The sequence below is a fragment of the Haliotis asinina genome, chromosome 12 (assembly GCF_037392515.1).
Source record: "Haliotis asinina isolate JCU_RB_2024 chromosome 12, JCU_Hal_asi_v2, whole genome shotgun sequence".
NCBI classification, from domain to species: domain Eukaryota; kingdom Metazoa; phylum Mollusca; class Gastropoda; order Lepetellida; family Haliotidae; genus Haliotis; species Haliotis asinina.
The window spans coordinates 13930133-13997267 of NC_090291.1; the positions used below are offsets into that span (position 1 = coordinate 13930133).

At 40.5% G+C, this 67135-nt stretch overlaps 2 protein-coding genes across 2 annotated transcripts; both read right to left on the reverse strand.

Annotated features, from left to right (window-relative positions):
• Nucleotides 1-11944: 11944 nt before the first annotated feature.
• Nucleotides 11945-31322, reverse strand: LOC137258214 (carbohydrate sulfotransferase 15-like). The gene is made up of 8 exons (XM_067795805.1): nt 31231-31322; nt 24985-25311; nt 23041-23308; nt 20404-20520; nt 18870-19026; nt 15879-16050; nt 12905-13052; nt 11945-12147 (listed from the first exon to the last, which is right to left on the reverse strand). Exons 1-8 carry the CDS (start codon nt 31288-31290, stop codon nt 11963-11965), a joined length of 1434 nt encoding a protein of 477 aa, XP_067651906.1. The 5' UTR covers nt 31291-31322; the 3' UTR covers nt 11945-11962.
• A 17612-nt stretch (nt 31323-48934) lies between these two features.
• LOC137258619 (sodium- and chloride-dependent glycine transporter 1-like) lies at nt 48935-61743 on the reverse strand. The gene is made up of 13 exons (XM_067796317.1): nt 61563-61743; nt 60907-61038; nt 60373-60667; nt 60152-60284; nt 54862-54996; nt 54675-54778; nt 54238-54362; nt 52748-52860; nt 52005-52142; nt 51371-51470; nt 50136-50236; nt 49283-49450; nt 48935-49060 (listed from the first exon to the last, which is right to left on the reverse strand). The coding sequence occupies exons 1-13, from the start codon at nt 61741-61743 to the stop codon at nt 48935-48937; spliced, it is 1851 nt and encodes a 616-aa protein (XP_067652418.1).
• Between the last annotated feature and the right edge of the window lie 5392 nt (nt 61744-67135).

Here is a 67135-nt window from a genome sequence, read left to right on the forward strand (position 1 = left end):
CCGGGTTCGATTCCCCTAATAGGTACAGTGTGTGAAGTCCACTTCTGATGTCCCCCGCCGTGATAGTGTTGGAACATTTTTCTTTAAATCCTATTAAGCATAACTGTCTGTATAATAGTTCCACTGACAAACAAGGTTCTGTCAAACAAGGTGAATATTGTCAAAATAAGTGTTAGAACACTAACACTCACTAAGACTCACTAAATCTTAACAACCTACATAAGAAAAATATATTTCTATTTGCTGACGCATAATCAAGCCAGCTGTCATGTCGTCGACAGTGTTATCAGTTGATAGCGTGTGCACCATCAATTTGTATACTCATACTGAGTAAAGGAAACAATTTTACCATAATAATTCTATATTAGCATTGCACGTTATATTGGATTGGTTGGTTAGCTTGTTGATTAACGCCGCACCCAGCAATAGTCCAGCTGTATGGCGGCAGTCTGTAAATAACCGAGACTGGACAAGACAATCCAGTGATCAACAGCAAGGCATCTGTTTGAGTGATATTAAGGAAGCTAGTGAGAAATAAGAACGTCAGAAAGTTTTAAGATAACTTATTTTATTGTTATATATGATGCGACGATATCTTATACCGTTTGCTATGCAAGGCATAGATCTACGCAATTGGGATACGATGACGTGAGTCAACCAAGTCAACAAACCTGATCATCTGATCCGTAGTGGCTTCTTACGACAAGCGTGGGTTGTTGGAGGCAATTCTAAGCCAGATGTTCATGGGTCTTAAACTGAGTCTCTGTCAAGCTGTTAGTAACTAGGTACATGGGTATGGAACTAGGAAGATTTCTCTACTTTAAACATCTAGAAAGGATGAACTTCGGAAACACTATATGCATGCATGTGTTTAAATGCCATCTTGTTTGGGGAGAACTGCACATACAGCATCTGATGTACTTTCTATTGCGTCTCTATTACTGTTCTATCTCGTTTCTTAACAACATCAGAATTGTGTTCATAAATATATTGCTTATTGCATTCTGATATTAGCACATTTGATAACTTTACCGTTAACACACACTGACCAATGAAGCATCCTACTTGTAGGTTATTTCTGGATCCATCGTATTTCTTTACCTCAGAGTCAGACAGTGGTAATGTGAGGCACCTGTTAACAGCGCAGAAACTAATAACGTTTTTCAGGATTCTCCGAAATAGACCAAATAGAATATCCTTTGTCCCTACTCTGGTACCAGTTACATACAAACATGTTTTTTGGGGTAACATAAAAATAATTGCACTTTAAAGCAAACTTTGATGATGTTAGATATGTCTACGTGTGTTTTCATAAAGATGCTCTCCATCCTCATTCTAAACGTTCTAAAACTCAATACTGACGTGAAAACCAGGCGAATACATTCAGCATTCTAAACTACCTCCCTTTCGAAAGGGATGCCTGCGAGGTGTAGTGGTTAGAATGTACGTCATGAGATCGGACGGTCGCGGGTTCGATCCCCGGTCGCTTCGTACCGAAAGACGTTAAAATATGATAATTGTTGGTCCCTGTCTGGCGCACGATATAAATGACTGAAACAAGGACTGGCTGCCTGGAAGTCAGGGTAGTGAGTCTGGGGTATTCATGCTTAACTCAGTGAGCTAGCAGTAGAAAACCAGGTTAAGTCTGGCCCAGTACAAGCAGCCACACATACTCACTTATGCAAGTCTTGTGAACGGAATATTCTTATGCAAGACGTTAAACCCCGTTTCACCTCACTTGAATTCAACCAGTTTTACATAATTGTGCTGACAGTTGTATTCTTTTTATTTTTGAAATCACACTAGTGATGTATGTATTTATTATTGATACCGACTTGCCATATTTCTGTCTATACTCGTAGCTACATTTACAATGGCAAACTACAAAGTACGCACAGAATTTGTTCGTGGTAAAACTCTTGGGAATGTTAAAAAAACTTAACAATCATAATTTGTGTGTTCTGAGCATATTTTGACTCACGACCTGTGGAACAATGCACATGTTTATCATATAAATGTGTTTAAATCCTGAATAAGTGCATTACAAAATATATTCTTTTACCTTACAAAGGCAACTCAGTCGGTACTTCGCGGTACTTACGCCGCGCTATGGCGGCGGTCGGTAAATAATCGAGTCTGGACCACACAATCCAGTGATCAACAGCATGAGCATCGATATGCGCAATTGCGAAACGATGACATGTGTCAACTATGTCAGGGAGCCTGACCACTCGATCCCGTTAGTCGACTCTTACGACAAGCGTAGTCACCTTTTACGGCAAGCATGTGTTGCTGAAGGCCTATACCACGTCCATCCTAGGGCACATAGCCTGTCGCCCTCCAAAAGAGTGCTGGGTAGATCCCCAAATAAATCCCCCCAAAAGATAGTTTATTCCAATAATTGAGGACTAATTTACATGAATTACAGCTATTAGTCCAAGATTTTACACCTTCAGCGATATGTCTCCAAGAGACGTATTTAAAACAAACAGATACATTTGACCTTCGTCATTTTAATGCATATCATACTTTTTCACCTCCGGGTGATAGGGCCACTGGTGGATCATCCATTCTAGTCAGACAAAACGTTATTCAAAGTCCTGTTTCACTTATTACTTATATGCAGGCTGTTGCAGTGACAATTACTTTACATGTAGCGTTTACGCTATGCTCTCTTTATATTTCGCCGTCTTCGACGTTTGCCAAAACTGATCTTCAAGCTAACTAGGCTACCTCCATCTGCAATGCGGAATTTTAACTGGGCTTTATATGAAATACTGTGTGCCGCAAAACTTAAACCTGAACGTTTTATTGACGTTCCTGATGCTATTAAATGTTTTTTCTGACGAACTGAACTCCATAGCTGATGAGTGTATACCAAAGTCCTCTGCAGTTCCACATATTCGAAAACTATGGTTCTGCGATGAATGTAAGCAAGCTAGGAAGGCAAGGAAAAAAAGCAGAACATTTTTCCGTTGCCATGTTATGGTGCATAATTTAAATAAATTTAAACAGAACAAACGCCAATCTTGCCAAAATTACGTATCCAAAATATTCTCAGACACCCATGTCCAAGGTATGGAACATGATCCAGAAAATTAGAGATAAAGGTACTAAATCTAGTGCCAATCATCTTAAACATGGAGATCAATTACTTACGGATAAATCAGATATTGCGAATAAACTGGGCGAAAGTCTCGCTAAACACTCTTCCTCTTCTAATTATATACCTAAATGTCAGCGATATCAAAAACAACAAGAAAAGAAAACTATTAATTTCAATTCTGATAATGGGGAAGATTATGATGAAACGTTTTCTATTCATGAACTCCATACTGCCCTTGATCAAGCTCATGACACTGCTACTGGAGCTGAAAACATACATTATCAACTCCTCAAGCACTTACCAGAATCCTGTTTAGAGACACTCTTATTAATTATTGATGATATTTGGACTTCCGGGAAATTTCCTTCTTCGTGGCGTCATGCTATAGTAGTACCAATACCTGAACCTGGGCGTGATCATACGGATCCATCCAATTATCGTCCGATTTCACTAGCTAGCTCTGTTTGCAAGACCATGGAACGCATGATAAATAATCGACTTGTTTGGTACTTGGAAACAAATAACCCTATAACAGATATACAATGTGGTTTCCGTGAAAACAGAAGTACTGTCGTTCACTTATAGCGTTTAGAACCATTAGTGAAAAACGCGTTGATTACAAAACAACACGCTGTGTCTGTCTTTTTTGATCTTGAGAAAGCATATGACACAACCTGAAATATGGCATTATGAGAGATTTACATGATTTAGGTTTGCGAGGTCGTTTGCCTGAATTCAAAGCCAAATTTTTAAATAACAGACAATTTCAAGTCCGCGTGGGTTCTACCCTGTCTGATCATTACAATCAGGATCAGGGTGTTCCACAAGGCAGTATTTTGTCAGTCACACTTTTTAGTATAAAGATAAATAGTTTATCAAAAGTTTTAAACGATTCAATTGATGGATCGTTATTTATGGGTGATTTTAATATTTCTTGTCGTGGTAAAAATATGCCTACTATTGAACGGCAACTGCAGTTGTGTTTAAACAAATAGATAAATGGTGTCTTGAAAATGGCTTCAAATTTTCTAAATCAAAAACCAATTGTATACAAATCTGCCGTAAATATAAATGTCATAAAGACCCAGAACTATTTCTAAGTGGCACCCCTATCAAAGTTGTCAAGGAGGCTAAGTTCTTGGGACTTATTTTTGATTCGCATTTGACCTTTTTACCCCATATTTAATCCCTAAAAGCCAAATGCTTGAAGGCACTCGATTTATTTACGGTCGTTTCAAATTCAAAATGGGGAGGAGATCAGACTACCCTCCTTCAGTTATATAGATCACTCGTCCGCTCAAAACTTGATTATGGCTCCATCGTATATGGTGGAGCCTGCAAAAGCAACTTGAAACTATTAGATTCTGTTCATCAGCAAGGTCTAAGACTTTGTCTTGGGTCCTTCAGAACTTCACCTATTGACAGTCTCTCCGTTGAGGCCGATGAACCATCTCCTACACAACGTCGTATTAAATTATCCTTACAATACATTACTAAATTACACTCTAATGGATCTAACTCTGCATATAACTGTGTGTTCAATCCACTTTATGAGGATTTGTACGACAAGAAGTCTGCTCTTGTTCCACCTCTAGGACACAGAATTAAACCATTTCTTTCTTCGGCCGGCATTGAGCTGGAAAACATAGCTCCTTCCCGTCTTCTTTCTTCTCCTCCTTGGCAGTCTGTTAGGCCACAAGTTGACCTAACATTAACTACATTAAAAAAATCAGAAACGAATGAATTACAGTATAAACAAGAATATCATCAACTGAAACATAAATATAGCAACTATAAATCCTTATTTACAGATGGGTCCAAGGGCGGTGGCGCATTGGCTTGTGCCACCGTCATTGGATCCATAACAGTATCTTCTAGATTACCAGATAATAGTTCTACTTTTACAGCAGAAGCTAACGCAATATTAACAGCTCTTAGATATATTCAAAGACACCCTAAACGTAAACAATATATACATATGGAAATTAATTAAGCAACACCAAATTCAAAGACACATAAAAACTTAACAAAGTTTAACGAAGTAATTTTGATGATTGATTATTCAATTTTGATGTATTGACATACAGCATGAGCTTTTCATGGGTTGATATGACGCGCGTGAAGCTTGCACAGCGCACGTGCATTGCTTTAACCTCAACTTTCGAAAAATGCACTTTTTCCCTGGGGTGTTTACAAGCGCAGGTTGTCGATTGCATTCGGTTTTTCATTCATTTCAATGTCATGGCACGTAGGAAATTATCAGAGGCCACTCGTTGGCAAATAATCGGCATGAGGAATGCTGGTATGTCTCTAAGACAAATCGGGACTCAAATCGGACGACATCATTCCATAATTTCAAAACTTTTGAAAAAATACCGGGCCACTAATGAAGTTAAAGACCTGCCTAGACCAGGAAGACCCAGGAAGACCACAGTCCGGGAGGACAGAGCTTTACTGAGACTTGTACGGCGCAGGTCCTTCGACTCGAGCTCTCGGTTGAGACAGGAGTGGCTTCCAGGGAGACCCATCTCGAACAGGACTGTTCGGAATCGTCTGAAAGCTGCAGGATACCGGGCAAGGAGGCCAATCAAGCGACCCAGACTGTCTCCAGCCCATAAGGCAGCCCGACTGGCCTGGTGTAATGACCGTTTGCACTGGAACATTGCCTCTTGGAGGAAGGTCCATTTCTCAGATGAGAGCCGGTTCTTGCTGCACATGGTGGACGGTCGTACTCGGGTCTGGAGGCAGAGGAACACAGCAATGGCTCCACGGAACATCCAGGAGACTGTGGCCTTTGGGGGAGGTTCCGTTATGGTATGGGGGTGCATTTCCATGAACTGCAAGTTGGATATCATTACCATCCGTGGCAACCTTAACGGTGTTCGTTACCAACAGGAGGTTCTTGACAGGGCTGTGGTACCTCATTTTGAGAACCATCCTCTGGCAACGAGACCCATATTTATGGACGACAATGCTAGACCTCACAGGGCGCATGCTGTAAATGATTTTTTGCGGCAAAATGCAATTGACAGAATTCCATGGCCTGCCATGAGCCCTGACCTCAACCCCATTGAACATTTGTGGGACTTTATTGGCCGTCGTGTGAGGCAGAGAGACCCACCAGTCCATAATCTCAACGAATTGACGGCTGCCCTGCATGAGGAGTGGAACAGGATCCCCCAGAATCAGATCCGGAGACTCATCCAAGGAATGAGGAGGCGTCTGGAATCGGTGGTGCGTGCGCAGGGAGGACACACTAGATATTGATGAAAGTCGGTGTGCAGACTCTCAGATGACTGTTCTTTCTTTCCATGTGACATTTGTGTTAATACACCTGACAACAACGTCTGTGGATGAATAGTAAATTGTGTCCATTTTTTCATGAATTTAAGACAGTTTTAAGAATTTGGATTTCGTTGCAATAAAGCAAAGTCTTGATACTTTTTCCCTTTAAGTTGTTTGTCAGAGATCGTCTGTTGAATAAAAAAGTGTCAAACTATATCAACCCGGCATATTTTGATTGTCAGAACACTTCAAAGTTGCTCCAATAGAAAAAATTGGGGTGTTGCTTGATTAATTTCCAGGTGTATATAATCTATTCAGACTCTCTTTCTTGTCTTCAGGCTATTAAAACTTTATCATGTAAACATCCACTCTTAATTGACGTTATTGAATTGTATAATAATCTTACTACTGGCCAATACGACATCGTCTTCTGTTGGTTACCCAGCCATGTGGACATTTCAGGTAACACAATGGCCTATCTTGCTGCCAAAGCAGCACTCAACAAATCTGTGACACCACTTCTTATTCTAACTTACTGCTAGACACATATTAGATGATCCTGTGCACTAAACGCAGCTAGCTTGACGATTATGCACGTGCAATACATGCTAACAGTGACATGAAATCAACACCGCATATTCCTTCGAATGATAACAATGCAATTTCAGGCATAAGATACTGATATTCCAAACTAACCTCTAGTTAAGAGGAAGACAAATAGATGACTGGGGCATTGACAAGCATTTTAGATATTCAACAATTTTGTTAAGAAAACCCAGGAAAATGTCATTTGCTTCGTGAAATGGATCGGTGGTCCTAAACATATTTGCTCAGTAAATTGTGTTGATTCAATTCGTTGGGATTGTACCTGTTCCCAAATCGAGTATGCTATAACAATTCATGCGTGAACCGCACGGGGAAAATGAACTTCTCGATATTTATGAGACAACCTGTCTCCCTCTTGTTTCAAGTGGATCATTCTGTGGGGCGTTCCCAAGTATGCAAATAGGGGTCATTTGTCAGGTCGTGGATCATCTTATATGTGTTTACCAGTATATACGTGGATCTGATGCAAGAGAAGTGGGACACTCAAGTAGGTACAAACAAATTACATGAAATATAGCCGTATCTTGGTTACACCTACTTGGGCTGTCAGTCCAGATTTGAAGAGGTTATTTTACGACGATGTCGTATTGGCCATACACGATATACTCATGCATACCTTTTGAAAGGTGAGGATCCTCCATTTTGTATCCCTTGTGATGAGAGAATCACGGTCAAGCATATTCGGCTTGACTGTGTTGAATTCTCCATCACAAGGGATAAACATGTCAATGTCAAAACTGTTAAGGATCTTATTACAAAAGTTAATTCTCATTTAATTATTGTTTTTTTAAAAGAAGTTGAATTTTGAATAATATGTTCTGTAAACAGATGTATTTTAATTATTGGTAGTTTAGATTAGTAACTAGAATTGTTAGTGGCTGTACCCTAAGAACTGGGTTGAAGTATTGTAATAATAATAAGTGTCTTTTTATTGTATGGCTTTATTTCCCAAATTGTCCTCTATAGATAAACTGTTTTTGGTATAATTACTAGTTTTACGTTCTTTTCTGTGATATTCTAGTTGTTTTACTGTCCTTTGTCGACAGGTTTTTAGAATACTCATATATTCCATTTCAATGATATGTTCCCGTCACGATATGGCTGAAATATTGCCGATGTGACGTTAAATATTTCCTCACTCACTCACTCATATCTGATGGGACGAAATACTTAAGTATTACTAAACTAAGTGCGAAATGCAAAGTATAAGGTCAAAAGAGAATCGGTGATGGAACCAGTCGGTTGGTGAATGCGTTCCTTAAGTGTGTACAATTGATGACAATTGATTTGAGTCTGAGACATGGTCGTGCTCATGTATGGGGATACGTCTGTGTCTGCTTGCATTCATGTTCGAATAATGCTTCCGAGTATAGCACACTAAACCTATAAATAGTATAGTCAGGTCGAGATGACCAGACAGTGGCCAATACGAAATAGCCAAAAATGCCAGCATTTCCACTGGGGATATACAATATTATTAACACTAATTCAAGCAGTACATTTGATCAAGCAACTACCAAACACAATCAGCTTCAACGATTCGTGTTTTGTTAAATGAGACTAGTGTTCAAGCAAGGTATACAGTGTGTTTGACCAAACTTGAAAATAAAGCAAAAACAATAAAAGCTCATTGCGTTGCTGGATAAAAGGCAAATTTCATCCCTTTTTCTTTGCGCATTTGAGTTTCAAAGTCATTTAGAAGTTGATGGAATCAAACTGTAAATGCTTTATGGTTCAACGTCTTTATTATACAAGGTCACAACGTTTCGAGACAGTTCCTAGTCTCTTCTTCAGGTGATCACTTCACTTCACTGTAATAAAGAAGAGTGATTACCTGAAGAAGAGACTAGGAACTGTCTCCAAAACGTTGTGACCTTGTGTAATAAAGAAGTTGAACCATAAAGCATTCACAGTTAGCATTTAGGTTGCCTTGGATAATCAGAAGTCTCGGTTTTCTGTGCACACCATCACGCCCAAAGCCCAAAATCTTCTTAAACTCAACTCTCCGATTAAAGTTCACCTACGCGTTTGTAAAACTAGTAGTCATTACTGTACGTCATTACGTCAGGCTAAACCTACTCTCGTCTGGGAACGCCCTACGTCGCAAATCATACATTAATCACGTCAATTAACCACGTCGGTTTTGAAGAGTCAGATTAACTACGCGTTCTCTTAGTCGCCGGTGCACTGTGTGACGACTGGTACTGTGTGCAAGTGACGTCGCTTCTGTTGTACCAGATGAACTGGTGGCGATTATCATCGGGCGTTGTCACACGTGGTCGTCCACTCAAGATCTGTATCTATGATATACTCTTCTTTTAGTTTTAGTTTCTAATTTTCTTGATATACATTGTAATTATTAATTGTTCATGTCATGATATGACTATTGGCGATATATAGATTTTTTTTATATTGTATTGCTCGATTAGTTCTATTAGATTATCGGTTGTTCTCATCACGATATGGCTATTGGCGATCTACAGCCTGTTTTTCATATTGTATTGTCCAAGTCGTTCTGACAGTTTTAATTTTCCATACTGGTATTAAATCTAATTGTCTTTTCATATTGTATTGTTCAAGTCGTTCTGACAGTTTTAATTTTCCATACTGGTATTAAATCTAATTGTCATATTCTAGATGTTTCACTCTCCTTCTTCGAAAGTTTACACACACACACACACACACACACACACACACACACACACACACACACACACACACACACACACACACACACACACACACACACACACACATATATATATATATATATATATATTCAGTTTTAATGCCACTTATGTTCCCGTCACGATATGGCTCAAATATTGCCCATGTGACGTTAAATATTCACTCACTCACTCACTCACTCACTCCAAGACCTGTCTAACGTATAGCTAGTTAGTCTTAGTCATGGCTTCAGTAAGATAGCTGTTCGGGCAATGATTTCGACCTGCTTCAAACGTGGCATATTTCCGGGTTTTTTTAACTTCTGTGTTGCTCACGAGTCGCGTAGGCTGGATTACACCGCCACCATGTACAGTATTCCGTGTTACATGAAAAAGTCGTTTAACGCTTAATGTAAAACGACAGAGCGCTGTCATAGCTTATTGATGACGCTTGCAGGCAAAAAGTTACCCATTGTTCCGTCCATACAGGTAGCAAAAGTACTGTAAGACCCCATGGACCCTGGAATTTTGATCTGCTTTCAGTTGTTGGCGATCTATAACCCGTTTTTATGTGGTATCGTCCTCTGTAGTTAAGTTGTTTTAGATTTAATTACTAGTTTATAATATCTATCTGTGGTAATCTAGTTGTTCCACTGTCCTTCGCTGACAGATTTTTTACCATTAACTATTATGTATAATATTAATGGTTCTCGTCACGATATGGCTGAAATATTGCCGATGTGACGTTAAACATTAACTCACTCTCTCCCTCACCCCGTTTTCCACTCGACACTATACACCAGAAGACGGAATGTGTCAACTATGCATCGATTCTCATATATAAGTACTATCTCGAGATATTCTGGAAGAATCCAGTCTTATGTAATTTATCAGCTGTGTTGAAATCCAATATTTTCCTGTCCTTAGAGAAAAGGTTACATGCGCATTACCAGCATCCTGTAATCCCCCGTGGCTTCCACTGGTACAGATATAGTACACAATCTGACTCTTGCTGTTTGGATTAATTATTGCACTCTTTACAATACTGTGAAATTTATAGCTGGTGCCCGTGGCTATATGGCCATAAGGAACCCATACCGTCTTGAATTATCACATCATCTCAAGGACATCCCCTGCTATAAGATATCAAAGAGTTATCAGAAGATGACATATCCCCCCGGCCCCGATATTTGAAAGGACAAATCATCCGACAGTTACTTGATGAGTTTTTAGACTAAGTTTCCATTTATGGAAATCGTGAAAAATATAAATGCCATATATCTGTAAACAGTAAAAGGCACCTCTTCAAGATCTGTCTCATATATCTGCCAAGATCTGTTGAAAGATATGAAATGGTTTTGCAGTTGAGCTCCAGAAACAAAGACTATACGTTCATTTTGAGACTAAGTCCGAAACGTTTCCAGGGAAACCGAGAAAATAAGAAATCACAAAAAAAAAACTGTAAATAGACAAAAGGCTATTCTTTAGGGTCTGATTGATATGTCTACCAACGTTTGCAAAAAAACATTGAACGGGTTTTGAGTTATGCTCCGGAAACGAAGCCCTCCCCACCATAAGATTAAGACCAAAACGTTTCGCGGAAAAACAACAGCGACAGCAACAATAACAAAATAATAATAAACAAAAATAAAAAAAATCCCAAAAAATCTGCAAATAGCAAAAGGCACAAACCATAGGTTCAGATTACGATATGTATCAATTTTGGTTTTGAAGTTACGCTCCGGAAACAAAATGATTACGGACGGACGGGTGGACGGACTGACGGACGGGGATACACGCCGGGCGGATAAAAACCTGTGGTAATTCTAATTTGTCGTATTTAACAGCTAACAAAACCATGATAAAGAATTCTGAGTAGTAGTAACTAGTAACTTCTTTTGATGATTTGATTATTCGAGGCTCAGATTTGAAATTGAGCGAAACTAGAGCATTAGTCGTTCCGTTTTCTCCACAGAGAAAGGGAATTTATACACTTTTCATATATGTCTAATGAATGAAATGATATTACGTGGACCGGTAACACAAATGTTGCATGAAATGTAACGATCAGTAGTGATGCAAGTCAAAATAGAATTTTGCATAGTACATCACTTTTGTCATAGATACCCGTCGCTCCCCAAACTGAACAAAGATACGTAAAATGTTCCAATCGTAAACGATGTTGTCGGAATGAGCACCGGTGATGGAAGAACATTCTAGTGCAAATGTTTCATCAATGCAGTCCGCTGTGTTATGGCTGGAGAAACGACACTGACACAGCTGCAAAAATGACCTATGTTTATTCCCATAAATACTTTTGATCATTAAGTAGGTTCGCCAGTTCCTTGTTATATTGTCCATAGAAATGTGTCAGCAACTGCCTTGTTTCAGGGAACATTTCGCCCACCCGTTTAGCAGCAGCATTTCTTGTATTACTACGTTTCAGGTCCAACACTGGAATCATCTCGCTCTTTGTCAGTTCACCTAAAAACATCACAAATTACTTTTACTTACCACAAGTGGGATACGATGACATGTCAGAGATCCTGACCGCCCGATCCCGTTAGTCGCCTCTTACGACAAGCATGGATTATTGAAAGCCAATATTCTAACCCGGACCTTCACGGGTAACACGATACCACAAGGTCATGGGATTCAGGTAGTACAGATCGAATCTGCATCACATTGGATGTCCCTCCTACATTGTGTTCGCCTCTTGTGTTCAGTAGTCGCCTCTTATGGCAAGCATGCTTACTGAAGACCGTTTCTAACCCGGATCATCCCGGATCAGTCTTTTGTCCAGGACTTCATGGAATTGTATTTCATTGAAAAGAAAATGAACCGGCGCAATGCAAAAGTGATTCAGTTGCAAGCAACAGTAAACATACGTTAAATATAGATTTTATGACGCTTCAATAGGTTTCATAACCACAATGAGCGTATGAGCGTATGAGCGTATGCGCGTATGCGCGTATGCGCTTTCTGCCAGGATGTCCTAGAATGATTATTCATATTTTATTGTACATAACTTAAGAATATTGTTTTTTCAAAAATAGTTGTCGATAATTTAAACGGACAGAATGGGAAACATCGTTTTTATCGTTTTATCATTCACCATGATAAATATATTTATCTTTTTACATCTCTTGAATGATGTTTCGTTGTTAAATATTAATTTGACAGTATTTGTTTTTTGTAAACATCATCTCTTACTGATATGGGTTATGTTTTCAATACTTACGTAGATCCAAGAACCTAAAGAGAGATTTCATATGATTGTCGATATCCATCATATACTCTTCAAATTTGATGATGTGCACTTGTTGACGGGGAAATACTCTCAACCAGTCAGCCACGTGAACCGAATAAAGCCCCTGTCTCAGTCGAACCTTCCACCATTGGAAACAATGTAACACAAATTAATGATGGGCAATAAAATGTGATTTCATGCTGTTGTATTGTTTTCTGTTTCTCTCCCACACAGCCTTACCATGCCTTCTCCAAAATCCGCGTCCTCTCCCACAACCGTACCATGCCTTCTCCAACACCCCGGTTCTCTTTCACACCCATACCATGTCTTCTCCAACATCCCTGTTCTATCCCACAACCGTACCATGTCTTCTACAACCACCATGCCGTGCCCAGTCCAACTATGATACTGTTCATTCTTCAACAACCTGTACCATCCAAACAACCAAGCCATCCCAAACATCCATATTGTGCCCTCTCCAACAACTATACCATGCCATCTCTAACAACCATAAGGTGAGCTCCTCAACAACGAGACTGTGTCCTATCCAGCAACCGTCTCATGTCTTCTCCAACAATCGTAATAGCAATCATAACATGTCCTCACCAACAACCGTCCTTCTTACTTTGATCATGCCTTCTTACCAACAATCCTACCATGATCTCTTCAACAACCGTAGCATGCCCTCCGCAACAACATGCACCGTGCCCTCGCCTTCTCCCTCAATCACGCCCTCGCCAACAGGAATACCGTACCCTCTCCAACAGCCGTGCCATGCCTCCTCCAACAGCCGCACCATGCCTTCTCCAACAGCTGGGCTATGCAGATTCAAACAACTGTGCCATGTCCTCTCCAATATCTGTGGCATGCCCTCTCCAACAACCGTACCATGCCCTTTTCAACACACCCTGCTCTCTACCCTCATCGTAGCGTGGTCTCTCCAGAACTGTGCCACGCCCTTTCTAACAACCATACTGTACTCTCTTCAACAAGCATACCGTGTCCTTCCCAACATCCATACTCTGCCCTTTCCAACATCCATGCCTTCTCCTAAAACCGTACCATGCCCTCACAGCAACTGAATCGTGCCTTGCCCAACAACCATACCGTCCCTCCTCCAATAACCCTACCATGCCCTCTCCAACAAGCAAAAACGTACCTTCTCAATAACTGTACCATGACCTCTCCAACAACCAAAACGTGCCCCCTCCAACTACCATACCGTTCACTCTCCAACAACCGTACCACGCCCTCTCCAACAACCATACCGTGCCCTCTTCAACAATCGTACCATGCCCTCTTCAACAACTGTACCATGTCCTTTCCACCAACCAAAACGTGCCTCCTCAATAACTGTCACATGCCCTCCCCAACAACCATACCGTACCCCCTCCAAAAACCGTACCATGCATTTTCCAATAATCATAATGTGCCTGTAACGGTGCAACGCCTTCTCCAATAACTGTGCCATGCCCTTTCGAACAACTATACGGTGCCGCTCATCCAACAGCCATACTATGGCCTCTCCAACAACCAAAACATGCCTTCTCAATAACTGAACAGTGCCCTCTCCAACAATCATACCGTGACTTCTCCAACAACCGTCATGCGCCTTCTGCAACAACTGCATGATGTCCTCTCCAATAGCAGTATTGTGCCCTCTACAACAAACGAACCCAATTCAACAACCGCACCCCGCCCTCTCCATACCCCTTACTGTGTCCTCGCCAAAAACACACACTGTATCCTCTCTAACAACCATACTATGCCCTCTCCAACAAACGTACCCTCGCCAGCAGCCCCGCCATGCCCTCTTCAACAAACATACCGTGCCCTCACAAACAACTCTACTGCGCCCTGTCCAAAGAGCATAAATGCATCTTCTCTACCAACCACACTGTTCCTTCTTCAACAACCGTTAATGCTTATTCCAACAATTGTACCCTGCCCTCACCAACAACCGTACCATGTCCTCGCCAACAACCATACCATGCTTTCTCCTGCAGCTCTGCCATACCCTCCCCAACAGCTGTACATGCCGCCTTCTCCTACAACTGCACCATGCCTTTGCCAACAATCATGCCAAGCATTCTTCAACAACCGTACCATGCCCTTGCCAACAACTGTACCATGCCCTCTCCAACAACTACCCCATGCCCTCTCAACAACTGGACCATGCCTTCTCCAATAACCGTACCATGCCCTCGCCAAGAACCATGCCATGCCTTCTCCAACATCTGTACCGAACCCTCTCTAATAACTGCGGTATGCCCTCTTCAACGACCATACCAGACTCTCTCCAACAACCATATCAGGCCCTCGCAAACAACTGTACCGTGCTTTCTCCAACAACCATGGTGCGCCCCCTCCAACAACCATACCTGGGCTCCTTTCACAAAGAAACCTTTACTAAGGTTAACTTTAACTCCCATTCTTTAACACTGCACTTAGGTTACCTTAGATTTTGTACTTTGTACCTAAGACGTGGGTAACCTTAGTACAGTGTTAAAGAGTGGGAATGAAAAGAATAGGAGTAAAGGTTAACCGTAGTTAAGGTTGTTTTGTGAAAGGAGCCCCAGGCCCTTTCCAACAACCATATCAGATCCTCGCAAACAACCGTATCAGGCCCTCACAAACAACCGCCCCGTGCTCTCTTCAACAACCGTGTCACGCCCTCTCCAACACCCGTCCCATGCATGAACCATGTTACCATAGATATGCGAAACCTACGGCGATCTTGTTCCGCCAAAGTAAATCTTGGCACGTAGAAACGTTTAAGGGACTCGATGCATGACTCGATCAGGTCGCATTGTAACATTCTACTTATCACATAATTAGTGGGTAGTTTACCAGCCAATGAATATAAACGTTTGTTATTTCATCCATCCATTTCAATTCTGGAAAGTGTAGAAAGGTATTCCGTGTGAGGTTTTGGTCATAAACAGCACGGTGCTCAAATCTCTACCTTTGAACTGTACGCGTTCTCATGACTTCCATTATATGTACATCCTCTGACTGAGTTTGAAAGAAGACACTCATTAAACTCCCGAATCTCCCTCTCTACTTCTTGATGGAAGTCAAGCTTCGATATTTCATAATTAATCCACTGGGACTCGTACAGGTAATCGGAGTACAACCTACAGGAAAAAAAAAACATGTTAGGTTTGAGGCTGAATTATATAATAATCCAACATTTCGGTCTCGAGGATGGTATCACACATTTCGGTTTCGAGGATGGTATCACACTTTTCTGTGACTATTGTTTTCAGCAATATTCCACCAGGACAAGTGAATTATTCTTTAAGCAATGTACCCGTGTGTGGAATCAAACCCGGGTTTTTGGCGTTATGATCGAACCACTAGGCTACCGCACCGCCCCAATGACTCATTTGAGGAATGTTTGATCTGAAGCTTACCTGGATACTAAAGGGCCCCTTATTTATAGATGAGCATAAGAGACCAGAGAAGAGAGACCACGACCATATATATATAGACCACAAAGTACTTGATTCAAATACACAACTTCATCAAATGTTGTTAAATGAATCGTATAAATGCAGAAGTTAAAATTTAACCTCACATCGGCAATATTTCAGCCATATCGTGACGAGAACCATTAATATTATACATAATAGAGAATGGTAAAAAATCTCTAAACGAAGGACAGTAAAACAACTAAACTATCACATACAGATATTTAAAACTAGTAATTAAATCTAAAACAGTTTAACTATAAAGGACGATACAATATGAAAACAGGCTATAGACCGCCAACAACTGAAGGTAGATAACCATACCAGGGTCCATGGGGGACGTACAGTACCTTTGCTACCTGCATGGACCGTAGTTGGATTGCTGGCGATTGTACGAATGGTTAGCCAAATTTTAAAAGAACAAATATACTATGTCTAAGACCGGGTAAGCAAAAAGTTAAACTGTGAACTTTTTGGGACTTACGCACCCTCTCAGGAGGACAATAATTATACGATACTTTAACCCCCTTTGAGGATACAGCCACTAACAATACCAGTTGCTAATTTATACTACAAATAATTAAAATACAACTATCTACAACATATATTAATTAAAATGCAACCATGAAATTAATTTATTTTAAAAAGAACAATAATTAAATGAGAACTAACACGTTTATCGGGGAATGAGGGAGAGTGTGTGAGTAAATATTTATCGTCACATCGGCAATATTGGAGCCATATCGTGACGAGAATCAATATTTATTTTGTATATCAAGAACATGAGAAACTAAAGCCCTGTTGACGAAGAACAGTAAAACCACTAGTATATCACAGATATCCCTTTAAAATTAGTAATTAATTCTACAACAGTTTACTTATAGAGGACAATACGATATACAAATGTGCTATAGATTGCAAAAAACTGGAGGTAGATCACCATTCTAGGAACCATGGGGACAGTACAATTGCTTCCTGTATGGGCCCCAGCAGGATTTACATAATCCCTTCAGCTGTGAGCGAATTTCGACAGATTTAGCCATTCACAAAAAATACACATACGCTACAATTAAAAGCACCGGAAACTTGTGCGTTACTTTGAATGTTTTGGGACTTACATACCCTCTAAGGAGCACATCATTTTACGGTTCTTTAACCGCCCTCGAGCATACAACCAATAACAATCTGAGTTACTGATTCAAACTTCCAATCACAAAATATCAATCTCTTTACAGATCTATTTCCTTTTAAAATGCAATTGCTGTAAGAAAGTAAAAAGACCCTTCATAGTTCATGATTTGAAATATTTATCCCTTGTGATGGAATATTCAACACAGTCAAGCAAGATATGTCACCAGTAACCTGTGGATGGAAATCATGAAGTGAAAGCGTTCGCCTGTCACGCCGAAGACCCGGGTTCGATTCCCCACATGGGCACAATGTGTGAAGCCCATTTTCTAGTGTCCCCCACAGTGATATTGCTGGAATATTGCTAAAAAAGCGGTATAAATATAAACTCACTTACTCACTCACTCATTGTGCAAAGGCTCCCTGGACAGCAACACCACGTGTCATCACACGCAAGGCAAAAAGTTATGTCGGTTATGGAACACCGGGTGTTAGGATCACCATCGTATTGGGCATTAAACTTATGATTTAATTGACGAATCGCTCTGTGAAGACGAATTTAACATATCCTGCGGCGGCAAATAAATGCACACAGTAGAAAGGAAATAACAGCTGCGCCTAACTAAAATCAAAATGGTCATAAGAGAACAGTTTAAAGACAAAACTAAATGCATACATTTTGTACTGCATAAAGACCCAGAAGTAGGTTCTAAAATCAAGGTAACAGAGGACAAGTTTTAAGGTGACGTCACTATCATGGGATACGAACCCAATATCACCGAATAACGGGAAAAATAAGGGACATAACTCTCTAAGTAAAATTTCAGCAGTTTAGGCAACCCGGCCAGCACGTCCATGGCCTCACGTTGAATAAACAGTAAAAGCATGCATTCACCATCGTTCTTCTTTATTATGATGTACACCTTGGACAGACCTGCTTGTTTTGAGCTCGATGCTAATAAAAGAAGCAGTGAGAGGCCAAATATATTACACCTTTGCCAAGGGCTAAGAACGACTGAGTGAGTTAATATTTAACGTCACATCTGCAATGTTTCAGCAAAATCGTGACGAGAACAATTTTGACGTTGATAATGAAAATGTGTACATCATAAAATTAAAGGCCTAGACTATCACAGTGAGAGATTCTCTCCATACAATTTATGCAAAACTGAGGATCTTCACCTTTTAAGAAATATTCATGTGTGTATCTTGTATGACCAAGTATCGCCCTTATGACAAGTATGGATTACTGAGGACCAATTCTATACCCTGATCTTGATGGGTCCTTAACAGAATGTGTGTTTAATGGATAATGGCGTATGGATGATGTGTAGGATATTGAAACTCAAAATAACCTGTCAATGGGATTTCTTAAACTCATGATGATTCTCGCTCCTGGATTAAGATGATGGGCAATGTCGGCGTTTGTGACGCATGGCTCTCGGCATCCCTCGTTGCCCGGCAACATCGGCCAGAACGTATTATCCCACATCACATCCACTGAGCCGTCACCTTATGAATCACATGAAAGGGTGAGTGAGTTTAGTTTTACGCCGCTCTGACACGACACGGATCTTCTCCAATATGCGTGCTATACTCAGTTCTACTTGTGGAAGATGGAATACAGCAATGAATACAGACAGACAGACACTGTTGAAAGTTCGTGATAAACAAATAGTGAGTGAGTGAGTGAGTTTAGTTTTACGCCACACTGAGCAATATTCCAGCTATATGGCGGCGGTCTGTAAATAATCGCGTCTGGACCAGACAATCCAGTGACTAACAACATGAGCATCGATCTACACAACTGGGAACCGATGAAATGTGTCAACCAAGTCAGCGAGCCTCACCACCCGATCCCGTTTCTCGCCTCTTGCGACAAGCATCGTCACCTTTCATGGCAAGCATGGACAAGCAAATAAATAACACTGTCAATCTGGCCCATTTATCAACACACAACCCCAAGAATCCGGAACATTTTCATATCATAAGACAGAATGTTCCCCCCCAAAATCTACAGAATTCAGTGTCTCAAAATGTAAACGGAGAAAGTGTGGAACTTTGATGAAAAACAAACTATAGTCGAAAAAGCATGTGTAAAGTTCAAAAACAGGAAACAACTATTTCATGTACACTTTAACATGGACGGCTCTGCATATTATTTATGTTATTATATGCCAAGGGTGTCATGAAGAATACAAACGGAGTGCTTGAGGGACAGAATGTGCGTCAATGAACAGCAGATTACGAACCCCAGAACCAACTGCATCCGATTAAGCGCCACATAGACAAATGCGCAGCGGGAAAGGAAATAAAATTTAAAATATTCCCTTTACATAAAATGAATACTGCTGATCTCATCCAGCGTAAAGCTCCAGAAAACTTTTTCATTAAAGAATTGTGCCCATCGTGAAATCAATAACGCAAGGTATTTGAATTATATCTGTTTTTCTTGTGATTCTAGTACTGCTAGTATCGTCAATTTAAAGCCGACAATGTGACGTCATGACAACGGCGCGTCACAACATTTGTATACAGTGACCTCATGACAAAGTGACGTGTTTATCTTTTTTCTGTAATCACTTTTCCCTAATGATAAAAGTGAAATATAGAAGTGTAGAAGATCCGGGTCGTGTAATTATTTCTGAAACTACTTGTTATATATGTACAACTGTACGCTCGGTATTCTCATTCAAATGATGAACTAATCAACTAATGAAACATGACACGAGGTTGTCTGTTTATTGGGAAGCCCATTTCCGGTGGCCCCAGTATTGCTTGAATATTGCTAAAAGCGGCTTAAAACTAAACCGACTCACTCGATATGTTCTGCTTCTGTTTGTGAGTTTAATAACGAGTGGTTGTTAACATTGTGGTTGTGAGCTGTACCTGTGATGACGGGGTGATACACCTCTCCAGCGTCGCCCCTTCTGAAAACGCGGTCAATGGTAATAGCGCTTTCTCTTTGAAAGTCCAGATAGGTGTTTATCGATGAACAGTTAGGACCTGCAATATTAAATGACAGAACAGGTAGCACCCAGATATGTCGTTACACACAAGTAAAATGTACGATTAGTTTATGAGCAGTCTCCAGACGAATGGGGGGTATCGGTATTTTTATCTAGAATTCGTGGAAGACTTGTATCTTCCTTTCATAGGTATCCCCATCCGATCCGATTAGTCGCTTCGAACATTCAGCATGAGTTGCTGAACATCAGTTCTTACTGGGAAGCACTACAATGGATACGCATACATTGCATCTTTTTATATTTTTACATTCACATATAATTCATGAACATTTACTGGTGATACCAAAGTGTATCCCCATTTTCATTTTCCCCATCCACAAAAACATCACAGTTGAGAATTATCACAGAGGTTTATGGTTGTACCGATCGACACCAGGATTGCCTGGTCGACCAGTGAGAAACAGTGAGTCAGTGATTTTTCTTTTCGGGCATCAGATTTGGAATCAGAACGGCAAGTGAATTGGGTTGTTCACTCGACCAGAAAAGCATAGTTTGTAAAGCTATAAAAAAATTGTAAATTAATGGCATGACTCATATTTCAGACCTTTTGGCTCTTACAAGTATTTGGCTATAGTTTTTGTGTGTATTAATTATCTAGAGACAGCGACCTAGCTACAAACAGTCTCGTCTTATACCTGGTATTTCCTCAGCTGATCGGTTTTCATATGATTTCAGTGCGTATGCTATTGATAAGGTTAAGGAAGTAGGTGCAGTATTCTGTGAAATAAGTCTGTCACAAGCATTTGATAGCATCGTGGTTAAAAAGTCCGTTCGTCACACTGAAGGCCCGGGTTCCATTCCCTACATGGGTACAGTGTGTTAAGCCCATTTCTGGTGTCCCCCGCCGTGATACTGTTGGAAGTTTGCTGAGAGCCGTTTTACCGATACGCTGACTTGGTATTGCGTGTTTTGTCGTAGCTTTCAGTGATAGGGTAAAATGCGCATGCTTATTCGCAAGGGGGTCAACAGGGTTAATGGCAAATGGAATATATGTAATATGTAACCGGAAAATAACAGACCATGTCGTGTAATCGGTGTGTAGTCGGTAATTGGATGGGTGGCCCTATTTGGCAGTTTGACTCCTGACTGCCTCTCAACACTGTCCTACAGTGATGTACATGTGACATGTGTGGTCGACTCTGCGCATAAATTGAATCTGTTCACCCAGCAGGGAATGGGTACCAGGTAGGATAAATCATGTGACTTGTAACCTTCAAGAGACTCATATGTAGCTTGGACTATCAGGGACGCTTAAAAATAGAGTTGATCTTACACACAGTGATGGTACACGCACAGTGACGTAAAATATACATGATCCAACCATACTTCAATTTGCCAGTTGTTTTGGGGTTTTTTCCAAGTGCGCTCAAACAATTCAGGTCAACAATCTTGCATTAAAGAGTCAGTGACTGGGTGAGTTTAAGTCACGCTGTAGGTATTATTATTATATTATTCAGTAATACGATAGGTCTTGATAATATTTAAAAACTAACCTCAAACTAAAACCTCTCAAGATAGACTGTGACGCAAGTAGATGATCACAGACATAGGTCCAGTATATGAATATTAAAATGTGCCTCGAGGAATAATGCATCCTCAATATCTCTTGGGTATACGTTCCGATGAATCTCCACTATACCCTGGATGCATCTACCCGATAAACTTATTACCTCCCTTGGCTGCCTTTTTATCCAATCAGGCGTATGTGCTGTGAAGTTGGGCGAACCAATCACAACTCACTTCTGCTTTTTAAATTATGGTAACCGATTAAATTTGGTAACACGAACCATGCACAGGAGTATATATCCAAATGTGAGTCGCACTGCGAACAAACCTTCGAGGCTGCAACTGCTATCGTTTATGACACTGGCAAGATCTGTTGTAACGGCGGCTTAGCCGATTGGCTACTGTGACAATGCGGAGCCAGCAAAGGGAGGTGATGAAATTTTCGGGCCGAGCTGTAGATGCATCCATGGAGATATCGAGCATGTGAATAATGTTACTCACACTAAAACTGGACTGTAGATCACCATGAGCCAAAGCTAGGATACCTCCCTCGGGACATCAACAAAGATTGCTCGTAAGGACGAGTTTTTAATGGATGTTTACTTCTATCCCACGAGGAACACAACCTTTCGGAGTATATCCTTACTCCTTTATCAGGCGAATGCACATTGATATATACTCCTAAATCCTTTTCACCTGGCAGTCTATTCTCGAAACAGTCGCAGTCCTTTCGAAGGTTTCAAGCCCATTCTTAAAACACTGTCTACGATTGAGGCTAAGAATTCTTAGGGGTACGAACGTTCTGAAGAAAGGGTGAGGATGTTCTCCGTAACGTTGTGTTCCTCGTCATAAAGAAGTTGACATCCTTGAAAAATCACTTCTATATGTGCGTACGTTGTAAATGGCATTCAAAGAACTGCTGCAGTTGCTCATTGTTGAGCATGAGAATGAACTGTAAGAAAAATAGAGCTGGTAAAAAAAAATTACTCACGGAGGCGTATTCTTTCCATCCAAAAAGACTCCTTCACTCTAGGTAAGGCCACTTGTGGGTGCATATTTAACCTTTTGTATATGTCTGTAGTGCCACATTTTGGCAGACCAATAATTAAGAAGTACGGAAGGCATCTCAAAGACTCGGTGGAGCGTCGTATTAACGCTATGAGTCGTTTGAATTCGAGTATGATCGGACAGGTAACTCGGGGAATGTAGGATTCTCGCCAACATGGGTTCTTGAAATTTGGAAGGAATTCAAGTTTTGGCTGAAATCATGAAGATTGGATGATGTAATGGCCAGATAACATTACAAGACAAGGTTTACATGCTTTTTCCAGCAACATTTCAAAGGAAGGCTTGTGACTGGAGTGTACAACATTCTCGTTCTTGGTGTTGCTATCACACTATACACTATACGCCAAGAGAAACGCTACCCTGATTCCTTTAAAAAATCGTACCTCTCATCAACTTGCTTGTGATGTGTGGACCCCAACTTATTGGTCTGTCAACGGTGACCCCAGTTTGTCTTTAGCGCTAAATGAGCCTTATAGCCATGATACAACTCCATCCGAGGGCGTTGGCAGCTTCGACATTAGCGATCCTACATGCACCATTCCAAAGGCTCTTTCTCTTTTTCCGTGGCATATTTCTCGTACTTGTATATCATACCATGCACTATAGTCTCTCTTTATACCCAGTAGAACCATTCCCCATGTGAAATTAATGCAAATGCCACCTGAATATTGCTAGGTTTGGGCGATTGTTATTACTATGTGTAAATAGAAAAATTAATGGACAAATGTTACATTGCAGGCATGAATGTTAAAGATTATTTTACGTGTTCCTAAACACGTCATAACATCAAAGATTTACTTGTTTTCATGAATGCAAGTCAGCACAAAATGTGTTAAACGACAGAAATCAGACGTTTACAGTTTTACACTCGTGTTACTGGTTTTATTGGTTGAGACACGATGACTTTAAATGGTTTGTCCATGCTTGTCGTAAGAGGCGACTAACGGGATCGGGTGGTCAGGCCCTCTGACTTGGTTGACACATGTCATCGGTTCCCAATTGCGCAGATCCATGCTCATGTTGTTGGTCACTGGATTGTCTGGACTAGACTCGATTATGTACAGACCGCCGCCAAAACGCTGGAATATTCTTGAGTGCGGCGTAAAACTAAACTCACTCACTCTCACGTAAATGGTTTATCATTGTCGTAAAGTCTAAATCTGAATCACTCTTTTTTGTTTTGTTTGTATGTTTTGTTAATAGAAAATAGAAGAATATAACTCTTATGGAAAAAAGATAAATTTCACCCAAGTATGAACTCGTTTAAGAATTTGTAATTTGCATGGTCTTGAGCTTTCCTGGAAACTAATACCTAGAGAAAGATTGGAGGGTAAGTTTCAGTGTTACAGTATATGGCGGCGGTCTGTAAATAATCCAGTCTGGACTGGACCAACCAGGGATCAAAATCATGAGCATCAATAAACGTTATTGGGTTGATATGTGTCATCAAGTAAGGAGAGGAACGTTTCTTTTGGCCTTTAGCGTATGTTTGTTTGATGGACATGTTTGGGACATTTGAGACTGTGAAACAATCAATACCAATTACACGAAACTGCTTCATTTTACTTGCACCGTATATTCCGTATGCTTATTTTTAGTTATGTACTAGAATTGTGGATGTCTGATAAAATCAATATTCTAACAGAGTAAAAATAGCCTCCACCATACGTCAATTGCAGTTATGACCTTGCTCCTAGCATTGAATGCAACATATGGTCGTACATCGTCAATGGGTGTTCCAAATGCAAGAGACTGCCTGTCTTAGAGGTCTGATAGATTGTCCATGATATTCGAATAGCAACCTATGGTGAATTCATTCACCTTAATTGCAAATGTAAACCAAAAGGCATTCATTATCGTTGCTTACAAAGTTCGTAAGATCCAAGTCTGCCCATTGATAGGAGTGCAGCGTTGGCGACAGATACAGCTGCATCCTCTCTGCCTGACTGATTGTGATGTGCGCAGTATCCAGCATCTGCTTTTTCCACCTCGGTGAATGGACCACAGATGGTGTCTGCGATAAAGCTGTGTAGAAATTCAAAACAGTATCGGGGTACCCGTGTCCCCATCCATTCCAAAATAGTGCCCTGGATCCGAGCTTCCTTAACGTTGCCACGCACGCAAAGACCAATAATACTAAGGCGATGATCCGTTTCACTCGTGTAATTCTATGTCCTCTTGTCATCGTCACAATCTGTTGGCAAAATATTCGGGTTAGGGAGCGTTCGTAATTGCTATGGGAGTTGGTGAGTTTACTGTAACACCCCAGTTGGGTATATTCTAACGACATGACAGTGATCTGTAAACAGTTTAGTCTAGACCAGAATATCTAGTGATCAACAACATAGGCATCGATCTGCGGAATTGGGGACCGTTGACATATGTTAATCAAGGCAGCGAGCCTGAGCACCCGATCACGTTAGTCGCCTCTTACGACAAGCATGGGTGGCATGGGTTGTTGAACATGGGTTGTTGAACATGGGTTGTATTCTACCCCGGACCTTCACGGTTCCGCACACCAGTGAAGACCCGATCTCCCCGAGTGGGTTGTTATGGAGAAACATGTACAATGTGAAAGTCTCCCGTAAAATCTACGTACACAGTAAGTCACATCCTTAAAAAATGAACCATCCTTCATTTTATTAAAAAAAAACAAAACAAAACAACAACAACAAAAAAACATAAATATGCTACAGGATTCATGGGGGTAATGGGTTTGGATATGGGTTCGCGACAACAAACATGTGTCTTAAGAAGCTATATGACGGACAGGACTGTACTCAGTGGTTTGGTAGTCTCTGAATTGTTTGGACCCGTGAAGTTCCCATGGTAGAATAGGTCTTCAGCAACCCATGCTGGCCATAAAAGGCGACTCTGCTTGTCCAACGAGGTGACTAACGAGATTGGGTTGTCAGGCTCGCTGACTTGGTTGACACGTCATCGGTTCTCAACTGCGCAGATCTATGTTCATGCTGTTGATTACTGGCTTGTCTGGTCCAGGCTCGATTATTTACAGACCGCCGCCATATAGCTGGGATATTGTTGAGTGCGGCGTAACACTAAATTCACTCACTCACTCACTCTGAATTGTTTGGGCCATATCCACAACATGATATAGCAAAGACACTGACAGCATAAAATAAAATCGGTCCTGGCAATAAAATGTAAATGCTGAAGTCGATTTACATTGTCTTAGCGCTAAGTTTCCCTAGTTGAACGGAGCAGTGGTCATTGAGGAATAGTTAGAGCTTTTGACTGTGTGTGTGTCTGTTTGTGTGTGAGCGTGCGTGCGTGCGTGCGTTCGTGAGTGCGCGGGTTTTCTATTACTGGGTGCGTGTATGCCTTTCTGATTAGCAGGTAATGAGTGAGTGAGTAGTTGTAATAGTTGTAAAAATAGCTGCAAATCTTGACAAATAAACAAATATTAAAATCCCGTCGACAAAGGACAGTACAGTCTATTAGTATATCACTGGATCAACAGCAGTTTCGAAGCAATACAATACAATATAAATTGGAGTTGAGTGAGTTTAACACTTGCTCTGTCATCGTGTTACGTGATATTGACTGGTGCAATGTTACTGAGGGATGCTCTAACCATTCAGATGTTTATAAAATCGCCCTCACTCTGTGCCCGATGGCAGATACTTCTGATAAATGGGAAAAAAACGTTTTGTGGCTTCATAAAAAGAGTGAGTTAATATTTATCGTCACATCGACAATATTGCAGCCACATCGTGACGAGAAATAATAATGACACTGTAGAATGAATGAATATAAGAAACTTAAACCATGTTGACGAAGAACAGTAAAACCACTAGTAAATAAACAGACATTCATTTAAGGCTATGGTAATTAAATCCAAGAAGAGTTTAACTGTAGAGGACGATACAATATAAAAATGGGCTATAGATTGCCAAGAACTGAAAGTAGACCACCATACTAGTGACCATGGGGACTTGTATTACTTTTGCTACCTGCATGGACCCTCAGTCGTCATAAAAGAGTGTAGCGTCATAAATCAATGAAATCCATGTCTAACTGTTATAACTACGAGGGGATGTCAATAAGTTTTGAGCCTTGAGCATTTTTCATACTCAGGTGTCACAGCCTATGGTACGACATTGAACCTTGGGGTGTAGCTGATGTGATGTATAAGTTTTGGCATCCTACACTCAGAAGTTATTGAACAGCTCACATTGACAGAAAGAGACCCCCCCCCCCCCCCCCCCCCCCCACGGCAGTGAAAATGAATAAAACTGAGTAGAGAGCAGTAATTAAGTTTTTAGTTCTTGAAGGAAACTCGGCGCGAAGAACATTGAAGAAAGGCTTTCAACAGTTTATGGGAAGTCTTCCCCTTCATCTGCTACCATCAAACGACGGGTCAATGAATTTAAGCATGGTAGAGAGAATCTTGAAGATGACCCCCGTCCAGGTCGCCCAACAACAAGCACTAGTCAGGAAAATATTGACAGAGTGCATAGACTTGTGCTGGAAAATCGTCGAATCACACTCCACGAGTTAGAGGAGACCTCAGGCATTTCACACGGATCCAATTCACGGAGACAATTCTTCATGAACATCTCCTCATGTCTAAGGTGTGCGCAAAATGGGTGCCAAGAACGCCTACAGATGAAATGAAGGAAACAAGGGTCACCATAAGCAACTCCATGCTAACCAGATACAACAAGAATCCAGAAGATTTTCACTTTAGGCTAGTAACCTGTGATGAAACCTGGATCCACCACTATGATCCTGAGAGCAAACAAGAATCCATGGAATGGAAACATGTCACTTCTCCCAGGACCAAAAAGTTCACAGCCTCCAGATCAGTGCAGAAGGTAATGGCGACAGTCTTCGGGGATAGCAAAGGCGTCATCCACATAGATTACTTACCAAAAGGAGGAGCGATGAATAGGGAATATTACGTTAACATGTTGAGGCAAGTGCGACAGTCAGTCAAGGAGAAGCGCCGGGCAAGATCAGACGTGGTATTCTTCTACATCAAGACAATGCTCCAGTACACACCTCTCGCGTTGCAGCTGCTGCTGTCCAGGAATGCGGGTACTAAATCTTGCCGCATCCCCCCTACTCTCCAGACCTGGCACCAAGTGATTACCATCTGTTCCCAAATCTCAAGAAACACTTGCGTGGTCGTAGATTTCAGGATGATAATGAACTTATTGCTGCTACTGAGGCTTGGTTTGAGGACCAAAATGGCGCCTTCTACAAGAACAAGTGTCTTGACCCACAAGGGGACTATGTTGAAAAATAAATGTAGCAGGTAATTTCTGTTTTTCTATGCAAGGCTCAAAACTTATTGACATCCCCTCGTACATGACGCATTCATAAATAGACGTGAGCAATACTGAACATGAATCCTAGTGGATGCAGAAAAAGACTTGATAATACCAACACCTCAATAGGGATTAAACAATATTCCAGTATACTTGTAATATAGGATGTTGGGGTAACAATATTACAACCTGAAACACTCTCTTCCTATTTGTTTAGGGCCAGTTCCTTAAACGGCGTAAGCAACTGTCTGTTCCAACAAAGATTAAAAGGTCTCCAGCTGTGATAAACACTGAGTGATTTCGATGAATGAATGCTACCTACCCTGATCTCTGTTTACTGAAAAAAGCACATTCACTAATTTTTAACGCTTTTACCACGTATGTAAAAAAACATAAAACCATTTGAAAATTTTACTGATGCCAAAAATACGGTAATCTTGATGGCACAATTTCTGATGAACCTTTTTGAAAAGAGCTCGCGTGAGTGTACCATAAAAGTTGTGAAATACCAAAGGCTGTGAGTGTTGAAATGTTACTATTCTTGAAGGGGACGTTCACTATTGGAAAGTTGAAATCATCCCTTTTGCCATACAGCCCAATGGAAAGGCCTTTGTCAGTTTGAATCTATATGCATCCATCTAAATATGAAACAGTGATTTGTTTCTTTAGTTTCAAGATCAGGAAGATACACCAGTGGAGGGGAATTCGTGGTTTTTGAATGATCATTGATGTACCGGAAGCAAAAGTTAAGCGTTTGGGAATATTACGTTGTTTTGATTTTGCCAATACAATCAGAAAGTCTGATTGGTATGCATAAAGAATCAGATCTGCAAGGAGGAGAGCATAATTGGTAGCCATTTCTATGAAACGTTTTACCATTACATACTAATGTATAACACATGTATAAGCATCCATGTTCGTTGTGTGTGCAGGCGCTATGTGATTGTTGGAATATAAGCATCCATGTACGTTGTGTGTGCAGGCGCTATGTGATTCATGGAATATAAGCATCCATGTACGTTGTGTGTGCAGGCGCTATGTAATTGTTGGAACACCCATTTGGCATTGCATTCGGCAATTATCCTCTGGGTACTGGATATAGAGAAAGGCTAGGTGGTCCCTTTACTAGTTGTTAATGCATTGGTGCGTCTAGAAAATGCTGCGTATTGGCCTTACATAGGAAACTACTGGCTACAAAGATAAGTTGTGCAAAGATCATACAATTGACCCGTGTCAGCATGTATGAGTGCCGACCACTGGCACTTGCCATTGTCAGGGAAGATGCCTCAGGATGGCTCATGATTACGTGTTGTGACATGACACATCAACAAAATATGAATAGCTAAGCGAGGAATGAAATTCATCGTCGTCCACTGCACGTGCACAGTCTACGTCTGTTCTCCCTTCCGCAAAACCAGTGTGTCAGCTAATTGCCGTTCACCGACAACAAAATATATTGCCGTCCATCGCGTTCTCTCCTCCGGTCTAACTTATCCTTGTTTGCTAGTTAAATTCAAAACATGCATAACTCGTTTCGTAAGTTACTTGCGCACTTGTAATCTTAAAGAAATTAAAAAGGCGAAAGGTACAACCATGTTGTGCATAAGTTATTAAGTACCCGTAATCATGTAGAATCATAACCCGCCAGACTTGCTGACTGGTTGGTTAATTGGTATGTCGGCGATCTGTTTAAAATCGAGTCTGGTCCAGACAAGCCAGCCATCATGAGAATCGATGACATGGTTTCAGCAAGTCAGCCAGTCTGACCATCCTATCCCTTTAGTCGCCTCTTGCAACGAGCTTTGGATCCTGAAGGTCAGTTTTAACCCTGATCTGAACGGGTCAACATCGACAGTACTTCAGCCATATATTGACCAAAACAAGTTATAAACTATTAACACATATACTTATATAAATAAAAACTTGTCAACGAAGGAAAGTTAAAAAGTACTGAAATATCACCAAAATATAGACGTAAAATTAGTAGGTGACTAAAAAACATTTTAGTCATATTTTAACAAATGAAGGTAGGTGACTATGATAGGGATATCTACTTAAAAACAAAAGATTACTATTTCAAGGAACTGTCTGTACAGGTACATAATGATTAATATACTATTTATGCTGAAAAAGGATTCGTATATGATGTCAGAATAAGTGAGTGAGTTTCAAGTCACATCACAACATGAGAGCCTTATCGTAACACAAACATGCTCCGAATACACTTAAAGTATGAAAACCTGACGACAAGGGAGCGTAAAACAATTAGGGTTTCACAGACCCAGAATATAAGTCTAGCATCAATCTCTAAAGCAGTGTTTCAAATTAGTGACGAGAACAATTAATCGATCCACATAATAATTACTGGTAAACGATAAAAACAACAAAAACTGTCATCGAAGGACAGAAAATAACTAGATTATCACATATATGAATTCCAAACTAGAACTTAAATCTAAAACAGTTAAACTATCGATGACGATACAATATAAAACAGGACATAGATCGTCAACAACTGAAAGTAGACCACCGTACTAGCGCCATTACAAAACAAGAACATAAATCACTTGAACATTGTGTACAGTAAGGGAGACTGTATATGGTATTTTATCAGAGTCATGTGGACCAATCAAAACTCGACATTCTTACATGAGGCTAGATAAACTGCTTTCTCATTCATGTCATGTTGTTAGACGGAGTCTGCATTATCTGACAGAAACTGGTGAATTGCCACAAAACCTAGAAACACAACATTACAACTGTCGCAGCGTCAATCCGCCGGTATGCCTAGAAAGAATGTAGAACAAAAAATTGCTTACCAATCGCCGCGTGTCAGGCAAAGCATCATATATGAAGCACGATCTTGTATTCATACACATGCAGTAACATTTATACCGATGCAAATGTCAAATTCGATTGCAGCAATATTAAATTACCAGCTAAGACATCCAAACTGCCTATTAGTATGGTTGTCCAACCTACTGTGTTTCCTCCATTGTGGTAACAGCTATGTGGGGATGGTATCGACAGCAGTATAGCTGAATTCAAAGGGTAAGCATGACTGGCTGGCTGAACACGACCATGGGCAACCGAGAAAATGTATTGTTATACGCGAAATTGTCAATGAGTTATTGAAGCTACATGCATCAGTATTCATTGATGTGTACTCGGAGTGAAACATTCAGTGCACAAAGAAAGAAAGAAAAATGCGTGTTTCGAGATAACCGCAATTTGTCACAATACATTTAACCACACCAATAACTATTGTGTGGTGGAACCATAGATCTTTGTACGCATATCGACAAAATATCAACCATGTGACGGGCTTTACAAAAAAGATGTGAACTGTCCATTCGGCTCCGGTTACGTCAGGGCGGTGTGGTAACTTCATGGTTAAGAGTTCGCTCAAAGACCCGGGTTCGAATTCCCACATGGTTGGAGCCCATTTCTGGTGTTCCCCAGCCGTGATATTGCTGGAATATTGCTGAAATATTGCTAAATGCAGCGTATAGCCATACTCTCCCAGTTATTCGAAACAGCTGGCGTTGCCACAAGTGCCACGCTGGGACACACAAAACCACCATAGGCCGATTTCATCTAGACCAGACTCGTAAAGGTCCGGGGTAGAATAGGCCTTCAGCAATCCACTCTTGCCATAAAAGGCGATTATGCTTGCCGTGAGAGGCGACTAATGGGATCTGGTGGCCAGGCTCGCTGACTTGGTTGACACATGTTATCGATTCCCAACTGCGCAGATCGATGCCCATGTTGTTGAACACTGGATTGTCTGGTCCAGACTCGATTATTCACAAACCGCCGCCACATAGTTGGAATATTGCTGAGTGCGGCGTATAACTAAACTCACTCACTCTTCTAGATCAATCAAAATCTCATAGACCACAGAGGGAAGTGCCACCAGACATTTCTGGTCTCCCCCGCCGTGATATTGTTTAAAACAGCGTAAAACCATACCCACTCACTACAGCAATGCAAAAACTACATGAGTGAGTGAATGAGTTTAGTTTTACGCCACTTCTAGCAATATTCCAGCAATATCACGGCGGGGGACACCAGAAAATGGGCTTCACACATTTTACCAATGTGGTGAATCGAACCCGGGTCTTCGGCGTGTCGAGCTAACGTTTTAACCACTAGACCACCCCACCGCCACAAAACTACAGGAAAAGCGCAGCGAAAAGCCCACATCAAGCTGGTCTGTTCTGATTGCAGCGTTTGTGCGTTTGTTTTCAATCAAGAGAAAAGTAAGACCTTGTGATATTTATCATGAAGGATATACATTTAAAATAGGCATTCGACGTACAGGTGCGTGAAATCTACGGTTATCACAATTCTTATCGTATGACAGAATGAGAAAGAATGCAACTGAGGACGTCTACCTTTTTCGTTGATGGGTGAATTCAGATTTATTGCCATACTGAAAATCTTTTCAACATCTTAAAAGAAGGATATAAATCAATAGCAAATGTAATTTAATCCTAACACCTGTAAATAACTAAATAATCACAGATAAAGGATTAAAACTAGGACATCTGTGACAACCGTTGTATCACAAGTTTTTATATTTAATGGTATGGATAAGCCTCTGTGTGTAAGAAGTAATCAGTAGAATAAGGTTTTAGTTTCTTTGGCGGTAATTGGTGGATTGGTTAGGCGTGTAACAACACTCAGCAGTTTTCATGCTATATGGTGGTGGTCTGTACATAAACGCGTTTGGACCCAACCATACAGTGATCATCAGCATGAGCATCTATCTACACAACTGGGATGCGATGACGTGTGCAGTGTCAATCAAGTCAGCGAATCTGACCACCCGATCCTGTTAGTCGCCTCTTACAACAAGCATGGGTTACTGAAGACTAAATATTCTTCGACAGGTTTTCTGAATGAATTTGAGGCAGCCTCTGTATTATAAGTCAGGTCGATTTGAATTCATTAGTAATTCTCCTTAAATTTCTACATACAAGTCATGATAACAGCCAAAGCCGTCACCTTTATATATCAGCACCTTGGAACTGTGGTAAAGTTTGTGACTGGGTGAGTGAGTGAGTGAGTGAGTGAGTGAGCGAGCGTGAGAGAGCGAGCGAGCGAGTGAGTGAGTGAGTGAGTGAGTGAGTGAGTGAGTGAGTTAGTTATAGTCGCACACCGTAACTTTAACAGGACACGTTAACAAAAGAAAGTGTTTTGGTACATAATTGGTCTACAGTAAATCAACCAGAATATCACAGATAGAGATTAAAACGAGCATATTAGTAATACGTATTTGACTATACGGGACAATACAGTATACACATAGCCCATAGTTCACCTGAAGGTTGGCCACAGCACTTGAAGGGACGTTGGTTATCGTATTTGTATGAGGGTGAATGAGTGTAGTTTTACGCCGCACTCAGCAAGTTGTCAGCCATACGACGGCGGTCCGTACGCAATCGAGTCTGGACAAGCCGGTGATCAACACTGCGCAATTGAGAACCGCTGTGTCAACTAAGTGAGCGAGCCTGACTACTCGATCCCATTTGTCGCCTGTTACGACAAGCATTGTACCCGTCTATGGCAAGCATGGGTTGATGAAGGCCTATTCTACCCCGGACCTTCACGGGTCTGTAAAATAGTAAACATAAACAAAAGAATAATAAGTCTCGACTACTTACCCTAACATGTACCGCTTGACAATAAAGGCGAAATAGTGACGAAATCTGCTGTGAAGGTAGAAGTTCGCTGAAAAGGTTAAATGTTTCTAGGTTTAACGGTAAGTCGCACTGATCCTTTTTGAGACGGACCCTTAACGTGAGCATACATCCTCTCATTTCACTACAGATCGTCCTACGGACGCGAACAAACAAGGAGGTGGCGGAGAGTTTGTAGAAAGCTTAAAGTTGTTTGGGGGTCATGCAGTAACATTGCTTTAGCAGTAGCGAAAAAGGCGACCCCTTCACAAGCTGGTATAACCTTTCACGTGAATGCAGGGCCTGGCTTCCGGGGGTTAAAGAGCTGTCAGTGCCAGGCGCTTGGAGCAAAGTTCGTGGACCACTCATCGGGAGAATTCCTAATTTGAATGTCATATACCGTCTATTAAGAACAATTAGTTCCCGGAGCACCATAACTATTTTCAGCCGTTGTAATATGATCAATTAACTTCGACATTTATGGTCAGTCAGATATTTACACGAACTTACTGAAATTACTTTTGCTTGTCTGTGACTTTTCACACCTAAAGCCCTCAGTCGAGTCATAATTTTTGGTGAGTGAGTGAGTTTGCTTTTACGTCAGGTTCAGCAAGTTTTAGTTTTAGGCCCCTTTTAGCAATAAGGGGGACACCAGAAATGGGCTTCACACATTGTACCCATATGGAGAATCCAACCCAGGGGGTCGGCGTGACGAGTTAACGCCTTAACCACTAGGCTATACCACAGTTCCTCTTAGTTTTCAAAGGTGAGTAAATATAGCTTTACGCCGCTTTTAGCGGTATTCCAGCAATATCTTGGCGGGAGACGCCACAACTGGGATTCACATATTGTACCCATGTGGGTTTTGAGGAGCGAACGCTTTAACCACAGCTAGTCTAAGTTTTAAGGGTGAGCGAGTATAGTTTTACGTCGCATTTAGCAGTATTCCAGCAGGGCGGGGCCCACCGGAAATGAGAGTCACACACTGTACCAATGTGGGGAATCGAAACCGGGTATTTGGATTGACGAGCGAACGCTTCAACCACTTTGCCACACCACCGCCCTCTAAAGTTTTAAGGGAAACTAGTATGAGTGAAGGTACCATGTAGTGACATACGAACATTGTAGATTCTCATCTAATGATAAGCATTATATTGCGTTTACAGCTAATGTCCGATTTCATGTAAGAAAATGATTTTTTGAATTATAGTAAATCAGAATATTTGAAATATTATTTATAACCAAGGCCATTTCAAGACTCACTGCCAAAAACACCCCTGTTATAAAGCAGAAATGTATGGTCAAACTATTAAAAATTACAACAAATTCATTATTTAGTTTCGTGGTTTACCACTCACTCACTCACTCACTCACTCTCCTTACTGGCTGAATGCATGCCACGGATATATTAGTGGTGTGCAATGAAGATAAAATCACACGAGAAATCAAAAGAGATATATGTCCATGATCACTGGTCAAGAAGACCCGAAAATGGTGAAAATGTGGTTCAGTTCTGGAGACCGAATGGGATGTTATTTTTCACAATCAGGAATGATTGAACTATGATTTAAAGCCGGCTGTTACCAGGTACAATGCGTGACTTTCGTGCAGGGTCCCTTTTCAGATGCAACATACTATTTCCACACTTTAATATCTTTTGGAAGGTTCATATTAAGAACCTGGTTGACCGGTTTTCATCTAAATACTACCACTAGTAGGGTAAGAATACGCCCTCCGTTTCTGGAACACCTGGTGTCACTATTCCACAGTACTAGTGATTCATAAAGACATGCTCCGTCATCATATTGCATAGTGCTAATCATTGGATTGTCTGGTTCAGACGCGACTTGTTTACAAACAACATCATACAGCTGTAATACTGTTGAAACACATATCTGAAATTGTACAACCGACCATGCTTTTGGCATAATGAATGTGTTTTGTGGGTTCTGTTTGGAATGCTGCGATCATGATATATAATTGTGGATAGCAATTTTTGGTAAGGTCAGATGTCATTTGTATTCGATGAGAAAAATATTTGTTAAAGTTTACAAATTCAAAGTGATTTTACCAAAAGGATGAGTAAGGGTAAGGCTAAACTGTTGACAGGTAGTATATGTCGAAGATACTGACTGAGTGAGTGAGTTAATATTTAACGTCACATCGGCAATATTTCAGCCATATCGTGACGAGAACAGTTAATACTGAAATGGAATGTATGTATGTATATCACAAAAAAATTGTCGTCAAAGGACAGTAAAACAACTAGAATATCACAGTGTGGAAAGTTAAAACTAATATCACTATTTAGACGAGACAATATAAAATACGAGCTATATATCACCAACAACTGAAGGTAGATCACCACACTAGGGACCATGGGGACCCTGCATGGACCCTAGCTGGATTTACATCATCCCTCCGGCCGTTAGTAATGTAGCAAATCTAGCCATACATTAAAAGCACACATATTCTACGATTGAAAATGTGGAAAGTTTTAATTTACGTTGCATGCTTGTGGACTTCCGTACCTGTCGAAGATTCATATCAGATCACCCAGGATAAGAGAGTGAGTAGGTTAAACTTTATAGTCACATGAATTCAAGAATTATTAACTCATGCTTAACACAATTAAATTGTAAAACCTGCCAACGTAGGTGACGAAAACAGCTAGACAGATAGACAGGTAACATGACAGATAAAAAAATAAAACTAGCAGGAAACTGTAAAATTCGACAAACTTTTACAGACAATACAATATAAACCCCGTGCTGGAGATCACCAGCATTAGCTCCTTACAATGGACCTTGGGGACAACATAAGAGAGAAATCTCAAATGTATGATTGAGTTATTCACGATTTCTTTCGCTGCTGATCCGTGAAGGTTCGGGGTAGAATAGGCCTTCAGCAACCGATGCTTGCTATAAAAGGCGACTTTGCGTGTCGTAAGAGGCGACAAACGGGATCGGGTGGTCAGGCTCGCTGACTTGGTTGACGCTTATCATCGGTTCCCAGTTGCGCAGATCGATGCTCATGCTGTTGATCACTATATTGTGTGGTCCAGACTCGTTTACTGACAGACCGCCGCCAATAGCATATATTGCTAAGTGCGGAGTTAAAGTAAACTCTCTCATTTACTCTTTCGGTGCTCATCAAAGAATGCTTGTACACGGGGACGAACGCAACTTTAATATAGAGGAGTATTTGATGACGATCTATTACGACAGAAGTGAGTGAGTGAGTGAGTTTAGTTTTACGCCATTTTTATCAATACTAAATTGAATTGCTTGATAACGGTGTTAATATTTACACCAAAATGTTGTACTCATAAAGAATTTGACTATCCACTGAACTTGGTTTCCCTTTGCCTATGTAACTTCTAAACTGCCTCTCAAAGAGAGGCGAAGTGCTTAGGCTAGAAACCTGTCCGCTGGCTAAAGAATGTTTTGTTTAGCCAGGCCGTCGGTGGTGTGAGCCTTGATTTCAAAGGCTCAAGAACACAATATGATCTAGTTGTTCTGGAGTGAGTGAGTGAGTATTTATAGTTACATGTTCAATATTCAGCCACACCGTGACGAGAACAATCAATGATCATCTATGAATGTATGGATTTAAAAAAAATAAAAACTGTTGACAAAGAACAGTATAATAGCATCAAAAAGAAGGCAAACCTAGCAGGTAATCATAAAACGACATCATTACAGAGAGCAACACAAAATAGAAATGGACTATTGATTGAGAGCAACTTAAGGTACATCACCATACCAGAGACCATGGGGACGTGCATTACCTTTGCTACCTGTATTTACACCATCCCTTCAGTTGCTGGCGATAGTGGGAACAAATTAGACGAATTTTAAAAGAACAAAAATACTAGTACGATTAAAATCTGTTAAGCATAAATTTAACAGTTTTGAGACTTATGTACTCTCGCAGGAAGGCAATAATTTTATTGCTGTGTTACCCAATTTGAAGAAACAGATCTAAGTTGATAATCTGCGCTTCTAATAATTATTGTAAAACCTTATTTATTTACAAAACATCAACATTCGCAATGACCTTGAATATTATGGGAAGGTGACCAAAATGGTGACAAACAACTCACACAATTATAGGATACGTCACACTCCTCTGTACAAACAACTCACACAGTTATAGGATACGTCACACTCCTCTGTACACACAACTCACACAGTTATAGGATACGTCACACTCCTCTGTACAAACAACTCACACAGTTATAGGATACGTCACACTCCTCTGTACACACAACTCACACAGTTATAGGATACGTCACACTTCTCTGTACAAACAACTCACACAGTTATAGGATACGTCACACTCATTTTGACAAACAACTCACACAGTTATAGGATACGTCACACTCCTTTTTACAAACAACTCACACAGTTATAGGATACGTCATACTCCTCTGTACAAACAACTCACACAGTTATAGGATACGTCACACTCATTTTTACAAACAACTCACACAGTTATAGGATACGTCACACTCTTTTTTACAAACAGCTCACACAGTTATAGGATACGTCATACTCCTCTCTACACACAACTCACGCAGTTATAGGATACGTCACACTCCTCTGTACAAACAACTCACACAGTTATAGGATACGTCACACTCATTTTTACAAACAACTCACACAGTTATAGGATGCGTCACACTCCTTTTTACAAACAACTCACACAGTTATAGGATACGTCATACTCCTCTCTACACACAACTCACACAGTTTTAGGATATGTCACACTCATTTTTACAAACAACTCACACAGTTATAGGATACGTCACACTCCTCTGTACACACAACTCACACAGTTATAGGATACGTCACTCTCCTTTTTACAAACAACTCACACAGTTATAGGATACGTCACACTCCTCTGTACACACAACTCACACAGTTATAGGATACGTCACACTCCGCTGTACACACAACTCACACAGTTATAGGATACGTCACATTGCCCTGTACGCATGATTCACACAGCTATAGGATACGTCAAAGTTCCTCTTTCGATGCATTTGTAACTGTTCCCGAGAGGTTTGAGTCTGTCGTTCTTGGTTACGTTGAGTTATACCACGCTCGCCGGGCGACCATGTGGCGTGTTCCGTGAATTGCCACAAGCTGTCCTGGACAGGACGATGGATTTCCTTTCAAGAAAAAAAATGATTTTGACGGTCAATATCTGACATTACCTTTACCTTTTTGACAGTTACATTTCACCTGGGACAAAGTATCGTCTTCCACTGACGCAGTGGCACTGGTACACTATGCAGTACCTATATCAAGGGGTGTATTGCACATGTCTTGTCAATAGTGCAAAAAGATACAACCTTTTATATTTACTTTTCATGTTCACCAAGGTTATTGTTCTGAGAAAGAACGAGGGATTAGCCTTCTGACATTTCATTCTGCACTGGTACATTGTGCAATATCTAATATTAAGTGAGGGATTATTTTACAACAATTGTGTATTGTCAATAGTACCAAATATATATAACCGTCTACAATTACGTTTCAATGGCGGACACATGGCTCAATCGCTTGTTGGAAAACTGACCAAAAGCAACGTCCAGGCAGAAGAGCGGTATAGCCAAACCGATGATGAAGATTTGTGAGGTCTATCAGGAACGCACCAGCCGTTATGAAATTGGAAGCCTGAATAAAATGTTTTGGTGTGCTTTGAGATGTATCTGTGTTGCAACACGGCTCAGGGTTGGGGCGTGTCAGGATGAGGAAGCATTGAGGGACACTGGACTCAGAGACAGACCTTGATGCAGCATCTTTGTAAAATACTAGCAACGGTAAACGAGGGAACATTAAGATACAACTGCATTGTATGAGTGAACCTGTATGAATAATATATAGGTTTGTTTGGATTATTGTCAACTCATTTCAGGAATGCCTCATTGACACCAAGTAAGTGGAGCTGATTATTTAACACCACCAAGACGTGAGCCGTTTTGGCAAATAATATACAAATAAGACCATACCTCCTCCTCCGATTCTTTGGCAGACATAGGGAAACCGCCATAAGTTTGCTAGACCCACATTAAATTCAAGCTGAACAATGAAACACATTTGACCTTTTAATCTCTCCGTCTGTTCTTCACCTGATACTACGTTTGGCTCCTGAAGGGAAGCGTTTATAGTCTGCTCCTTGCGCATTCTGAGCGTGCGGGAAGCGACCTGACATAATGAAATATATCGCTTAAGTCGAGAAAATAATCACACGTGACCATATTGTTCGCTACCATAGTTACGAAAAAGAATGAATAACTTCCCTCAAACCAGACATTTTTCAGCCTGAAATCAACAAACACGAAGTTTATGTTTACAATTCCTAACAAATTTCAACAACAGTACACAATAGGTCTAAGCATCAGATTGGTTCAGGGATTCTAATATTGTAGAATAATGGTCACTTCCCCAGAATTTATTGACCAGTTACACTCAAACAGTAGGTTTACATATGTAGCTGATAAAACGAGAGCTGAAAACGTTCCTGTGATGGGATGTAAATATGCATTTGAACCATCATTGTGCATGCATATTGGTAGCTGTACCAGATCAGAGTGGTTGTAAGCGTTTGATAACCCACGAGAATAGAGCTTCGGGAGGTATGTATGTATGTTGGAAGTGTTGAAAAAGACGGAAATACGAAATAAGAGAAGATGATGTAAAATCACCATTCCGAGTTCGGCATGGAGATCAGTTGTAAGTCTAAATAGGGTATGGGTACAATTCTGTTTTAAACAATTGCCTCCTGTAGACAGAATGTTGACGGTTTAAAATAAGTGGTCACTACCTGCAGTTCACTGAAGTTAGTTCTAGTCCCCAGCCGAACCACGGTACAATATTACTGGAATATCTTTGAAGCATCTGACAGGATTTTACATGTAGATGTTAACAATGACGATAACATAACCTACCTTCAGTGATCTTTGACCGTTTGGAGAAAGAAAGGAAAGACAGAGATGCATGTTTCGACGATTTCATTGGTTTGAGGTGGTGTGAATCGTTTAACATAGCGTACACCTGGTTCCTTAGCTCATAGACATGTCAGACACACGCAAGCACGGTCTCTTACGATTCTTGTGCTTGTTTGTTCTGTTTTGTGACAAAAGACTAAAAGTGGAATTGCTAAAAAACTATACAGTAATCAGACAGACTGTCTTTCATGTCTTTCAAAAGCAGTGCAACTGAACGTAAGCCTTAAATCACCTGAAATCACTTCCTTCACGCAGCAACTGATTTGGAAGCAAGTCAGTAGGAAACGACCTCTAGGAATCAGCATTAACCCGATTTAATAGTTTTGGGTGCAGAAAGAGACAAAAAAAGACATGTATGCCTTTTCTTGAATTACTTCTGACCTTTGACACACTAGAAAGTCTCTTCACATATGTCGGGTATATGCCGAACATGTGTTCAAGAAGCACGTGTCGACAGAGCTGTTGATTCATTAACCTAAGCTGTCTCCATCCTCTCTCGCAGAGCTGGCTGTCTCTTTCTTCTCCTCTCTTGTAACAAATAGTCGTCTCTGTCAATATTTTAAGGATAGTTTGTTATTTTTTGGGCGCAAATTCGACAAATCCCTCAGAGTTGGTCTGACGTCTGGATTATGATCTGGATTATGTTTATTAGTTTTTCAGTTTCCGACTTTGAGTCAAACGGACTGTAGTCACTTGTCGGTTATTATTATCACATTCGTGTGATATTCCTGATATCTTCATAGACGTTTACATTCCATTAGAAAGTCGAAAATGCAATCCTGTCGACCATCGAAGCTGCCATGACGGACTTCTACTTCTACTTCTACTTCTACAGACAAGCTACGTCCAATTTATAGTACTTTCACCAAACATAGTAGTACTGTCGTCATTTCAACTTACGTACTGGTTTCAAGATGCTCCACTCGATGCTTGGCAATTAGGTAAGGCAATATGTGAGTGGCGTGCCTGTGTGTATGCGTGTTGCTTCTGGTTGTTTGAATGAAAGTCACGTAGAATATGTTGAATTGCGTGACATGTTTTATGTATATGTACTCAGTCTGCTGATGTCATGTCAGTATTACATTGACAGATGTCCTGACTGACAACACATACTTACAAAAAATACAGTCCATGTATCCAAAAGGCAACTGATCTTTTATATATCACATACTCAGTTCCATGTTTTCAGAGAAGACAAATTCGCCTGTCTGATTTCTTTTGCTATAAATGGCAACATGACCGATCGACATGAGGTAATCAAACATTAATTTGTGGGAAAGTATATACCTAGCAGAAATATGTAGCTGACACTGCACAGTGTATGGCAATTGTTGGTGTGTGGCAAACGCAATATTGTTCCTGGCACTTTGCCCTCAACCACCAGAATACCATCCTTCACTGACACAGGGGTGCAACCCATAACAGACTGGTTGTCCAATTTGGTCGCCCCTTACGGCCATCGGTGGGGTGCTGTGGATATTTTCAGCCTCGGATCCACATGGGACTGACAGATGTAGTAGTATTACCTTGCTAAAAGGTGGTTTTGTATACATGTAACAGCTCATAATGAAAAGTTAGTAAACAGGCTTGAGATGATCATGCACATTGTCGTTGGATGGACAAGGACAGCGCAATTTTACAGTTAATAGAGGAGCGATTGAAACGATTAATTAGAGGTCTTCCGATATGTTATGAAACTCATAGACAAGAATTCATGAAAAGGTGCAAAGAAAGAAAGTGATGTATGGTTCATAAATATCAAGACTGGGATTATGTTTAAGTTCCAAACTGTAAAAAATTGAAGAAAAGTACCATGAAACGTATCTTCCAATTTGCGCAAGACAGGAACAAAATTTGATATGCTGTGTAGGATATCATCACGCAAAGTGACACCCTTGTGCATGTTCTCTGGAAATGTGACGAAGGAACGAAGAGTCGATATGTTGACATCGTAAATGATCACCCTACGAGGGGATATCAATAAGTTTTGAGCCTTGGGCATTTTTCATACCCAGGTGTCACAGCCCATGGTACGACATTGAACCTTGGGGTGTAGTTGATGTGATATATACGTTTTGGCATCCTACTCTCAGAAGTTATTGAACAGCTCACATTGACAGAAAGAGACCCCCCTCACGGCAGTGAAAATGAATAAAATTGAGTATAGGGCAGTAATTAAGTTCTTAGTTCTTGAAGGAAACTCGGCGAAGAACATTGAAGAAAGGCTTTCAGCAGTTTATGGGAAGTCTTCCCCTTCATCTGCTACCATCAAACGACGGGTCAATGAATTTAAGCATGGTAGAGAGAGTCTTGGAGATGACCCCCGTCCAGGTCGTCCAACAACAAGCACTAGTCAGGAAAACATTGACAGAGTGCATAGACTTGTGCTGGAAAATCGTCGAATCACACTCCACGAGTTAGAGGAGACCACAGGCATTTCACAGAGACAATTCTTCATGAACATCTCGTCATGTCTAAGGTGTGCGCAAGAGAGGTGCCAAGAATGCCTACAGATGAAATGAAGCAAACAAGGGTCACCATAAGCAACTCCATGCTAACAAGATACAACAAGAATCCAGAAGATTTTCACTTCAGGCTAGTAACCTGTGATGAAACCTGGATCCACCACTATGATCCTGAGAGCAAACAAGAATCCATGGAATGGAAACGTCTGACTTCTCCTAGGACCAAAAAGTTCAAAGCCTTCAGATCAGTGCAGAAGGTAATGGCGACAGTCTTCGGGGATAGCAAAGGCGTCATCCACATAGATTACTTGCCAAAGGGAAGAACAATGAATAGGGATTATTACGCTAACTTGTTGAGGCAAGTGCGACAGTCAATCAAAGAGAAGCGCCGGGCAAGATCAGACGTGGTATTCTTCTACATCAAGACAATGCTCCAGCACACACCTCTCACGTTGCAGCTGCTGCTGTCCAGGAAAGCGGGTACAAAATCTTGCCGCATCCCCCCTACTCTCCAGACCAGGCACCAAGTGATTACCATCTGTTCCCAAATCTCAAGAAACACTTGCGTGGTCGTAGATTTCATGATGATAATGAACTTAATGCTGCTACTGAGGCTTGGTTTCAGGACCAAAATGGCACCTTCTACAGAGACTGGCAGAAAAGATGGAACAAGTGTCTAGACTCACAAGGGGACCATGTTGAAATATAAATACGGTTCATACCAATATTTGTGTTTTTCTATGCAAGGCTCAAAACTTACTGACATCTCCTCGTACAAACGGCCCAAACTCTGTACGAAGATAATCAGTTTTTCCAGCATTTTTCCATTCGATCTACGCATAATTGGAAAACGAAAACATGTGTCAACCAAGTTAGTATACCTATACAACCGACCCCTTTATAGTCGCCTCCTATGACATGCATATGTTACTGAAGGTTAAACCTACCAGGACTTTGGTCCATACGATGTGACAAACTGACAATACTTTAAAGTATAATGTTTATTCATTTAGGTTCTGTATATCTGGGCCCGGAAAGAATGATAGCATATCATCTTCGTCAAGAATATCTATCCTACGCACATAAAGACACTGTGCATACAGAAAAATATAAGTCTATCAAACCTGTGTAGATAGATAAGGATTTGAACTCAGCGATTAGTGACATGCATCACGTGCAACGTTCCGTGACGTCAGTGGTTTCGTTCTTGAGGCGTGTAATACGTTGTTGCACGTGCATTTCGGGAAAGAGAAACAGAGCAAACGAACGCCACACAATTCTGTCACTTTGAAAGACTCAACCCCTTCGATCGTTCAAAAATTCAACGGCTATTGAAATGCATAGCGTGCCATGGCTAACGTCTGCACAGAGTCATAAGGCCATTGGGATGGTCCGTAGGGGAATGTCTCAACGACAAGTGGCTGCACATTTCCACTGCCACCGGAACACCATATCTGCACTGGTGAGACGCTACCAGAACACGAATGACGTCATCGATCGGCCACGTTCTGGACGTCCACGTGTAACAACGCCAAGACAGGACAGATTGATAAGGGTGACCAATCTTCGCCACAGGTTTCAGACTCAGTGATGACTACCCGGACCATCCCAGGACTTTGCCGTATTCACCCCAACACAGTTCAACAACGTTTACGTCATCACGGGATCAGGCCACGACGTCCCTCCATACGACCTATCCTGACACAACATCATCGACAAGTGGTGTCGAAATCATGTCCGCAGACCCTTGCTTTGGTGGAGAAATGTTGTTTTTATAGATAAGTCCCTGTTTAACATTCCCCATAGCGATGAGCGTCGACATGCCTATAGAAGCGTGTGAGAAGGTTTTGCACAGGCCTGCGTTTTGGAGAGGAATCGCGTTGCTGGTGGTGATTCCGTGATAATTTGGGATGGAATAACAGCACGCCAAAGAGCATCTTTGGTGATAGTTCAGGGCAACGTATTTGGCGTGGGTTACAGGGATAAGATATTTCGACCTGTGGCAATGGGCGATAACTCTCCTTTAAAATGATATAAGCGACTGTCCCAATTTCTCACTTCCGGTCTGGTTAACGCTGCGACAATTTGCTACATGTAAAGACAGAGCCAAGCTTACGCGTCGCCGTGGTCGTCTTCTTTGACAAAACAAATATCATTTACGACGAAAAACCATTAACTGACACATGTTTTGCTTTGATGTTTAGTTTAGAAAAGCATCGTTTGTTATATTTCCAAGTGCAGTACAAACTGACACGATATAAATAAAGAGGGAAAACGCTATGAAAAATCGGTATGTTGTCACGGCATTTCCTACGACAGAACAAGAGGCAGAGCAAGTCTTGGGTGTTGTAGCATCTATGACAATTCTTTTTATATGTTATCAACCCCTATGATTCTTCCATCGATAATTTTGTAACTACTGTCGCATTAAAAATCTTACAAATAGTTCCTATACTACCACCGATCTCAATGTGAAAAATCGGAGATACACACCAACCAACGAGTATCCCCTGGAAAGTCGTTATCGCCAAATTGTGATTAAAATACATCTCTGACAATTGAAGAAATCCTGTATAGAATATAACAGTTAGTTAGAAATATATTATTTATGTTTTGAGCAGCTTTTCCTCACTCATCTGAATCCATTTTGGTTTTAGATGTACTGCTGCATATTATATCTTGACCTATTTAAATGCCATACACCTATTATCCATGCAATTATTCGGTTGCATTAGAAACACCAGTCCTCATAGTATGCAATAAAACATTTTAGTCACTGCATGGCTAAATTACTGCTGATATGACACTGAGTGACCCACAGTCACTAACAGCCCTTCCGCGAGTAGATGCGGGCTACAATATGCCCTCAGCATCTCACTAGACAACATGTTTGCCGTTGATTGCGCCCGTGCATGTGCTGTGCAGGACGAGATTCTGATGGCTGATATCAAAGGAGCCAGTACCCGTGTTCTTTTAGCGTAACACATGCTGAGTGGCGCAATGGGCCTGGTTGTGTCAATGGGTCGGTCATACTAAGCCCAGAGTATGATCTTGCATTCGCACACATTGTCCTTTTATATAAAAAAACTCATGAGAACCACGTTAATGCTGATTATTAAAAAGAGCAGAATAGAGAGTGAGTTAAGGTTTAAGTCACATCGGCATCATTTCAGCCATTTCGTTCTCTAACTAGTTCTCAATTCATAAGACAGACTGTAGACGAAGGACAATAAAGACATTAGTTTATCAAAGATTGAGTTGAAACTAGCTAGCCCATATCCTTAAAGGGACAAAAATCATTCTGAACAAAACAACGTAAAAATCAGCTATAGATCGCCAGCAACTGAAGATAGATCACTATACCAGGGATCATGGGGACTTACAGTATCTTTGCTACCTGCATAGACCCTAGCTGGATTTACACCATCTCCTCAACCACTGGCGATTGCAGGAAAATTTAGCCGAAAATTGAAATAACAAAAAATGCTACAGTTAAAATTTGGTATGTTTAAATATTGCTTTGAAAGTTTTGGGTCTTACGTACCCTTCAGGGGAACAATTTTACAATACTTTAACCACCTTTGAGAGTACAGCCACGAACTATCTAAGTTACGAACAATCTAAGTTACTAATTAAAACTACCAATCATTCAAACACATCTGTCTAAAGTGCACAGCAATGAAATCTGCATAAATTAAATCAATTTCTTAAAAAACCCAATTAAATGACAATTACCAGTATTAAAAATATCATTAACAGTTTAAGAAAATAGAAATGGAAATGATGGAGAATTCAATACAGATGCTTGACGGTGACTTCATCACAAGGGATACAAAACGGAAGACCTGATAGCCGATATTTGTGAGTATAATGCCTATGGCCAATGCGACATCATCGCAAAATGACCTCCTCAAATATGGCTTCAGAACCCAAGTAGGTGTAACCAATATAGGGTTTTATTGCATGTAGTTTGTTGATATAAACTTGAGTGTCCCACTTCTTCTGCATCAGATAACGGATGCAAGTTCTAATGCTAGCTTTGTAATCAGAGGATGGAATAAGAAGTGGTGCCACAGATTTGTTGAGTACTGCCTAGTCAGCAAGATCAACCATTGTGTTCCCACAGATACCAACATGGCTGAATAACCAACTAAACGTGATGTCACATTGACCAGTAGCGAGATCATTATACAATACAATTTCTAATAAAAGTGGATTTTTACAAAAGCATATTTTCAGAGCCTGAAAGCATGAAAAAGAATCGGAAAGATTATGAATTGTTTATATTTACGATGTTTATTAAAATATTAAGAGATGCTAATATGGCGTTACCTTCTGCTTTGAATATGGAGATGTTATTGAGCTAGTTAGCAGAACCAAGGTGTCGTCTGCTAATTATAATCTTAATTCCATATTTCTCTATCGGAATCAATAGGAAAAGAAGATTGTTGATTTCATATCCGACATATAGGTAGATTACAGTGAATGTTTTTTTCCTTAAATAAACTGCGTGCAAGAGATTAGAGAAAGCTACCCTCCCAAAACATTCATGGTAATTTAAGCTTACTGAATATTTTAAAATGTAGCATTTTGGTAATTTTAAGTTATAGCTGAATTTCTCTACAATACTATCTACAAGAATGGTCCAAATCTAGCTAGGACCCATGCAGCTAGCAACAGTAGTGTAAGTGATGACCTGACTTCAGTTGGTGACCTGTAGCCCATTTTCTATATTGCATTGTCTGTTCTATTTGTCAAAATTTAAATGTTACTTGACAGTGTTAATTCTCTAACTATGCTAATCTAGTTATTTTACTTTTCTTCGACGACAGCTTGGTTTTGTAATTCAATTGCATTTATTGTTCATTTGTAACGTTTTAAATCACAGTATGGCTGAAATATTGCCGATGTGAGTATAAATTTTAACTGACTCACTCACTCTAAACAAAGGCACAGCATCTCGACCAGGTATTATGCCCTGTTTGAATCATTGAAACATTGTCCATAACTAGGGAAGGTTCACGCAAATCATCCCAACTACCAATCAGTTACTTTAACAAGTTCATTCCACAGCATTCATACAATTGCTGAACTCTTCAGCACTGTTTCTATTCATTTACATTGACATCTCTGGAGGAACTTAGATTGTATGATACGATGTTGATTTTAAATTTTTGATATCAGTTTAATAACTGTTTACTGTGACAACAGACTGACGTTTCTGTGATCTTCATCATAAATTTTATTATCTATTCGTTCCATAGGAAATATTTGATTCTATATCCTCGATTGGCTGCAATACGACTGATGCAGCTAAAAGCTATATCTACTCACTCACTCACTCACAGATACCCTGTTATCGATTAAAAACATGCAGCAGGTTTTCTTTCAACTTGTAAGACACATTTGCTTCCTCTGTAAAACCATACCGCTGCCTACATCTTTGCCACTCTGGACTTGGTGTCATGGCTTTCTTCACACGCTGTAACGATTAACGCATTCTACACTAAGTCTTATACACACCATTATATGTAATTATAGCTCGAATATACCTGAAGGTTCCATCTGTTTTGAAAACTTTTTGATAAGTCCATCTCATTATATTTACTTACCGTTAAAGAGGGGAGACTTGAAAATGGATGCGAGGGACTTTTTGTCTAGGATATCAGCTTTTACAAATTATTTCTTTATGTCTAACACGAACCTCAGCAAAGGAGCCTCTCTGCATCAGGATATATATCACTATAGTAACCGGAATAGGAACAACCGGCAGTACAGCAATGCACCAACCAATGGTGACGGCGATTGGTGGGTACTCATAGCCAGCATATGTTGGTGGTTTGTAGGATGCGATGGTTAGTATCATTGATGCCTGTGTAAAACAAAGCGCATAAATATATAATTCTGCATAGAAGCACTGAACCAGAATTGGTACATTATTAAGGAACAAAGCACCCATACAAAGTATCAATTAAAATAAAAACAAATCATGTGTCAAAAGCTGAGTAGTCATACATGGTTCTTGTGGGAACAGATATTCTTGTTTTTCGTGTTTTGAAGGATGCATGATAATTCTTGATGCTGATGAGGTTTCTTAGGTGAGTGAGTGAGTGAGTTAGTTTAGTTTTACGTCGCACTTAGCAATATTCCAGCTTTATGGCGACGGTCTCTAAATAATCGAGTCTGGACCAGACAATCCAGTGATTAACAACATGAGCATCGATCTGCGCAATTGGGAACCGATGACATGTGTCAACCAAGCCAGCTAGTCTGACCACCCGATCCCGTTAGTCGCCTCTCACGACAAGCACAGTCACCTTTTATGGCAAGCATGGGTTGCTGAAGGCCTATTCTACCCCGGGACCTTCACGGGTCTGGTTTCTTAGGGGTTGTTATAATGACCAATAACGAACTGTGTTTGTCCAAACAATATTTGTAATTGTATTGTTGTGTCTGTTCGTGTTCGTTAAACTAGAGGTGCAACAATGAAGTTGATACTCTTTGTGATCAATCTGAATCCCTGCACTATTCTTCCACTGGGGAAAGGTATTACACACCAGCAACAAGACAGGAACAACGATGAAGCACATCAGCTTGAAGACAACTGGAAGCCGTTTTCCTATCATAGCCTCAACGTCAACCGAGAAACGTTTCACACCTTGTGTGAGAAAAAGAAATAAACATCTTAGGCGCATATCTTACAGTTGCACACACAACTACAATTTTGTTCCCAAAATTTCGGATTCTAAGCAAATGTAGAAGCTGAAGTAGTCCATGTTAATTAAAATTACATAAACGAATAGAATAAAGTAAATATCAACTCTTACAGAACATGTGTCTGCAGGCGTCTATGTCAACGAAACGTAACGCCGTGCGTTCGTGGTGACTATTTTGGGAGGATGAAGAAAATCCGGTGAGAATTGACATGTCTCAGGAAGCTCTTTGCAGATAGAGATAACAGGGAATTTCAACAACCGAATGGTCCTGGTTAGGCATTGACCTCCACTATTATCCAATTTGGAACAAACCAAATCTGTATAAGATCGATTGAAATATTGTTTGCAACATCTTCAAATTGTCTAACAATGGAGCACGGGCTTATCTTTTACAGTCCTTTTGAGTGAGAAACGGACCGATGAATTGCAAATTTTATCATTGTACAAAACTGTCACATGAGTACACATAGTACACGTTTATCATTTACTAATACCCAACAGTTTACGAATATTTGAACATTTTCCGGACTCCAACAAAAAGGTTGTTTAAGAAACTATCGTCGTCCCCTGCACGACGACAGATTGGCCGTTCCGTTTCTGCGGTTTCACCCCACCGAGACAGATAACAGCTTTTGCGTTTTCAATGATGATAGTTTCTTAAACAGCTCTTTTGGTGACGTCCGGATAATATTGAAATAAAAGAAAGCTGTTGGGTATTAGTAAATGAAAAACATGTGTACTATTTATATTTATGTGGCAAGTCTCTAAAATATTAAAACATGCAATTAATCGGTCCGTTTCTGACTCAAACGGCTGTATGAGACTGCACGTCATTAGCAATGCCCAAGGTTGTGTGATTGAACATCCAAGAAACTATCTTCATGAGAACCTTTAAACATAATATTGTCTTTTTCTAGGACATAACTCCACAAACGCCTGTGAAATAGCCTATGTAAATACCACGAAAAAAAGGGAACTCACTATAGAAAAGAAACGTTCTGAATAGGCTTGACAAGTAGCACACGATGGCTTCTGCTTGTGAAAATATAGATACAAAAGGAATGTGTTCCACGAACCATACAGCCATCCAACAACCAGACATTCCAAAACGGCCACCACTAAGCACGCCACTGCACCCACATACCAGTCTACTAACTGGAACATGTACACCCCGGCCTGAAATGTAAAAGAGTTGGCGATCCAGATAGATACGATTTCAACAGTGAATATCTATGCGAAATAATCCACACTACAGACTAACGTGCCCGTGCAGGTAGCAAATAGCACTATACGTTTCATTATATATATATATATATATAATGTGTATGTATACATGTATGTATGTGTGTATATATACACACACATACATACGTACGTACGTACGTACCTACATACTTAATTGCCTTTCGTTGTATATATATATATCTCAATTATTATTGACCGGCTAATGGTCAGGGTAAGAAGGTATCTTCAGCAGCCCATGCTTGTCTTAAGGGGCGGCAAACTGATTGGGTCATAACGCTCGCTGATTTGGTTGACACATGTCAACGGGTCCCAATGGCGCAGATCGAATATCATGATGTTGACCAGTGGATTGTCTGGTCCAGACTCAATTATCTACACTCCGCCGTCATATAGCTTGGGTATTGCTGAGTGTGGCGTAAAACTAAACTCACTAACTTTCGAGGAATCATTAAATGTGATGCTCACATTACTGGTGAAAATGAGACCAGATAGGAAAACTGCACCCATAAACACGGCAGCTATGACAGTTGGAAGATGTTTCTTGTGAAATCGTTTTGGTAGAATATCTTCCACACACCCCGTTGCTGCCTCGATGGCACCAAACTGTAAAATAAATGTATATACCTAGGTTGCTTGTAGAGGAGCTAATACACAAATAATATTTAGACTGCCTAAAAATTGCCTTCGGTCTCGATGTCTCAGTCGACTGAGGGCCGTACAAAGTAGGAATATATGTACTGATTATGGAAGTAAGATGGAGTGTTGAGCAAAATGTTTCTCTCGCAAGACATCCCTCACGTATTCTTTTTATGTCAAATTCCTTTGAAATCGCTGTAAGCCCCTGTGGACCCTAGTGTTGTGATCGTCCTTCTGCTGCTGGTGATCTATGACTCTTTTGATATTATATTATTTCGTTCTCTACAATGATATTTCTTCATAACACGCTAGTTTTACTTTACAATTTGCATTACTGTAATTTTACTTCCCATCGACGACAGGTTTTATTCTTCAAAATGTATTCATCTTTAATCAATAAATTGTAATCGTCACGTTATGCATGAACTACTGCTACCTTGATGCTAGATATTAACTTACTCACTAAAAATCAGAAGTTCATGGACCAGGGAGAGGGTCTTTTAAGATCAAATGGGCAGAAGCAACTAGTGCTGGTCTGCGTGATTCAGTAACAGGTAAGTCTAATAATATACCATGGTGTCGAAGCCCATCATCAGAACTACTAAGAAGAATAGCACCGACCACAACTGAGGAACAGGAAGAAGTGAAACTGCCTCGGGGTAGACAACAAATGCAATGCCTGGACCTGCAAAATAGTGTCATGAGGCAAATGTTATCACATCGACAATGGTACAAACGAAGCCATATAGCTGCGGCAAAAGCATAACTAATATACAATGTCTCTCCCAAACATCATCATTGATTGTCCCCTTAGTTTTTCCTCTCTTCTCAGAAGTGTTTGAAAGAATAAACGTCATCAAGAAAACATGCAAAGCAGAAATTAAAGTGGAACTACATGCGGTATCGATCACGGAGAGAAATAAAAACATTATGTTCAATTTTGCCATTCGCCTGGAAAAGAGGTAACTAAGAGGAGACTCAGTGTCACCAATCGAAAGATCGTCAAGGGCCTCATTGAAGCTGGGAACTCGCAGTGTGCCGTTGCCAGACATTTCAGCGTGCATCTAAGCATCTTTGGGACTGTTTCTTGCAGACCAATTCCACCAAATATCGTCAGGACAAGGGAGTGCTTCCATCATGCAACGCTACTTAACATGTAGCGCGCTTCACGCTTCGCTACCTTACTAAGTCTAATGTCAATATCGTGCCATGGCCTTCCCGAACACCAGATCTAAACCGGCTGAACACGTGTATGTCACGTCATATCGTGCCTCAGACACTTGCCTCACACGTAACTTGCCATTGTTTGTGAGAGTGGGGAATAATTCAATAAGTGTGATTTAGCCGGCTTATCCATTCTGTGCTGTGCAACGGTCCGGAAAAATCTTTGCTGCCAGAGTTAGCCACACAAAGTACTGACGTTGCCTCCATTTTCACCTTCTTACATGAAAATATTCCTCTTAAATTAAGGCAATAAATACAAAGTCTAAATAGGTCTTACGCGTTTCTCTTTTGAAAGAGTGTACTTCATCTTATTGGCAACAAGACAAGAACTAATGCTTTAAGGGTTAAAAATGAAATCTCGTTGTTGTGACTAGTAGCACGTCAGTGGCGTATTTGTCTCAAACGCCGCCATGGTTTGATGAGACATTGTCGCATAATAAGGTCTGCCAATACCAAGTAGAAAAACGAAAACGTTCTCGGACATTGGAGGCAAAATGCTTCCAGGCTTCTTGACGGGAGCAGTTTGTTCTCGTACAGACATTCATCAAAAGCGTTCATTACTGTTTTTGCCTCTTTCAACCATTAGACCATGTCAGATAAGTTTTAACAAGGATTCTAAGCATGATTGTGATGTAGAAATAGGGCCAACTCAAAATGTTTTTGTATAGCTTGAGGGACACCCACCTACGCAGTTGTTCTGGGTATCATATGGATAACGCATCACTCTCATAACGTGAATTCAGTTCTCGTATGATGGACCATAGACACGATAATATTTTCTAAGTAAGTATTCGGGGTCATTACGTGTACGTATTGTTGATGGATTTTGGATACGCACCTGAAGTGATCACGTCAGCTACAGGCACCCCGACATTGTGAGCCAGGAAGCCGACCGTTGCGAACACAATAAAACCGGCATAAACACTTGTCAGCTCGCCTAATAAGACAACCACAATAGAATCCCTGCAAACAAAATAATGTTCAAAGTAGTAGTACTTATTCTCAGCCAATCAACATCTCTTATAACAACCATAGACCGCTAAAGACATATTTAAACCCGGATCTCTACAGGTCTATTTCTTGCACAAACTGACTTCGCTGTCTTAATGTAGATATAAAGTATATATACCATTTGTTTGCATTCATGTCAAAGGCCAAAACGTACGCGTGTACATAATACATCAGATATAGACAAGTAAAATACACACTGAGCTAAACATTGATAAATGGAGTAGCTCAGGAGAGTAACAATCCGCGCGCGCATTCATCCATTACCTGACAATATTGTGACGAGGGGCGTTGTGACTTGCAATGACAATCAGAGATCCCCATGCCGGTCCCGAAGAGTAGAATACGTGGAGAAGGGCTTCCAGCCACACCTAGGAATGAGATGAGCAGTGTTTTAGTGTGTTTTTGTCTGTTATGTCATTTCGTCAATCAAAAATGCCTTGAGCAAGCTTACCTGAGCATTTTGAAGACGCATGAAATCTGGGGTTAAGTAAAATGAAATCCCATCTGCAGCACCTGGCATCATGGATGCCCTGACCAGGAGCGTCGTCAGCAAAACGTATGGCATTGTCGCAGTCACGTACACAACCTGTGGAACAAAGGGATCCGCATTTCTTAGAATGAAAAAAAAAGAACACGTATCCGATTAATCTACAGTTTTTCACCACATGAGTACATTTCATGTTTAGTCAACTATTTGATTCTGTCCATCACCAGGGTTGAAGACTCGGTCTTGGATCGTTCAGGACCACTCCCATTGGCAGTCTCTACGTCGAGGCTGTTGAGCCATCTTTGAAAATCCACCGTACCAAATTGTCTCTTCAGTAGAATACAAAGCTATATTCTGATGAATCCAATCCTGCACACAACGGCGTGTTTAATCCTGCTTACTAGGATCTGTATGATAAAACGTCTTCAAGTGCTCCTCTTCTATGGATAAGAAGCCATATATTTCTGCTGATGGTATTGATTTTGAAAACATATACAACAAATTACCATGTAAAACATGTTCTCGTCACCACATACCAAAAACATTCACAATAAATTGTAAGTCACTCACGTGTGTTATGGTAACTCAGAAACATAATTAAACCCTCATCTTACCACCATATTTCAAAGCGTTCATAACTGTACATGTGCCTGAAAGGCCCAGTCTGCCCCTAATTAGTCATGGGGATATTTACACATCATCGGTAACATTATGAGTAATTACATGTGTGCATAGGCTGCAGAAAACATGCAGCGACTGAGCTTGCGTGAGCTTTTGAGAGACAAGTCGACACAATCACTGACCTCCACAAGATCATAACAAAAACGGGATTAAATCTTTATTAAGGGGGTAATGCCGTGTCGTGAGGAACTATTTGTAATTTCCTTCTGACGAACCCTCTCGGTGGGCCGTCCTTTAAGTGGTAAAAGTTCAGTTCACAGTCTGTGATGTCGACGCGGTACGTTTTCACGGACCGAATCGGACCGGAGGCATGTTTTCCGCCGTGTTCCTAGTCTTCACCCGGTCGGTGTAAGTACCTCACGTTTGCACGATCCGGTAATGTTTTCATCAGATCAGCGAGCTGCTGCCGTCGACGCTTCGGTGGTGACGAATTTCATTCAGATGGCTTCGAGGTGTCTCTTGTCCACGAGTCCGGTGGCCTCGATGTTCATGACATCCACAACCCGTGGTAAGTTTATGAACCATTCCGTGTATGTTATGGGGATGGGTTTAATCCTGCGCGTACTAGATGCGAGAAAAGGCATCCGGCTAAGGTGTGATTGAATCTCTCGACCAAGCCGTGCCTTACCGTGACGTGGTGCTTGACCAGCACCTCCCACACGGCCTCCATGAACTCGCGTCCGCGATCAATTTGCAGTTTGCTTAAACAGAATCTTACAGGTGGACTGTTTTCACAACTCGGTGTGCATGCATAAGTACGGTTCCATCAAGGGACTTTGATAAAATTTGCAAAATCCGTGTATTTTTTCAGCTTCATCCTCAACGATAAGTAGCACCACATACCTTTTCCTATCCATCAAGTTAAGTTTTTACACGGACTCTGATTCATTGTATCCTAATAATGATAGTCTCACACCCATTCTCGATCGACCATCAACTGTTCTGTTGCCAGCGGATAGCTGTTGTGAGCAGCGTGGAGTTCCACCAGGCACTCCAAGTCGACTTTCATGATTTTTATCTCATTGTCAATCCATTGGAAACGTCCTTTCGGTAGATAGTCACTCATGGCCCAACCATAGAATTCGTTGCCGTTGATTTAGAGGATGTAGTTGATAGGTTGATTCGCATTATAGTCTTCCACGTGTGTTGTTGGAATTCGCGTAGCATGCGCAAACAAAATGATATCCAAGGATGAAAGTGAAGATGTGTCTTTCCAGGTGGGAGATAAAAGAGAAAGACCCAACCTCGCCTTGGGTAGGAAGGGAGAAGAATACCTGCGTGAAAATATTGCCACTGATAACACGTATAACGTGTCCGATTGAGATATCAATAAACTGTCTGCGAGGTACGAAGCCAAATTCAGTGCTGAAAAAACCACAGGGTTGACGATCACGCAATTTCTCACCGTAATATCATCGACTCTGCATGCTAGGGGAGAGACGGGTCCATAGCTCCTACCTGACACCCCTATTACCCGACCCGGCTACCCATTATAACACTAATTGCGAGTTATTCCGTTTGACCAGTAGCAGCTGAGATTAAGCACGCCGTCTGAATATACGTTGTATTTTAAATGATGCACAAAGCCAAAATGTGTTTCGAGCTCGGTGCAGCTAAGATACAAAGATGTGGAAACATCTGAATGACAAATATCTCGCCGTGAGAAACAACGACCTACGAACAACTACCGTTCCAACAGCCTAGAGACAAAATACAGTTGAAGGTATCCAAGGTATTAAATATATAGTGTATACCACAGAAACTTGAAGTAATAAAGTTATGTAAACACTTTTGTGATTATGATACCGTGTCATAATTTTTGAAAAGGTATACTGGATTAAACACAGAAAACAATGTTGACATCATATAGACAATGACATTTATCGAATGACTGATCATCTCCTTGTTTCTATTAGTATTACTTCTACATTTAGATAGATCTATTGTCAGAAACTGATGCTGACATCGCTATTGTCAAAGTCAATCACAAATTTTCCATTTTCAAATTTTCTAAGACAATGAACGTTTATGACTAGATTTAACAACAGTCACCTTTTGCAGTATTGTTATCCACCATAACCAGTTTTGCGGGGAATATTACTTAGACTCCGTTGGTGAGCGCGTCCGACAGTACTGTTCGTGCAAATAAGTCTTTTCCGGAACAGAACTTTAAAAGCGTTCTATGTGTCTTCACCAAACCTGACACGTAGATAGGTCTGGTAGTGGACCGGTGCCTTTTGGTAAGTTTGGATTTCTAATAAAAAACACTTTTTTCGCATTTCCAACTCAACACGTTTTACTTCGACTGAAATCGGTGATACTCTTCCTTTCTGGAGCAGAAGGTTCAAACCTTTCAATATGTTTCTTCCACTGTGTGGGTATTCATGGACCTATTGACATAAACCAGCACTACTGATGTACATCATAACGTAAGCATTCATGCAGTCTGTTGATGATACAATCCTCCTAGCATATGTCTAATTTACTTATGTATGGTTTCATTGCATCAATGTGAAGAACAATGTTTCATTTGACACAGTCATGCCAGTTGACATATTCATGATGAAGTAATTAACCATTGGACACTGATGAATGTTTCAAGGCTGTTTGTGACATTCAACTTGTCACGTAAGTCACGCTGACTGGATGTCAGGTCAGTCGTGTAGCACATTTTCCGGTAACCAATCACATCAAGCAATACATCAAAAGTCACCTGGTCATTTATAAAATTATTTCGCTGACCCCATTACAACGGCAACGAATCACACTCAAAATACCACAGGAGGCAACACTATCCGTGCAACATAGTCAAGTTTCGTTTTCAAACCAGTATAACTAGTATAATTCTGTTGAACCTGATAACTTGATGATAATGAATACGGTATATGAACATCAGGAACTTCTTCTCTTCAGACTCTATTTGCTGCGGATGTCTGCGTTCCTAAGTCCGCTACATGTAAACAGTTAATTACTTACAACCTATGTTACTCGTAACATGCATAGTTGTCGACAGACTGAGTTTATATCTTATGGGTTTTCAGTGCAGTTTGTCAAACAAAAGACAACAGTGGTTAAACAATCTCTTGTAAATATTAAAAAAGTTAAGGCAAAAGCCAAACATTTAATTAATTCTTCATCTTCACAGACTCATCACGTGATGAGTGTGGGGTACTCATCAACTGATTACCCACCCGCCCCGACCCTACTGCTTCCCATTCCAGCTTTATTTTTGTGAAGATTTCAATGTGGAGCAGTTTGTTAGTCATGCCTTGAACATCCTCAGTTGTGAGTTCTTTACGGCGAATCACTGTCAATTCAAACATAAATGCCTGACTAACGATGTAAAAAAATGACATCGACACCTTCAGAGGAGACACCCCAAGTGATTGATACCGTGACGAAACTAAGAATCTGATAAAGCCGGCTGCCGATAAAAGGGAGGGTTAGCTCGGCATACTTAACCGATAAATACCCCAGTGCCGCAGCAGTTACTGTCATGGGAATCAAGGCGGATGTATGTTTCTGTCCACAATAGAAAATGACGAGTCAGTCTCTATGCTGAGATCATTTCTACCACCGTCGGAAAAAACCAAAAGCATTTGTCAACGACGCGTATCAGTCCGCCGTGGGCACGGGTCCAGTCACCGGCTACGTGAATTTGAGTAAACTGATCACGAAAAAATCCACTCCCCAACTTGATTTCAACTCATATGACATGGGCATGCTCGTCCTAGGTTTGGGACGAGTTATTGCTACCAAAGATGTGCTCATCAATCAAGCAGTGATTCCGGAAAACATATTAAGGTAATCATACATCACATAGTAATGCCTTGATGATCAGCGTGGATTTTGTCAGTGCCCTCGCCTGTTCCAGCTGCAACTGCCTTTCTTATCTATGGACGTCGAGCCCGACTGACATCGAAGCACAACGGAAAAGTCACGATTTGGCCATGCAACCGCAGGTCGAGTACACGAGAAAACGAGTGCAGGGAATTGATGTCATCAACGCTCAAATGGCGCGTGAAAGCCATGCCGTTTGAACGTTAGAGCACGTCAAAGCCGCCATGCAACCGCAGGTCGAGTACACGAGAAAACGAGTGCAGGGAATTGAGGTCATCAACGCTCAAATGGCGCGTGAAAGCCATGCCGTTTGAACGTTAGAGCACGTCAAAGCCGCCATGCAACCGCAGGTCGAGTACACGAGAAAACGAGTGCAGGGAATTGATGTCATCAACGCTCAAATGGCGCGTGAAAGCCATGCCGTTTGAACGTTAGAGCACGTCAAAGCCGCCATGCAACCGCAGGTCGAGTACACGAGAAAACGAGTGCAGGGAATTGATGTCATCAACGCTCAACTGGCGCGTGAAAGCCATGCCGTTTGAACGTTAGAGCACGTCAAAGCCGCCATGCAAGAATACTTCTTACTCACTGTTGACTGTTTTGTTCATCACTTACATTTATTTATGGCGAATTTAAACTTGTTTCAGTCATGATATTGCGGGACTATTGTCGATTTTAATTAATATTTTTAACTCACTTCACTGATAAACGCAATGTCACAAGACAAACGTACCTTTCCAAGAGATTTGACTCCTTTCATCAAACACAGGAACATGCTCACACAGGTAAGAAACCAGCAAATGACGAGATGCGGCTGCAGAGATCCCATATTATTCAAGCTCGAGGAAATGACAAGGACTTTGTATCTTAAACATAAGACATACAATAAAGAATAACCTAAGACCATAAACAGATAGCATTATATAAAATTCAGAACCAATGTAGAGAACTTACTGCCAAAACTCCTCTGTTGATGTGTGCCCAAATGCATTTGTAAATATTCCAGAGATATTTGAATCTGCAGTAACTATTGTGTCCCGACTTAGCATAGGATTCATCGTAGAACTGTTGGTGCCGCCACTTGACCCTGCAGCGGCAACACACTGTTGTGTGTTCCATGCATTGCCACAACTTGTCCAGGGCAGGACGGTCGAGAAGGAGCTGTACAGATAGTAGAGGGCCCAAGTAAACACCATGCTGTAGTAAGGGACACTCACACAGTTTGCTATCAGTATACCGTAACCGATACCTTCAAAATAAAACAAGTAATCTGAGTTTCTCATTTAAGAACAACAATAAATGAAAGATCCACATCTGGCTGGACCAAATTGTTTTCCGAAGTTGTTGCTCTGAGAAAGATTTTATCCAGATATCTGCCTTTGCAATTTCAGTTTGGACTTGTCCATTGTGCAGTATCTACTGACGTGAGGAAAGATTTTACAACAATCGGGTATTGTCATTAGTGCAAATATATATGTTTATGTTTACCTTTCAATGATGGGCACATTGCCCAAACCCGTATGGGACCTTTGCGGGAGAACTGACCAATAGCAACCTCCAGGAAGAAGAGCGGTATAGCCACCACGACGATACAGATTATGTGAGGTATCAGAAACGCACCTGTGGCATAAAGAGAGGTGATTAGAGTGTCTGTACATTATATAGTGTAGTTTGTTTTGAGTAATATCTATGCCACGTTAGACGCGCCTATTTGTTTTTCAAATTTGTTTAGATGAGGACTGAGAGAATATGGTTTTATACCACTATTAGCAATATTCCAGCAGGGGGAAAACTGGACTTCACACTGGAACTGATAATGAGAAACTTTACAACAATTGAATAGTTTTTTAGTTTAGATATGTAATAGTGAGTGAGTTAAAACTTAACGTCACATCGGCAATATTGCAGTCATAACGTGACGAGGACAGTTTATATCAATATTCAAATCGATAAATGTATTACATAAAAACCTATCAAAGGGCAGAAAAATTGCACGAATATCACAGCTCTTAATTTAAAACTAGTACGCTATCATCAAAATATACTTCAAGACGACAGTACAATGTAAGAACGAGCTATAGATCACCAGTAACTGAAGGCTGATCACCACACTAAGGACACATGAATTATGTGAAAGATCATACCTCCTCCGTTTCGTTGACAGACGTAGGGGAATCGCCATAAGTTTCCGAGACCCACAGAAAATCCAAGCTGAGCAATGACGCCTTGAAACGCGTTTGACCACTGAGCTCTCTCCGTATGTTCATCACATGATATCACGTTGGGCTCATGGAGAGTAACGCTTTCAAGATGCTTCTTTGTCATCCTCAGCAGTCCTGAAAAGAGCAAAAATGATCAAATATTAGAATAATGTTAGCTATGTTTTGTTAACGTTTATACGTTTGCAATGGTATTATAAACTCAAATGAATTGAAAGTGATGGCTTCAAAATCTAAAAACAAAAGGTATCATGGGATTTAAATGAAGAATAAATGTCAAAACAGTGAAAAACAAGGGTACTGAAACGTACCAGGACCTGGTTGGATTCAACAGCCTAGAGCATGTGGAAGACTAGACTTCGCATGCAGTATGTGACAAAGCTTCCTTTTAATAGAAGCTACAGACTGTATTGAAGCTTCACGACTTCCTCACCATGCCACACTATAGACCGTCAAGAGCCCACGACAGAAGCTGGGCCTTGCACGGTTACAGGGTGGTGAATACATGAGCGGTGTTGCTCGCTGTCTTCGGGTGTATCCCTGGCATTCTTCACAGACTGAGGGACAGATTTCAGGCCACTGGTAGAGTACAGGACAGAACTTGCTCTGGACATGCGGTGTTCACCTAAATTATACTTTTAGCTACGGATTTCAAATTATCAATTTAACACTAACGTATCGGCAGTTGTGGCAGTCTAACTCGACTAAACCGAGTTGAAATACCGTTCCATAAAAGTGATGAACCCGGCAATGAAACCTACGATGTAGTTCAAACGTGCTCCCGTGGATCTTCTGACAATTTTCTGAGGTGGAACTTGATATACTGAATATGGGGTTGGTAGAGTAAAAGCAATGTAGCAACAAATACGCAAATGATATGTATTAGTTATGCACATCTGTATACATGTATTTGCACTAAAATTATTGACGGTTATTGTCATACAAACTGCAACAGATGAACTCTGCTGAATAATTAACCTAGCAATATCGTTCAGCATTACATACCTCACTTACCTGACATGAATATATATATTTTTTTGTATGATCACACAGTAACTATATACCACTGAGGGCATTCATGTGAATGTATCAACAGAATTTTTTCATTCGTATATTTGTTTTCAGTTTTAGATTTGTTAACTGATTTGTAAATAGATAACTATTTTATGATGGGAAATTTAAATTTTAGAAAGAGAAATTGATTTCATTGATGAATTATGTTTAATATGATCTGTAGATAGATGCATTTTAATGATTGGTAGTTTAGATTAGTAACTTAGTGTAAGTGGCCCTACCCTCAGAGGAGGTTGAAGTAATGTAAATTATTGTCCTCTTGAGAGGTTACGCAAGTTTCTGCAATTCAAAATCAATTTAGCTCTACCACACCTCCAATCTTACTTTAATATTGGCTTAAACTCAGCAAAATCGCCAGCAGCTCAAGGTACGTAAGTCCCAAAACATTCAGTAAATGACAACTTCAATTGTTCTTAGTCCTAGCATATCTGTATAGATGTGTCAAAATTTGCTAACAGCTTAACGGATGGTGTAAATCCAACAAGGGTCCATGCAGGTAGCAAAGGTACTGTAAGTCCATCGAATATGGAAAACCAAACCTCTGCCAAACATGCAAAACATCCTCTGGATAATGAAGACCTTTGAAATCCGTAGAACATTAACCACGGTTCTAGTGAATGTGAGAGTTGACAAAACACTTGAACCCTTTTGCAATATGTAAGGGTGTTCAAGGTATGGACGGCGAGGTTAAAAACGTCAGACGATTGCGATCAGGCCCTTTGCCAATAGAATGCAGAAGGAAACAACAATCTACCAACCTCATGTCAATTATTTTCGTTTGTCGGCGCTCCTGTTTCAGTTACAGCTCATAGAACACTCAGTACCAGTAAAAGAATAGTTCGAGAAAGTGATCACTTGTATACTGATATGACGGAAGCTGACAAAGTGTTTGAGGTGAGAGACCAAGGTGTTATGTATGTTAAGCAATTGAACACAACGAACTAATACATACCCCTTTGATTTTCAGGGAGGGGGAGAGAGTGAGTTTGGTTATACACACCACTCGGCAATATTCCAGCCATATGGCGGCAGTCTGTACATAATCAAGTCTGGACTTGAATTTCCAGTGATCAACAGCATGAGCATCGATCTGCGCAATCGGGAACCGATGACCTGTCGACCAAGTTAGCGTGCCTGACCACCCGATACCGATATTGCCGATGTGACGGTAAATGTTACCTCACTCACTCACTATACGTGTTATTGGAGTTGTCTCATTGCTTTGTGGATTTGAACTGTGTCAATATTCTACTGGCAGTTTGTTAAACAACTTTGTTATTTTAGGACATAAATTCTGTAAATACATCACAGGGTTGGTTAGATGTTTAGATTATATTTAGCGTTGAATTTATTATCTCAGGTTTATAAGTGTTTGAGGTAAGGTGCGCTTTTAAGTCAAACGGATTGTAGTAGCTTGTTGTTTGCAATTTTATATAGGCAGTGATACAGATATCATATTCTCTAGATATTCTTAAGGCCTCCAGCTATACCGTACACTTTTTTAACATTCCATTAGAAGGATTAAGAATGAAATAAAGTAAAAGCTGTCATGATAAAGCACTTCTACAGAGAAGCTAGGTTAATTTTTAAATACATTTTCCAAACCTAGTTGCGCTGTTGTCATTTCAACCTACTTACTGCTTCAGTGATACTCCACTCGATGTTCTGGCAGTGAGTCTCGTGCCTAAATGAAAGCGTGATGCGGCCTTACGTGGTTTTTGTATGGTCACGTAGAATATATGGATGTGCGTGACATGTTTTTGAGTATATACACAATCTGCTGATGTCATTTTGTATAACATTAATTCGGACGGAGACAGGTGCCCTGACTGACAGCAAATGCAAGCAATTACAAGCAACTATTTTTTATTGTTACACACTCAGTTTCATGTTTATGAGAGACTACAAAACTGCAAAAAAATGGCAAAAAGTAACTTATGTGGTTTAACATTTTTATTCCGGCGAAGCAGGAACCTGGATATTCTAGTTGTAGTGGCTTATGTAAACGCATCTCCAGTTCCAATATAGCTGGATACATATTTGAAATAATCTGACAAGAAAACAATAATACTAAGACAAAAGAACACTGATAAATATTGAAACATAGATATGGGTATGGTGTTGGTTGTCCCCAGCAACGTAATGAGCTGCCGCAGAAAATTCCGTTATGCAAAACCTGTATTACATCGAATATATGTGCAGAGGTGATGATAACATGAAGCTCGTATTTTAGACATGAACTGGTGCAATGAACTGAGAATGTCACTATTTATTGAAATATTCAATGGACCGTTACCTTATAAAGTAGTTTTCACATCGTATCTTTGAATATAAAACAAACGCCGTTGTTCTTAAATTTTGATAGTTCCGACATGCAGACAGGTAGTGAATAGCCACATGAACACTCAGCTGTTGCTGATATGTGTCGATTGTATCTGTCAACGTTTAGATCACTACAGCCGAGCTTGAGGCGACAATCGATGATTTGACAAATTCTAGTCCCGAAATTTAAGTAAACAATGACGGGTTTCTGTTGGATTTATCATAGTTTTAAACTGCTTCAGGGATGTAGCGTTAACAGATTCATCGGGCAAGGAGTGCCAAGACATAATCGCGCTCGGTAAAACTAACAGAGAATATCCTTGCGTTCTACAGATAATAGATTGAATGGAATTGCTGTCGCTAAGATTCTAGCTCAGATCTTTCAGATAACCAGGAGTCAGTTCTATAGAAAAGTATGAGTTTAAAACGATATTGTCTTTGTTTCAGCATGCTTGGTTTCCTTGGTTCTTTTATCATGACTGGTGCCACGAACCCCACCACACCGCACCGCATATAGGTCTTAGTGCGTCTACATCTGAATTTACCATGTAACAGATATGAACTTTCCAATAACAATCGCTTTGAAGTGTTATACCTTAGTGGTATTAACCATAGACTTCTTTAATAATTTTGCCATTCATTAATAAGTTCGGCCTGGTATAATTTTTCTTTTTACGAGTGAATGCTATAGTCTCAGTCTTACTAGGATTAAAACTTACTTGCCACGTTCTAGCCCAGTCTGAATTTTTGCCAAATCACTGTTTATTATTGCGGCTGCTGTAATGTGATAATCTATTAACATATATTGATGTATTATCAGCAGAAAGGCAAATGTTACTGTCTATACCATCAACAATGTCATTAATGTAAATGATGAACGGAAGAGGTCCTAAAATGGAACCCTGATGTACACCAGCTTCCAGAGATTTGATTCTTGAACTATAACCATTTATTACCATATTCTACTATCTAAATAACTCACAAACCACTCCAAAAGTTCTCCTCGTAGACCATTAGCATAAAGTTTATGAATAATAAATACCTGATGATAGTACTTTGTCTGTTCAACATCAAAAAATGATGGTGCCGACGATGGTGTCGTTGTTATGATTGGTTAATCTTGTCCGATGACGTCACTCTAAAATAGGTACACGTCTGTTTCTAACGGTTGTACATTATCTGGGAAACCTCCACATAGGACTACATTCTTTCAATGAGAAGTAGGTCACATCATGATCAACTTGGAAGAGTTAGCATGTCATGTAATTCCATATGGAGAGTCGAGAAAGTACTTGTCAGCTTATAAATATGGGTTTTGTATCATTATACCTCATTTAACACGTATTCATGCCAGCTGAAGGATGGGAGGACTATTTGTCCAGTATTTACTTCAGTCCCAAACATCCAGCCTCCTTCTCGGGTCCATCAAAATTATATCAGTTAGTGAAGGAAGAAGGAAAGTTCGATGTTAGCTTACATCATATCAAGAAGTGGTCAGCTAACCAGCATGCGTATTCCCTACAGGGGCCATTGTGATATAAGTTCAAACGCAACAGAGTGGTCTCTACGGGTTTGGATTCACGTTGGGAAATGATTTGGCCGATGTATCGAACATAGCCTCTGACAATGATGGAGTCAAGTATCTGCTAACAGCCATCAATGTGTTTACACGGAACCAATAAAGATAAAACACCAGATGCAGTCATCAGAGCACTGAAGAAAATATTTTCCACAGCTAGCCTACCAAATATCATAAGATCTGATAAGGGTCGCGAATTTGATAACAAGAAAGTGAGATCCTATTTTAAAAACAAGGGTATCACCTACTACGTCACACAGAATGAAACCAAGGCATCTTATGCAGAGAGAGTCATACGGACTCTAAAGGCTACGATGTACAGATACTTTACTTACAAGCAAACACACCACTATCTTCACATTTTGCAAGATCTTGTGACAGACTACAACCACAGACCCGACAGATCACTGAATGGACGTTCACCCATTGATATTAAATCAATGATGGTGGACCTTTAAGGAAACGGACTAAAAACGAATCCCTCAATGAAAGCAAAGATGACATGCTACGTCCTATTGAAACC

Coding starts and splice junctions, on each gene's coding strand:
- LOC137258619 (XM_067796317.1), bottom strand. CDS start 61,743: ATGACAAAGAAGCATCTTGAAAGCGTTACTCTCCATGAGCCCAACGTG. Junction 52,861..54,237: donor AGCTGACGTGATCACTTCAG/GTGCGTATCCAA, acceptor ACTATTTTGCAG/GTCCAGGCATTGCATTTGTT. Junction 49,451..50,135: donor TTGTTCCTGTCTTGTTGCTG/GTGTGTAATACC, acceptor TGTTTTACACAG/GCATCAATGATACTAACCAT.
- LOC137258214 (XM_067795805.1), bottom strand. CDS start 31,290: ATGTGTATGAATACAAGATCGTGCTTCATATATGATGCTTTGCCTGAC. Junction 19,027..20,403: donor GTATCACCCCGTCATCACAG/GTACAGCTCACA, acceptor GTGATTCATAAG/GTGACGGCTCAGTGGATGTG. Junction 12,148..12,904: donor CTTTAGGTTCTTGGATCTAC/GTAAGTATTGAA, acceptor TGATGTTTTTAG/GTGAACTGACAAAGAGCGAG.